Raw genomic sequence first — 72089 nt, 5'->3', positions numbered from 1 at the left:
ACATCTACAAAATGCCTTCACAGCAGCACCTGGATTGTTTTATTAAATAAGTGGGTACTATAGCCTAACCAAGTTGGTATATAAAACTAATTATCACAATACTATTACACAAAAATCACAATTTTTATATTCACCCAAAGATTTTTAAATTATCAATTAGTGTAAAAAAAGTTCTATAGTAATATATAAATGAATAAGAAAGGTTGGAAGCCACTGGGCAAGAGCAACGGCTTTCCTAAAATATCTTTTCATATACACAGAAATATTTGTTCAAAAAATCATAAACAGAAACTGTAATGTCTAAAATAAATTTAAAGGAAAGCTTATAAGGTGAAGATGTGGAGACTTCCAGAGTCCACTCATTTAGCTTCCTGTCAATCTCGACAGCAAGTGTTTCCATGGAACTCTAGGATAGCTCAGCACAATTTAAAAACTGTTGATATGCATGAATCATTAACTCAAATGCCTCTATGAATAAGGCAAGTAACAAATATGAATGAATTCTATCAGAAACTGACACTTGGCTACATTGCCCTAAAGACAGTGGGGAATGGTAGGGACTGTGGTATACTGGAACAAGCAGAAATAGACAGCTGCCCCTTGGCTCTTGCTGTTACCCTAAAGGGATGCAGGCCCCATCTTAGCAGATTGCCTCATTTTTCAATTGCTAAAAATCAAGATTTTTTTGTAAGTTCTATTGATTTTGGATTTTTTTTCTAATGTAAGATCTCTTAACTTCAAAATTTGTAATTCAGTTTAAAAGAGGCTCAACACTTTATAGAATAAGCAAATCATGTTGCAGGCCATATTTAACTACTGTTTACAGTGTCTGGCTTTTAGCATAAATTCCAAATTATTTTTAGATTGGTCAAATGTCAACAACACTTTTGTGTCTAATATTTTCCATTGCCAATTCATTCATAAAATATGTAAAATTTAGATCTTTTGAAAATTATGAGACAAAGACCTAAAATAAATGCTCTGTTACAGGTCATACATTTGCATTTCATAATTGAAAACATTTTCCTATATTAAAAGCTACAATCTATCTTACCAAATTAAATTTTATCATGTGCCTTTTCTAATAGAAAAAAAATTATTTAATTAGAAAAAATTTTTCACATTTTATAGTTCTCAGATAATTAGCAACCTGATTAAAAAAGTTTTGAAGAATGTAAATAATTAAATAAGGTATCATTTTTTAGAAAAGAATTAGAGGCTGATATTATTCCCTTTTCTTCCCCTACACACACACACACACATACACACACATGCACTGTTGCATTCATACACCATCAAATAATTCTAGTTTGCACAATGTTTAAAATTTTTAATATTTACTTATTTGAGAGAGAAAGAGAGAGAGCAAGTGGGGGAGGGACAGAGAGAGAGGGAGACATAGAATCTGAAACAGGCTCCAGGCTCTGAGCTGTCAGCAGAGAGCCTGATGCAGGGCCTAAACCCATGAATCATGAGATCATGACCCGAGCTGAAGTCTGAGGTTCAACTAACTGAGCCCCCCAGGTGCCCCTTCACAATTTTTTGTATTCTTCTTCAGAAATATACACTTTCAAATCCAACTTGGAAATGAAATTGTATTTTTGCAATCAATAGAGAATATAAAATACTTGCTTTATAAGCAAGACATGAAAAATTATCATTGAACATTTTACAGAAAAAAGATTGCTTACACTTCAACAGTTGATTTTTCCTAGTGAGATGGGTTTTGTTATTTTCCTTTCTTTCTTTACTCTAACAAGGCATATTCAATTTTCTCTCCCACTCAAAACAAAATACACAGCATTGGGATTACTTGAAACATAATAGAGTAATTAGATAGAAAAGGTGCACAGATTTTTTATATGAGCTCTCACTTGGTCATGTGAATATGTTCAAGGTTGTTTCACATTGGCCAAATTCCAACCACTGCAGCAGCATCTGTTACTAACCAGGTTTATCTATGCTTTGAATTCAAATTACATAAGAGAACACAATTATGTAGGATTTTTGGCAAATATTTTCTTTTTCTACTGGACAGGAAACAATAATAAACATGTCAAAATAAAAATTTTGGAACGAAAGATATCATTTGAAAAATGAAAATCTTTTTATCTATACTTTTACATTTTTGTATTAAGTTAAAAGAATGGAAATGATGAAATTTTGCACAGTTCTCAGCATGTCATACCCAGCACGGTATGCTTGAAATGTGATCTTTGTTTCGGTTAGGCCACCCAGAGAAGTAGATATGAATAAGCCTTGTCTTTATACAGTGAGTGCTATTTAACAGAAACACCTCCAGACAAAGGCTTTTACAAACAAATCCATGAAAGTGTTTGTATTCCAAAGGTCTTGACTTGCTTTGAAATTCGTGTTTGGAGTAACAAAGTAGTATTAGGCACATAGGTTGTCAGAGGTTTGAAGGAATTGATGAAATTGGTTTGCTAAGACCAATTCCCCAAACAAAAACATAAGTAGCCAATTTATTTTTTAAGAAAAGAAAACAATAATCTTGAATTGCATTTGTGATGATCATCTCCAAATCTTCTCATTAGCCAGTAACTTAGATTTTTACCCCCATTCAGAACTCTGCAATTCATTCTGAAAATTATTGTGTATAGATTTCATCAATATTCTTAGAAGAAAATTTAACATATCTCAGAAATGGCAACTTTAAGTTTTGCAATATGGGAGAAATAAATAGCATAGATATTTGGACTCTTGCTCTTAGACTTCATTACATTATCTTTGCTAAAGTAATGGCATATTCCAAGGTCTTAACATGTACTTCATTTTATGGCAACCATTCTCAAACCTAATTATTACAAGATAAAATGTGACTTTTTCAGAATTACTTATGATTATTGATGTCCTGCAGCAAGAAACCTTCCATTAGGCAATCTAAATCCAAATATATAACTAAAACATGCTGGTTTTGCACGAAATCCAAAGTTACCTAAATTGAGTCTTTGCTTTAATACCCTACGATCATTCAAAACTACAGGAATGCTTTTAAAAGTACAGTTTTCCAGGCCTTACCCCAGAACTACTGAATCATTATCTCAGAGGGATCTGAATTTTATTTTTTTTAAGTAGGCTTCATGCCCAGCACAGAGCTCAATGTGGGGCCTGAACTCATGACCCTGAGTCAAGACCTGAGCTGAGATCAAGAATCAGTCACTTAACTGAGCCACACAAGCACCCCTGAATTTTTAAATTTTAAGTAAGATGTTTGGGAAACTGTTACAGCACAAATGAGATTGTGCCAAGAAAAGCCTGCATTAGAATTGGACAGGGGCAATTATACATATTTTTGTCGCAGCCAGGGCCCTTTGAAAGAGAAAGGGAGCATTATTAAAAATTATGCCAGGACAATAGGCATAAATGGGATCATTCTGGGCAAGATGAACTTTTTAAAAAAATAAACTTTATTTTATTTATTTAAAATAAACTTTATTTTACTTATTTAAAATAAACTTTATTTGATTTATTTAAAATAAACTTTGTTAGACCAGTTTTAGATCCACAGCAAAACTGAATGAATTAAAGGTACAAAGAATTTCCATAAAATTCCTGTTCCCCCAAACACAACTGCCCCCACTAACAATGTGTGTTACATTTGTTACAATTGTTGAACCTACTTTGATGTATCATTAGTCCATACATCAAAGTCCATATTTTACATTAAAGCTCACTCTTGGTGTTATACATTCTATATACAATGTATAATGACACTTACCTACCATTATGAGATCATACAGAATAATTTCACTGTTTTGCAAATCCTCTGTGTCTTGCCTATTCATAGCACCCTCCTCTCTAAGCCTAGGCCACCGTTGATCTTTTTACTGTCTCCATGGTTTTGTCTTTTCCAGAATGTCATATAGTTGCGATCATACAGTATGTAGAATTTTCAGATTTCCCTCTTATGCTTAGTGCGCATTTATATTTTATCCATGGCTTTTCATGGCTTGTTAACATATTTATTTTTAGCTCTGAATTATATTCTGTTGTCTGGATGTACCCAGTTTCTTGGATGTACCCAGTTTCTTGTATCCATTCATCTACTGAAATGAATATTGATTGCTTCCAAGTTTTGGCAATTACAAATAAATCTGCTATAAACATCTGTTTGCATGTTTTTGGGTAGATTTGTTTTCAGTTCATTTCAGTAAACACCAAGGGGTATGATTCCTGCATCACATAGCAAAGAGTATGTTTAGTTTTATAAGAAGCTGCCAAACTGTCTTCTAATGTAGTTGTACCATTAGAAGTAGTGTACCATTAGAAGTAGTTGTACCATTTTGCATTCCCACCAGCAAGCAATGGGAGCTCCTGCTCCTTCATATCTTCATTAGCATTTTGTGTGGCCAGTGTTTTGGGTTTTGGCTATTCTTTTCTTTTTTTTTTTTTTATTAAGACAAATCATGCGAGCAGGAGAGAGGGGCATACGTAGGGTCCATGCTCAGCGTGGAGCCCAACACAGGGCTTGATACCATGACCCTGGGATCATGACCTGAGCCAAAATCAAGAGTCAGATGTTCAACCGAGTCACCTAGGTGCCCCTGGGTTTCGGCCAGTCTAATAGGTGTGTAGTGGCATCTCCTTTCTGTTTTACTTTGCGATTTTCTAATGACATGTAGTGTTGAACATCTTTTCACATGGTTATTTGCCATCTGTATAGCTTTTGGTGTCATGTATGTTCAGATCTTTGACCCATTTTTTAACTGGTTTGTTCATTCTTCTATTGAGTTTTACAGGTTCTTTGCAAATTTTGAATACAGAATTTTTATCAGATGTGTCTTTTGCAAATATTTTCTCCCAGTCTGTGGCTTGTCTCATCATTCTCTTGACATTATCTCTTTTATAGATCAGAGGATTTTAAATGTTTTTAAAGATTATTTATTTATTTTGAGAGAGAATGTGAGCAGGGGAGGGGCAGAGAGAGTGCAAGAGAGACAATCCCTAGCAGGGTCATGATGTAGGACTTGAACACACAAACCATGAGATCGTGACCTGAGCCCAAATCAAGAGTTGAATGCTTAACTGACTGAGCCACTTTGGCACCCCCAGAATATTTTAGTTTTAATGAAGTCCAGTTATTTTTTTCATGGATCATGTCATAGGTGTTGTATCTAAAAAGCCATCATCATACCGAGGTCATCCAAGTTTTCTCCTACATTATCTTTTAGGAATTTTATAGTTTTGCATTTTACATCTACATCTATGATCCATTTTGAATTGAGTTTTGTGAAGGGTTCAAGATCTGTGTCTAGATTCATTTTTTTTGCATGTGAATGATCAGTTGTTCTATTTAGCACCATTTACTGAAAAGACTTTGTTTCATTGCATTGCCTTTCTTCCTTTGTTAAAGATCAGTTGACTATATTTAGTGGGTCTATTTCTGGGCTCTTTATTATGTTCAATTCCTCTATTTGTTTATTCTTTCACCCATACCCCACTGTCTTGATGATTATAGCTTTGAAGTAAGTCTTGAACTTGGGTGAGACCTCCAACTTTGTTCTTTAACATTGAGTTGACTATCCAGGGTCTTTTACTTCTCCATATAACTTGAGAATTAATTTACTAATATCCACAAAATAACTTGCTGCAATTTTGATTGGAACTGCACTGAATCTATATATCAATTTGAAAAGAACCAACATCTTGATAAAATTGACTCTTCCTGTCCATGAACATGGATTATCTCCATTTCTTTACTTCTTCTTTGATATCTTTCATTAGGGTTTGTAGTTTTCCTCATCTAAATCTACATATTTTTAGATTTATATTTAAATGTTGTATTATTTTGGTTGCCAATAAAATTGATAATGTTTATTTAATTTCAAATTTTATTTGTTCATATGATATATAGGAAAATGATTTTTTTTTCCTGGAGGTTTTTTTTTGCCACATTTTTTGGATTTTCTACATATATAATGTAGATGAGTAAGTCATCTGCAAATAAAGACAATTCTATTTTTTTCTTTCCAAATCATATATATTTTATTTCCTTTTCTTGTCTTATTGTATTAGTTAGGACTTCTGGTACAATGTTGAAAAGGAGTGGAGAGAGGGAACATACTTGTCTTATTCCTGATATTAGTGGAAAAACCTCAAGTTCTTCACGATTAAATGTGATGTTAGCTATAGATTTTTTTCTGCATGTTCTTTATCATGTTGAGGAAGTTTCTCTCTACTCCTAGTTTACTCAGAGCTTTTGTCATAAATAAGTGTTGGATTTTGTCAAATGTTTTTTTGCATCTATTGATATGATCACGTTATTGATGTGATAAATTATGTTAATTGATTTTTGAATGTTGAGCCATTCTTGTACAGCTGGGATTATCCCATTTGGTCATAATAAACAGTTTGTTGTATGCGTTGTTAGAATTTATTTGCTAATATTTTGTTGAGAATTTTTACACCTATGTTCATGAGAGATATTAGTCTGTAGTTTTTTTGGGGGGGTTTGTTTTTTGTTTTTGTCTCATAAGATCCTTGTGTGGTTATGGTATTAGGGTGATTCTGGACTCATACAATTACTTTGAAAATATTCCCTCTGTTCCTACCATCTGTAATACACTGTAAGGAAGTGGTTTAACTTATTCCTTAAATGTTTGGTACGATTCTCCAGTGAACCTATCTGGACCTCATTCATTCTGTTTTGGAATGTTGTTAATTATTGATTCAATTTATTTAATAGATTAGGCCTATTTAAATTGCCTATTTCATCTCATGTGAGATTTAGAAGATTATCTCTTTCAAGGAATTGATCCATTTTATCTATTTTATCAAATTTGTGGGCATAGAGGTTGTTTATAATATTTCTTATTATCGTTATAACATACATGGGATCTGTAGTTATATCCTCTCTTTCATTTCTGATATTAGTAATTTGTATCTTTTTAAATTTTCTTAGTTAGCCTGGCTGGAGGCCTACTGAGTTTACTGAATTTTTTTCAAAGAGCTAGCTTTTGGTTTTGGTGTTTTCCTTTATTTATTTCCTGTTTTCAATTTCATTGACTTTTGCTTTGATTCTTATTATTTTTATTTAATTTGCTCTTTTTGTCTAGTTTACTAAGGTACATCCTAGTTTCCACTATCTGCATTAAGCTCTGTTAAAACCCCAGCAGATTAAGCTCTGGTAAAATAGTTTTTCCTGAAGGCAGGCTATGATAAGAAGAATATAATCTTCTGGTGTATTTCAAAATAGTTTTTCCCCATCCCCTTGCAAAGAGCCTGAGAGTACTTTTCTCCTATATTCACTGTGAGAACCTTGTAGAGCTTCTGGGGGTAAAACTCACAAAACATGGGGCTCCTCTGGCTGGGTCCCTTTGGAGATTTTAACTTCCACAGTTGTCTGCACTGAGCTTCCAGCAATTCACCAATTACAGTTCAGGCTCTCCTACCTAGGCCCTGGTTTCTACGGAAGTATGTGTTGGCGGGTTTCTGTTCTGGTGAGCTGTGATTCTCTGTATCTGCCTGTCTGTCTCTCCAATTTTGGGAACAGTGGTTTGCTATTTGACCTCTGTTCTGTGATTAAAGTTGATTTTTCATTTTGTTCATCTTTTTACTTGTCATTAAGATTGAATGACAAATTCTAAGCTCCTTATATGCCAGACTGGAAACCAAACGCCTGGACACTACTTTTTGTTTCCATTTTCAAAGCACTTGCAAGTGGAATCTTTGCTTGTTTCCATTATGGTATATTATGGATTAAGCTAAATATAACCATCAATGAGAATCTGAGGAAAGATAATTTACAAGAAGGCATAGATTCTCTTCTAACACAGTGAAGGTAAGCTCTTGAAAATGTGGCATAGGGTGCTTTCAACACCAAGTGTCATAGCTTTTATGGAGAAACCTCTCACAGTCTCCAGAGGTTTTGCAAATTATTCACAGGTGTAGCTGGTTTGAGGAAACAGATGTGTTCTCGAAGAGTTGTGTGCAAATTGGATTTGTGTTAATTGAATCTTATTTAGGATTAATTTTAGGAGAGCTAGCTATTTAAGGTTGCCTTTTGGTGAATTCTTTTGTGAAATGAATAATTACTCCCTAATTTACTTCTTTACAAATTCAAATTTTCATATGTGGCACTTTCTTAAAGCTATGTACTAATTCTAGGCCTATGTAGAAAGCACAGCATAGTTGTGGCTCTAAGTAACAATACAACTAATTTTTTCTATAATTAAAGAAAATGCAGTATATAAATAACTGGATATATTCTATGCAGTATTATGTTTGAAAACAGAAGTAGCCTAGATTTATGGGCTTGAAGAACAGTAGCAATTTGAGGTAAAATAAACTGTGTGTTCAGTCAGCATTGACTAATATAATGTTAATTATACATATTCAAATGACACTAAACTGGTGATTTTATTTTACAGGTCTAGTATAGGCCCAGGGATGTGTATTTTTCACAAACATTCTACACTGTCAAATATAGTAGTTAGTAGTCACTTGTGAATATTTCAATTTTAATTAATTAAAATTAAATTTCCGAGTGACACTAGTCACATTTCAAATGTTCAGTAATCACATGTGGCTAATGACTACCATATTATATAGCACAAATTATAAAACATCTCCATCATTTTAGAATGTTCTATTCAATAGCACCACAGTAATTTTAATAATAGACAATATTGAGAAACATTGGTTTAATTACAAAAGGACTCTCCTATGAGTCAGGACCCAAAGTTTTAGTCTCTTCCAGAGAAGTAACTTTCTATGGTGTTAATTTAGTTTTTGTTACAAGTGACATCAGGAACTATTGTGCTAAAAATTAAAAATGTCTTGTCTCTTCCTCAATATCAAGTTTTATCATATGGATAATAATTTCATGTGTCTGCCTTATGACTATGAACTAAAAAGAGGTGATTTCATTGACCACAAATAAAAACCAGTTTTATTACTTTAGAGTCACACCTCAAAGACTACATGCAACCAGACAGTTTCTGAAGAGGGTACACATAGAATTGATAAATTACAAGTCAAATAATAAATTTTGGCTGGCAATATTTCATAGGGTAAATTTAGTAGAAGATAGCAAATGTGTTATTGGATTCATATGTTGTATTAAAAGATATAGAACCTCAGAAAGCACTCAGTATGTATATATAGCTCAGAGGAACTTTGGTTCATAGACAGTACTGCTATTACTTCTTTCCTTCTATTATAGGTAAGTTAAAACATAAAAATCTCTGACCTAACTGTTCTGTGCCTCAGTTTCTCTGTATATACAATAGGGATAATAATAGTTTTCATTTCATTTGTGTGTGGTGAGAATTAAATTAAATAATACATGAAAAATACTTAGAACAGTACTACCTGCATATACCAAAGGCTTAATACATTTTAACCATTAGTAACAGTAACATCAACTGCATCTCATCTCATCAACAGCATCCCATCTCATCAACATTTTATCAACTGCACTACAGAGTTATTCCCATACCTGAGAACAGAACTGGCCTTGCTAACATTTTAGTCCTTCTGTCTGTATCATATTGTTTTAAAATAAACCACAGTGTTCCCCTATATTACTAGACTCACTCTGAGTGCCTGGGATTTGGGCTATATCTGGCAAGAGAGAAGCTGCTTTAAAAAGTCTGTTTTTGTCATGTGCTGACTTTTTGTTCTCCAGATCAGTTGACCTAAATTTAAAGAGAACCTAAGAACTTGGAAGACTCAGGAATGGACCAGGCCTTGAGGCTCTGAAAGAATTTACAAGGATTAAAAAAAGTAAAACATTTCTATTCATCTACATTGGAAAACAATTATTTAAAGGACTGCTCTGTTTGCACTAAACATTTAGATATGAAATGACAAAGCTCATATAATTTTTCTTCTTGTAATGCAGTTTGCTGATGACCCCTGATATATGACTACAGACTAAATGTCACTTCCTTGGTTCAAGTGTTTACCAGATATTTCAGTGTTTCTGACAAGTATTACATTTTCAGTATGGTAATTCTTTGACTTGTTTTCCAAGCCTCCAGCTAGTAGTTGGTCTTGCACTTGCATGTTATGGTCATCTTTCCTTGGTGAGGTCAGTGATTCTGACAGGATGTGTAATTTTCACTCTATTGTATATAAATTTACACATCACCATATCTGACTGGAAAGAAGTGTCATGTGTTGTTATGGTTTTGACAGGTAAACCTTTATAGAGAGTAAACCTCTTCAAATAAAGACTGGCGCATAGTCCACCACAAGACATCCAGTAAAATAGATTTAAAAAAAAAGGAAGATAACCATACAAAAGAATAGATTATAATTTAGCTATTTTAAAATAATCAACCCCCCACATTCAAAATACATTTAAAGATCAGGAAACTAAAAAAAATATATGTTCTGAAAGACTATAACAGAATATAAAAGACTACTTTGTTTAAAACATTTCTCATCTCCTATGGAGTCATAACTAAAGACCTTAGTTTTTCATGTTCCCTGGGACTTGCTTCCCTCTTGTCACTTAGCTGGTCTTATGGCCCTCCTTTCCCACCCACCTCACTCTCTGCATGGGCTTTCCATATTGCTTTTCATTCTTCTTTTCTGTTCCTTCACAAAGCCCACATTTCATTGCCTACCCTGCTAAAAGTTTAATGCCTCCTTTGTCCTAGTCAATTACCAAGGAAACAAGTCAACTGGGAATGTGAAAGATAGGGACACCGATTTTTTCCTCTACCCCATGGTTAGTGTTTTACTTGTAATAGCCTAGTTGAAATCCGTGCTCTCCTTTCTTCTCTGTGAACAAGTTAGAATTATATGTGTTTGCCTTTCTAGCATTATCTTGTCTCAGGCTGAAACAACATAAAGCATTTTACAGGTACTCATTTAGAGGGCAGTTTTGAAATAGATTTCAAGGCTCCAGATGAAGCCACTCCTGCCCAGGATGCCCTGTCAGCAAACTGAAACTTTGACAATTTTTGTGTCTGTGTAAATGCTCTACTTGATCAGAAACTCAGTATATTCAGCCAGTCAATCCCCAAATGCCAAGTCAACTCTAGGCATTCTCACTTCAAGCAAGATTGACTATGTGTCCCCAGCTAATCAGATATTTTCTATTTGTCTTTTCCTTTTTCTTTATGCTTTATCCTGTAGAAGCTTCTTGCCTTCCATTCCATTTTGCAATTCTCCATAAGAGACTGTCTACTTCATAAAGTGTTAAATAAAGTTTGTTTGTATCATCTAAATTGTCTTATTTAATTATGTTTTACCAGTAGGCATTAAAGAAAGATCAGTTTAAATTGACTATATTACCTGTACTACAGATATGCCTCAGAGATATTGCAGATTTTGTTCCTGATCATTGCAACAAAGTGAATATTGCAATAAAGCAATACAAATGATTTTAGAATTTTTGGATATTTTTGTTACCCTTGATATAAACCCCATACACATAAGCAATCAATCCCCATTCCCACTATTCTTCCCACTCAGTCCTAAACAACCACTTTCTGTCCCTATAGATTAGCTAATCGTGTGAATTTGTCATGAATGGAATCATATCATATGTGGCCTTTTGCATATGGCTTCTTTCATTTATCATAATGTTTTTAGGATTCATCATGTTGTAGCATACATATATCATTATTCCTTTTATTGCTGGATAATATTCCATTTTATTACATATTCCATTTTGTTTATCCATTAAAAAGTTGATGGATATTGGGGTTTTCCTGCTTTGGCTACTATGAATAATGCCTCTATGAACATTTGTGTAAAACTTTTTGTGTAGACATCTTTTCTTTCTCTTTTGTATACCTTTAGATAACTAAGAGTGAAATTATTGGGTCTTAAGCTACTTTTATACCTATCTTAGCTGAAACCAAAAGTAACCAGACTGATCTCAGAAAGTGGCCTAAAGACCAGATTAATAATGCTGCCTTGTGTATATCAAGCTCTCAATCACCTTTCACTCTATCTGTTTATATTGCTCTACTAGTTCCCTCCCCCTCACATTTTCCCCTGTCCATAACAATATTTCTAGAATCTTACACCTGGCACTTTAGAGTCTGGTGTATTTCCTGGTACAATCCGGGGTATTGTCACTTGTTCTATATTTTCCCTGCCTTAACTCACATTATCTTAGATTAACTGAGCGTGTCATATTGTGTGGTGTAGGTAGTGATAAGCCTTTACTCTAAACTATCTTCCCATAAGGCTTCTTAGATTTAAGGAGTACTAGGGAGAGGGTGAATGTGTTGGGATAGCCAGCAAATACTGAAGGTACTTCTTCAGGGGGAAAGACAGCCTCTGCCCTGGCCTTTGTTTTCCTTGAGACAAGTGTCTGTCTTACTCTTTTTCTACTAGAAGAATAATGAATTTTATTGACTTTTAAAGAAGATTCACTGTTTAAATAATAAATATTTATAAATATAGTAAATGGTTTTGTATTATAATTTTTTATTGGCTTAAAAATATAACATAAGCATCTTTCAATCATGAGTAATTCTTCAATAATTTCAATAGCCATGTAGTATTCCCACATATTTTTGTGCCACAGTTTATTTCTCTATTTGGTAGGCATTCAGGATTTTTCATTGTTGTAAGGTGCATTAAGAGCTATTTTGTTGCATTTTAAATTTATTTGGCTGGATTCTTAGTGGATTTGCTGGGTCAGAGGGTGTGAATATTTTTTAAGTTTGTATTACTGATTCAAAGGCCACACACTTAACTCTATGTCTACCATAAAGCCTTCTCTAGCCATTATAGCCTGGTGAGTCCCCTCTTTCTTTGAACCAATTTCACTTACAGCTATTATCACATAGGCATTTCATTTAATTTTCTCTTAATTATTCTTTGCCTTTTCTTGTCTTTGCTTTGCTTGCTTGCTTTCTCACTCTTTCTCTTTCTTTCTTTCTTTCTTTCTTGTGTGCGTGTTAATGTTTATAGTGTAAGCTCCACAAGAATGGAGACCATGCCCTTTATTTTATTTGAATTTTCCCCAAAATTTTCTTTAAATTGTATAAAAAACAGGAATAGTATTCTCAATTTCTCAGAAAAACAACTATTTCAAACAATTAGTGGCAATCTTCTAAACACAGAAATTATGAATTTGTTGACATTATAACTCATTTGAGTCTGCACCTTAACCTTTCAAGTCTAATAACCCTGTTTCTTATATTACTAGATTCCTGTATTCTAATAACTCTAGAAAAACTTAGATTTTATGTTATAATGACTTCTTCTCTAACCTATGACCTTTTGTACTTGAATTAGTAGAACAGATATAGCTAATCCTTCCTGCAGCTAAAGTGTACACCCTTCCTAGCATCCTGAGATCTTTCCATTAACTCTAAGAAACAGTCATAAGAGTAGACAATAGAATAAGCTCCATACTAAGTGCAGTCTTTGATTTACTAAATTCAAGCATGAGATTGTTTTTTTTTTCAGTCAACCATTATTAAAAAAGTACTTACCCAGAAATTAAGAAGCATGAACTTTAGGCCCAACTAAGCACCAAGTTTGTGAAGATTAGAATAGTACTTAGCCTCCCTGGGCCTCAATTTCTTTACCTGTTGTAGTAGGCAGAATAATGGTCCCCAAAGATGTCCACATCTTCATTTTCTGATCCTGTAAATACATTAGGTTACATTGCAAAGGGAGCTTTGTGTATGTGATTAAGAATCTCAGGGTGGGAAGAGTAGCCTGGATTAACCAGGTGGGTTTAGTATAATCACAAAGGTATTTAAAAGTAGAAGGCAGAAGTGAAGAAAAATACAGATAGAGAGATGTGCTTTTGAAAAGGGAGGAAGAGGGCATGGGCCAAGAAATTCAGGTAGTGTCTAGAAGCTGGAAAAGGCAAGGAAGTGGATTCTTTCTGAGAATCTCCAAAAAGGAACAAAGCCCTGCCAACTCCTTGCTTTTAGAGCAGTGAGACCCATTCCACACTTCTGACCTACAACTATAAGATAGTATGTTTATGTTGTTTTAAGCCACTAAATTTGTGGTAATTTGTTATAGCAGCAATAGACAATTAACATACATAAAAGGGGACAGGATGGATGGTATAACTTGTAGCAAGCCTGCCAGATGTGAATTATATAATTTCACACCTCCGAAAGCAGTACTTAGGTATATGTGAGAAGGAACAAGGTTTTCATTATTAGAAATATTTGCATTATTCATCAAATATATGAAATAGTATTTCATATCTAAGTATACTAAAGACATTAATTAAAAGTTTATAAAAATGCTTATATTTACTGGATGAATACTTCATGATATTATTTATAATCCTTAGTTTGAAAATGAGGAAATTAATGCCTAGGGTAACTTAATGACTGGCCCAAGTTTACAAATATGAAAACAGGATTCTAACCTAGGCAGCATAACTCCAAAACCCAAATTCACTATACTCACCTTACTATACTGTCTCCTAAGACTAGTGTAAGTTTGTGGTGATACAGAAGCTTTTAGTGAAGAACAAATCCTGTAAGGTTTGTTGGGACTCCTGGCATCTACTTAGATTTTTGAGGTCTTCATAGTCACAATCCTACTCATCTTCTTCTTATACATTTTGAACCAATTGAGAAATGTGTACAGGATTCAGATAGTAATCAAACTATCACCTGTAATGCTTATAAATCTGATTAGCTTCAACTTGCTGTCACGAGAGAACCTTCTTACACCAGCCCTCTAAATTGATCCAACTTTCTCACCAAATAGCAGAACCAAGAAGTCAGACCTTTCTCCAAATTTCACCAATCAGAAGAGGCACTCCTCACTCCATGAGAAGGAGGGAAAAAGAATTCCTATCAGAGAAGTGTCTTTCTGGAACCCATCCAACTTGTTCTAGCAAAATGTTCTAACTCTACGTATCCTCTCTTCTACTTCAATGTCTGAATTTTTCTGAGCCTGGCAATTTTTTGGCTTAATTTTGTCTTATAGATAAATGTTTTAATTATCTGTTTAGGGGTATAAGAATTATATATGTTTTAAATATATTATACTTCATTCTCCTCTCCCCGTGGAAAGTATAGATAAAAATATCTGAGAGGTCACTGAAACAAATAATAATTTTCAAAATTCAGTAATCTCAATCAACCACTATAATTTTATGGCTGACACTTGTTATTATGTATGTTAATATAAGGGTAATCAAACTTATGCCTCAAGTCATCAACTGATTGGTAAAAGATTCAGAAATTTCTTTTTATAATATTTCATGTTCAGAATGCCTATATTTAAAGCTATAATTCTCTTTAGTTTTGGATTCTATGGAGTTCTGGAATTTAGAAAGAGAAACATTACTAACGATGTTATTGTGAGCAAAATACACCTTTAGGGAACATGTAGGATTGTTCACAAACACACATCCCTAGAAATTGAGTTGGCCGAGCCTATTCTCTATGTCTAGATTCTACAGACCAATTTTTGGGATGTTGGAAGTCATCAGTCCAAGGCAGTAACTGGTTATTTACTTTAAACAAAACTCTAAGACCTAACCATTCTCTGAAGCTAGAATCCACATTTGTCTCCTTATATTTCTTATACTTCAGAAAACTTATTACTGTCCTTTGTGCATTTCCTCCCACCTCTTTAGTTGTAGTACTTTCAAAGTTGCAGTTTGTTTAAAAAAAATTCTTTATAAAAGGTTGGTTTGTGTGTAAAAACAGATTTAATTTTCTTAATTATGTGTTTTAGCTCTCAATGCTAACCCTATTCTGTTTTCAGTTGCAGGTTAACCTTATAGCTAAGGCTAATTTTAAACATTTTTTTTTTCTTGATTAAATGAGCTTTACGTGTTCTTAAAGGATCAATATAAGCTCCCTACTGGTTCTCTATATAAAACTTTAGACTGTTTTTGAACAGAGCATTGTACTGGAAGTGAATAAAATAGATTATTTTTCCTATTAAGAATAAGGCCATGACTGATCTTAGCTGTAATATTAAGAGGGATAATCATCCAAGTAATATACTCCAGATGGGTTGAATCTCCTGCATTTAAAAGTATTGCAGTACAGGGGCTCATGTGTGGCTCAGTTGGTTAAGCATCCAGCTTCAGCTCAGGTCATGATCTCCCAGTCCATAAGTTCAAGCCCCACGTTGGGCTCTGTGCTGACAGCTTAGAGCCTGGAGACGGCTTCAGATTCTGTGTCCCCCTCTCTCTCTGCCCCTCCCCCACTCACACTCTGTCTCTCTCAAAAATAAATAAACATTAAAAAGAAAAACTTTAAAAGCATTGCGGTACATAAGTATAAGGCATTTATGAACTCGTAGTAACTCCATTACCAAATTATCTGAACATTTTTTTCTGTATAAATTATCAGGTGTTATGTTTACCAAATATAGCATATTATACAGATTATGAAAAAAATTCAAATATTATTTAACAAGTATCCATATTGATAATAATAAATTTATCATATTTATTTTTTCCAACTTAATCCTTCTATGGTAAACAAAATGAAAATATTATATTAATTTCTTTATTGTGCTGTTCCAGGTGGGCTTATTTGATTTATCTATTCTTCTTTTGGTACTTTCCTCACCTTGATTCTGTGAATATTTAGTATGTTCTGTTACCTTACCTTTACATCATACTTTATTTTTAAAGAGAACAATTAAATATTTTCAAAAATTAGAAAAACACACTTTAGATTGTGACCATTGGCAAAAAGGTATAGTTTGAATATATATGTATATAACCTGTCAACATGTTTATTTTGTATCATCGTAATTCACTCATCCATTTCTGAATTTAGTGTCTTCCGAAGAGAGCCTGAAACCTACATGCTACTAGTGAGGCAAAGTTAGACACTGAGATTTTTAATTTAGTTTCTTTGACAGGTGAAATTACATATATCTAGAAATTCCTAGTACTTACTCAGCTATAACTATAGGAGATCAGGAAGATTTTCCTGCCGACACTGGCATTCATTTGTTTTGAGGATTTTCTAACACTTCTCATTTTCTCAGCGTACAATAGATGGCCTAGTTGTTTTAGATAGATTACACCTGTTTCTGAGCAAATCAAATACATTTAGAACCTTTCCAACATAAATGAGGAATGGGTGAGATGCCAAAAAAGTCACTATTTTCCACAAAGTATTAATATTTAAGGCATAGGTGGATAATTCTTGTCTTTTCAGTCTTGGCCACAGTCAGGTTTCCTTTCTGCTGCTTGTTTTGTTTTGTTTGTGGCTTGATAAATTGATCTCTTCATTAGAACCACCTGAAAACTGAGAAATATGGTTCCTGCAGTCCCTGGCTCTGTATCCTAGCTCTCAGCCAGTGAGCCCTGGAAGAGCTTTGACCTTTCTGTCTCCATTCACCCTAGATGTGATAATCATTCTTTTTCTTCTTATTAAGATCAGTGTTTCCCCTGTTCACATATATGCACACTTTTTTTTCAATAAATAAAAGAAATGAAAGAATCATCAAGGAAATTTAGTAGTCTATAATCAATTTGCCTGTCCCTCTGATTTTCTTCCTTTAAAATATTGCATATTTATCTTAATTCTAGTTTCCTATTTAGTCAGTTTCTGCTTTCTCATTGTTTTTTTATGCTTTTTTGTGTGTTCCTTTCTCTAGCTACTTTTCTATCTCTAAAGACTCATTTTTCTTGAGTCTAGATGTGTCAAAAGCTGGTCACTTGTTCTGCATCTGACCATTCTAATTACAACTTTCTCAGCTTTTGTGCTCAGTCTGTCTCTCTCTCTCTTTTCAAATAAACCAGCTGTTAGAATCTTTTCCTATTCACCACTAGAAAGATTGCCACTAAAACACAACATCATTTGATGTATTTGTGGGTGTTCAGCCATATGTTACTTAAAATTATGCTCATTTTAGTGGGTGACACACATATTGACTCAAAAAGTGATGATATTTCAAAGCCATAAAAATCTTCAGGTCCTATCTCTTCTACTTAATGCTGCCAGTCTATCCCTGGCTAGTTAAAATCGCTTACTACTACCACTCTGGCCTCTTTATAAGCCTTTTTATGTGCTGAAGTAATTTCACAGTCAGCTTGTTACTTTCTGTTTGGTGGTCTGCAATGTACAGTATTCCAATAGCTACTTTACTAAAATACATCCCAATGCGTCCAATGTCAAGTCCTAACAGCTATACTATTACTAGGCTCTTCTCTTTCCTCTATTATTCTAATAATAAATCATTCAAAGCATAGAGTTCGTACTCTGCATTGCTTCATATCTCCTTGAAACAGGATTCTGGTAAGGATGCTTAGAGCAAGGACCTTCCAAGTCCTGTTTCCCATCCATTTTAGTCAAGAATATATTAACCAAGTACCTCAACTGGTATCAACCCAAAGAGGTTTATAGTAAATTATTCACATACATATAAGTTCATCCCCTAAGAAAAATAGTATATCCTTCCCTAAAATTCTTGAAACTAATTTAAAATATGTACAGTAATGACTATCACAACCATAAATTCATAGCTGAAAAATTAACAGCATTCCCACTGATACCACCCTAGCAATGCCTTTGTCACTTCATGTCTGTATTGTGGCAATAACTATGTAATCAAGCTGTCTAACTACAGGCTTTTTCTGGTGCAATTTGTCCAGAAAATTACTGGCTGAACAGCCTTCCAAAGATACCGTTTATACCAAGCCATTGCCCTATGAAAATCTTACTAAATGCCTCAATAAGTTTGTATTTCCTTACCTTGCTTTTTTAAAGTTTCCCTTGATTTGGACCATGATATGTATACATACTTATTTCTCATTAATACACAGCTTCTTCTCTGCTCATATCAGTTTCCATACTCTATGACCATTCCATTTCTTTCCATTCTATTAATTGAGTCTTTGCTCCCTATGACTCCCCACTACAGACAAAGATCTCTCTTCCCTTAGACCTATAAAATATTACCCACACGACAAAGGTCACTTCAGTTCCCACTTTTTCCATGAATACTATTTTCCAACATGCAGGAAAGCTGAAAGTAAATACCCATAGATCACAACCTAGATTCCACAAACAATTAACTGTTTGTTCTATTTGTTTTATCACACATCTATCCATCTGCCCATCCATTTATCCATCTTATTTTTTGATGTATTTCAAAGTAAGTTTCAGACATTAGTTCACATCACCCCTACAAACATCAGTAATGTATATCATTAACTAGAGTTCAATATTTGTTTTTTTTATTATTTTTCATAGGTAAAAGTTAAATACAATAGTACACACAAATGATAATTATGTCATTTGATGAGTTTTGACAAAGATACATGCCTGTGTAACCCAAAGTCCCATCAAGATATAGAACATTGACATCTCTGGAGAAAGTTCCCTCAGGCCCCTCCACAGTCCATTCCCATCTCCAGCTTCAGCAGAGGCAAACATTGTTCTGGTGATTTCTATCATAATTTCATTTTCATTTTTAGAATCCTATATAGATAATATCATATCGTTGATACTCCTTTGTGTAAATCTTACTTTGTTCTACATAACGCATTTGAGATTAACCCATAATTTTGTGTATATAGTTTCTTTTTATTATTGAGTAATATTGATTTGTTTATACATTTTCCTATTGATGAATACCTTGATCTCTTTCCAGGCTTTGGCTTGTATAAATATAGCTACCTTCTTATACAAATGTTTTTATAGATATATGTTTTTATTTCTCTTAGATAAATACCTAGAGTTAGAATTCCTGAATAATGGAGGAGGTACATACTTAGGGCTTTGTTTGCCTTTTTGTTTCCTTAGTGATGCATTCTGATTTTTTTCATTCCATTTGTGTGTGTGTGTGTGTGTGTGTGTGTGTGTGTGTGTACATGCAACTTTTAATATCATAGTAAAACATACAGAACATGACATTTATTGTGTTAACCATTTTTAAGTGTGCAAGCCAGTGACATTAAGTGTATTCACAATGTTGTGAAACCATCATAACTAACCATTTCTAGAACTTTTCTCATCAACCCAAACAGAAGTTTCATACACATTGCCAATATTTCTCCATCTCCTCCCTCCCACACTAGCTCTAAGTAACCTCTATTCTATTTTCTGTCTCTATGGATTTGCCTATTCTAGGCATCTCATATAGGTGGATTTTTACAGTATTTGTATGCATGTCTAGATGGTTCCATTTAGCATAATGTTTTCAAGGTCTATCTATTATGATTAGTTTTGTAAGAAACTATCAGATTTTTTTGCAGTGTTTGTAACACTTTATGCTCCCACCACCAGGGGGTAAAAGCCCTGGCTGTTTTACATTTTTGCTAACATTTAGTGTTCTCAGTTGTCTTGATTTTTAGCCATTCAGGCTACTTAAACTCAGTTTGATTATATGCTTTTCAGAACTCTTCTTGCTTTGGTAGTCTTCATAAAACTTAGAATTTAATGGTTCTCTAAGCATTCTTTGCATATAAATTCCTTTACCCAGTGGACTTTAAACTTCTTTAGAACAGGGACTGTGCCTTATACTTTTTTTCTACTTTGAGGTACCCAGCATTGGATTATGCTCATAGTAATTATGTAATGTTTTTCAATTGACCATTTGAAAAACACTGAATTCAAACTGAGACAGAGGGGATTTAGCTTAATATGCTAGTAACTGTTCTGTTGGCAGATTTTCTTATTACAGGTTGAAGTGTCAATATTTCATGTTGTATTTGCTTTATTCTTGAACTTTCTGTATAGACTCAAAATATATATTTGGAAAAAAATGTCAATAATATCTAAAATTGTAAGCTGGGAAGCACCTATGGTTGCTAAGGAAATATTAATTCACCCATAGATTTTATTTTGTGTACTGGTTAAATTCTTCCATGAATGTAGATTCAGAAAGAGTAATTAGTGGGGTGTAAAAAGGAGAGAGAGAGAGAAAAAAAGAAACATAACAAGAAAACCAATATATTTACTATTTCTTTCTAGGAAAATAACTCAATTTTTTGACAAATTGATCCTTTTAAGTTTAAATGAAAAAATTATGAGTATAGCTAATTAATGCATATTAATTTTTTTATTTATGAATAGCTTGTTATATGTTAGGAAATTAAGTATTTAAACAAATAACCGTATCTTCAATACCATGTATCACCTATTGCTATGAACTGAATTATACCCCTTCAAAATCCATATATTGAAGTCTAAACTCCCAATTTGATGGTTTTTAGATATGGGGGTTTTGGGAGATAATTAAATTTAGATGCAGTCATGAGGTGGGACCCTAACAATGGGATTAGTGCTCTTATAAACGAGACACTAGAGAGCTTGCTCTCCACCCAGTCCCTTCACAAGAGGACACAGAGAAGGCAGCCATTTACAAGCTAGGAAGTGTCCTCACCAGAAACTAATATGTCAGCCCATTGATCTTGGACTTCTATCCTTTAGAACTGAGAAGATAAATTTCTGTTGTTTAAGCCAACAAATCTATAGTATTTTGTTATGGCAGCCTGAGCTAAGATACCCACCATTCTTTTTACCAAAATTCTACCCTCCCCCAAAAGGCACTTTTTCTCAGAAAAAAAAAATGTTCAAGGTTTTCAACTTAAAAATCCTGATTGGTACATATTACATTCTCAGTAAATATGTTTTGAACTGAATTGATCTCAATTCACATCTTCTGTAACATTACTCTGGAGCCAGTCTATTTAACATATTGGCAGAGGCAATCAGCTTACATATCTTATGATTTGAGGAGACCCATAGTCCCCTTTTCAAAACAACTACCTATCCTAATATAGTCACTTACCATTAGATTTTCAATTCCTTCTTAACTAAAGCAGTAACCCCTGTTTAAATACAATCACAGGTTTGAAGATATATTAAAACAATGTCAATGGTAAACACTTCAATAAAAAATTAGCGAATGGAATTACTCCATAGAGTCTGAAGAAAGGAAACACAAAATTGGTAGAATATGGACATTTGTATTTATCTGGATGGGTAGGGGTGAGGTGAGTAAAGTGGATGGGATAAGTTATGTGCAGCAGTGGTGGAAAACTGACTAACAATTAAGCATTGGAAGAATTCACATGATATTCTCGATTTTACTTTCTCTTGAAAAACAGATTTAGAAACACTGGGGTGGCATTCTTGCATGGTAATAACCACTTGAAACTATGTGGTAGCCACCTCTATTAAAAGTCATTTGCTCTGTCTTTTGCCATAGTCCCAACCATCTCTGTCTCTTACACCATCTACAACTTCATTATGGTATTTGCCAGCACCCTATCAGATTTTTCAGTTTGCCACCCCTGGCCTAAGGCCTAGGAGGGTAGAACTAAATATGACAATGTCTGAGGGAGAAAGGATCTCTGGGAAGTTAAGAGTGAGAGAGATGTTGAACACAGAATGAAGTGATGATTAAGAGATTACTTAGGAAGGTGACATGGCTTGCTTATGTAAAATAAATGCAGGCAAGATGCACAGAACTTTACAATGTGAGCCTTCATTTGCTGGAATGTCTCCTACCTATTATCCATATCCCTCTAAAAACTAATTAGTTGACCATATGATGCAATTATTGCCATAAGCCACTTCCAACTGAGCACTATAGTTCCAGTTTATTCTAATAATTTTAAAACAATCTTTACTTACCCTTCTAAGTACTTTCATTGTTCAGGGTAAAGGTAAATCAAACTTACCTTTTTTGTTGTAAATCTACCTCAGTGGTAATATCATTTTGAAAATTCCGTTTTCTCAGAAATCCTCACTTTTTCTATGAGAAATACAAAGTAACATAAGTGAAGCTACAAAGACACATTGTTATCCAATGTGATGATACATACACACAAATTTGCTTTAAGGGATTCCTTATTTTTGATGCTTTAAAATCTGAAAGAAGTGGTTGCCATTTCTTCAAGTTTGACAATATCCTTGTGATGAATAAAGAGTATTATTATTAGCTGACATTAAGTAATGCTTTATATAGAGTCAGTCCAAAATTAACAAGTAATGCTTAATATAGAGTCAGTCCAAAATTAACAATAAATGTGACCTTTTCCCCAGACCCACACTCTTCCCTCCTACAGCTTTCTTACTATTATTTTAGATAGGGAAATTGAAATAAAATGAAGCTAAGTAACCACCCGATACAGATAGAGCCACTCGCAGTTTCATAGAAAACTTTGCTGAGAATCTAAAAATATTTAATGGGACAAGAACAGCTATTCTTTCAAATTAAACATCAGTTTACTCTCAGAAAAAAAATATATAAGAAATTTATGACAACAACAGAAAAATTCCCTTTTCTCATGCAAGCACCTTTATTCCTTATGTGGAGTCTTGGATAAAGACTTTTGCCCACTGGCAGACACAGAGGTGCTGTGGCGACAGTAACAGGGGCAGGAATTTTTGTCTTTTTATTCACTACTGTGTCCTAGGAGCTAGAAAAGGCCCATCAGATAGTAGACACTCAGAACACAAAAATGAAATAATGAACCAGAAGGTATAGTCCCTGCCCTCAAAGAGTTTGAATTTGAAACAAGGAAGTAACAAACATAACACATCATAACATGCGACAAATGTGGGAGGCTGGGCCCCGGCGCCAGGCTGAGACCAGGTTGAGCAACATTCCCTGTTGACTCAAGCCAACCTGGTGGTTCCCCCTCCCATTCCCCCACTCTCAAGGGCATACAAAAGCCTTGTCAAGGCTGAGAAAGTTAATTCCTGAAGCCTGTGGTCTGCAGGTGTTGGCAGTAATGCTACCTCCCTTTTTCTACCCTGAGTCAGATAGAAACAAACATGGGAACTGTGTTTTGCTAGCAATCTATCAACAAGGTCTTGTGACCCGTTCAGAAAGTTCGCAAGGTACACAGAACTAAATGTTTTGGCTGGCAGTGATCATGTGAAACCTGTTTATTCTTAGAATGACCTGATCCATAAGAGTCTTATATTATAAAAGATTGTGTACAGCAACAATAAAGCCGTCACTTGGGCCATCAGCCCAGGGGACCCTCCTGTTCCCAAACTTTCTCTCTTCTCTTTTTTTCTTGCATTCCCCTACCCTCAGGACCCTGACCTCGGTGTTTGTCGCGCCGGTTGCGACAATTGGCGCCCGAACAGGGACCTGAGACAACAAGGAGGAAAGCGAAAGTGGATGCGCGGCATCTAATTCAGGTAGGGGAACTGTGCCAGCAGCACAGACGACGGGAGTAAAACTATGGGACAGAAACAGTCTATGGAAGAGGGATATTTTGTAACTGCCTTGCAGGCTCTTATGAAGGAGAAGGAAATTAAGGTTTCTCAGTCAGCCCTTAGGGAATTTTTTGACATAGTGCATGATTATTGTCCATGGTTTCCAGATGGGGGTACAGTTGATTTAAAGGACTGGCAGCGAGTTGGTCAGGAACTTAAAAATCAAATGAAGATTCGTGGAGCTGCAGTTCCAGGGACTTTGTGGTCTACTTGGACCTGTATTAAAAAGGTCCTTGATCCTGGAGGTCCTTGCTCCGCAAGATTCTGTTGAAATAGTTTCTCTTAGCTCGGAAGTAGCCCAACCCTTAGTGACTTCAGATGCTCCTCTCCCTCCAGAAACTACTTTCAATGCCCTTTCAGAACAATCACGGGTGCCTTCACCTTTACCTCCTCTCCCCCTCCTAGAACAGTTATCTGTGCAAGATCCAGAAAATAATGATGACTCTCCTTTTGGGGATCAGGGAGATGATGGGCCGTATTTGGAAGATCAGAGGAAGCCTACCTTCTTGGCCCCTCTGGTCCAGAAGGTACCTTTAAAACAACCTTCTTTTCAGGCACAAGATAGAGGCTTACCTCGGCTGGCTTTCCCTATTACTCAGAATCAACAGTCCACTGAACCTTACCCCGTTATGGGAACTACTCCTTTGCAGCGGACTCTGTATCAAGCAACACAGTATGGGGAAGACACCTCTGCTTTTCACATTTACCCTGTTATTCAGCAGGGGGGACAGAGAGTGTACTCCGCCCTAAGTTTTAAATTGCTGAAAGATTTGAAATCCTCTACAGCCCAGTATGGTCCAACAGCTCCCTTTACCCTGTCTATGCTTGATAATTTGAGCAGGGAGGCATTATGCCCAGGAGATTGGAAGGTCATTGCTCAGGCTTGTTTGAGTGTGGGAGATAACCTCTTGTGGAAAGCAGAATTTGCAGAGAATGCTGAAAAACAGGCTATGTATAATAAAAGAACTAACATACCAGTGGATTTTAACATGCTCACAGGTACAGGACAATATTATGATGTGGGCCTCCAGCTGAATTATCCTGAAATTGCATATAATCAAATTAATACCTGTGCCATTGCAGCTTGGAAAAAACTCCCCTCTACAGGGGGAAGAACTGAGGAATTGTCTAAAATTAGGCAAGGGCCAGATGAGAAGTACCAGGATTTCGTTGAGCGCCTTTTGACGGCAGTCAGCCGTATCGTTACTGATGGGGAAGCAGGTACCATTATTGTAAAACAACTGGCTTATGAAAATGCTAATTCTGCATGTCAGGCAGCCATTCGTCCTTGGAAAAATCAGGGTACCTTGGAGGATTATGTCAGACTATGTGCTGAGATTGGACCATCTTATATTCAGGGCATTACCTTGGCAGCCCCCTTAAAGGGAATAGACCTCTTACAGGTGCATGCCCAGCTTCAGGGTAAAAACGTAAGAATTAATCCAAGAAAGTTGGGTGGAATAGTGTGTTTCAAATGTGGCCAAAACGGCCATATGAAGGCCCAATGTCATAATACAGAAATAATTCCAACCACCCCCGGTTTGTCAAATGGCCCTAATATTAATAATAAGCTGGCAATTATTTGTCCCAGATGTAGACGGGGGTATCACTGGGTCAATGAATGCCGCTCTAAAACTGATTGTAATGGCAAACCTCTTCCGGGAAACTGGAAGCGGGGCCAGCCACAGGCCCCTCAAACAATTGCGGCAATGTTCCCACAGGCACCTTCCCACCCATTTTGTCCAACACTGGAGACCTCCCAGGTATTAGCCAACTACACCGCGGCACCCCCGCCAGTGCAGGACTAGATCTTGCCCCAGCTCAGTCCGTTTACCTAGAAGGAGGTCAGCCCCCTAAAGCCATCCCCACAGGGATATGGGGGCCTCTACCCAGGAATACTTGGGGGTTATTATTGGGAAGATCCAGCTGGACTCTTAAGGGATTGATGATCTATCCTGGAGTTATTGATGAAGATTACACTGGAGAAATAAAAATTTTGGCCAGCTTAACTATAGGAATTTTGGTGCTTGAGCCCAAGACTCCCATAGCACAATTGATCTTGATACCCCAGATATCCTCCAATAATAAGGCTGTTAAACCTTATCGGGGAAATCAGGGATTCGGCTCCACAGATCTTTATTGGGCTAAAGTGATCTCTGTAGAAAAGCCCATGCTTACATTGCATATCCAAGGAGTCCCTTTTGAGGGACTAGTGGATACAGGTGCAGATGTCTCAGTTATTGCTCAAAAAAATTGGCCTGTCACATGGCCTACTCAAGTGACTAATATTCCAGTTAAAGGTGTTGGTTATGCCTCTGCTCCGTTGCAAAGCTCTGATTATTTACATTGGAGACTGCCTGATGGTATGACTGGAACTTTTCAGCCTTTTGTTTTGAATATAGATCTTAATCTCTGGGGCAGGGACATATTAACTGCAATGAATTTGACTCTGGAGACTAAGGCAGTCCCGATTCAAAAACGGACTAATCTTGCTATGCACCTTATGAAGGAAATGGGCTATATTGAGGGGAAAGGCTTAGGGAAGGAGTTGCAGGGGAATCCTGAGCCATATGTCCCCGAGCCTAAAAGAGACCATTTCGGATTGGGTTTTTCCTAGGGCCATTGGAAACTCCCCACGCTATGCCTCTCCAGTGGATGACTTCCACTCCAGTGTGGGTTGACCAATGGCCCTTACCTACTGTTAAGAGGGAGGCTGCTGCTCACCTCATAGAGGAACAACTGCAATTAGGTCATTTAGTTCCCTCCACCAGTCCCTGGAACACCCCAATCTTTGTGATTAGAAAAAAGTCAAACAAATGGAGGTTGCTGCAAGATTTGAGAGCAATTAATGCTGTCATAAAGCCCATGGGGGCTTTGCAACCCGGCCTCCCTTCCCCATCGGCCATTCCTTTACAATATCAATTGCTAGTTTTGGACTTAAAAGATTGTTTTTTTACCATTCCGTTGACCCCTGGTGACGGAGAACATTTTGCATTCTCCCTGCATTCCACTAACTTACAGGAACCTGCTAAGTGGTATCAGTGGAAGGTCTTACCGCAAGGCATGGCTAACAGTCCGACTTTATGTCAAGAGTTTGTGGCCAGAGCAATTACCCCTTTTAGACAGAGTTTTCCCCATGTATATTTTATCCATTATATGGATGACTTACTTTTGGCTGCTGAAACTGAGGAATTATTACAGGAGGCTTTTATTTCTCTTCAAAGATGCCTTAAAGCATATAATTTGATTGTTGCCCCTGAGAAAGTTCAAAGGGAAGCACCTTTTGAATACCTAGGGTATCTCATCTCCAAATCAACTGTCCGTCCTCAGAAAGTATCAGTTAGAACCGGACATTTGACTATTTTAAATGATTTTCAGAAATTATTAGGAGATATAAATTGGATTAGAAATACACTAGGAGTCACCACAGAACAATTACTGCCTTTGTTTAATATTCTAAAAGGAGATAGTTCTCCGGCATCCCCGCGAAGTCTCACTCAAGAAGCTAAAGAAGGTATAAGACATATAGAACAGGCCATTCAGCAGGCCCAAGTCACTAGAATTGACCCTTCTCAGCCTTTGTATCTAGTAATATTAAAACCTCAGGTCATCCCCTTTGCAATTCTGTGGCAACCTCATGGCCCACTTGAATGGCTACATTTAGCCTTACACTCTCTGCATGTCATTAATCCTTTGCTATCTATGGTTTGTCTTCTCATCATTAGAGGAAGATCCCAAGCTGTTCAGCTCTTTGGACATGATCCAGAATTTATTGCATGTGCCTTTCTGACACAGAAGCTGGTGGACGCTGCTTTTGCTCAGTCCATCGAATGGCAACTTGCCTTGGCTAATTTTACAGGCCAAATTAAATTTCATTTACCTTCTGATTCTTTAATACAAGGTTTCAATCTTACAGATATTTTGCCCTATAATCCTATTGTTTGTCAGCCGATTGAAGATGCTGCTTCCATTTTTGTGGATGCTAGTAAAGAGGGTAAAATTGCAGTGTATTATGTCACTTCTCAACATAAAAATTTGATCACTTTAAATTATACAACTAAATCTGTCCAAAGGGCCGAGCTTTATGCTGTACAGGTAGCCCTAAAAACTTACCCGGAATCTATAAATGTCTATTCTGACAGTCAATACGTTGTCAAAGCCGTGTTGCAACTTCCCACTGCCTTTATACTGACAGCAGATGAGGAACTTTATCATCTATTTCATGCTATACAAAAACTTCTTAATTCACGGCACAGTCCAATTTATATTTCCCACATTCGAGCTCACACCAATCTGCCTGGTCCCCTAGTTTCTGGGAATTGGATAGCCAGTGCAGCAACCCATTTATTGCAAGTTCTGCCCATTACCACTCCTTTGGAAACAGCCAAAAGGAGTCATGATAATTTTCATCAGAATGCGGCAGCCCTTCGATGAGAATTCAAAATATTTGGTGAAGTGGCCAGACAAATTGTTAAACAATGCGGCATCTGTCCACAATTCTTCCCACAGCCGGTCTATGCCATTAATCCCCGAGGTCTTCGGCCCAATGATTTGTGGCAAATGAACATCACCCAATATTTACCTTTTGGGAAATTGCAATATATACATGTGTCTGTAGATACTTGCTCAGGCTATATACATGCTTCAGCCCACTCAGGAGAAGCATTTGTTGATGTTCAAAATCACCTATTTTCTGCCTTTGCAGCAATGGGCAAACCTCATAAAATAAAAACTGACAATGGTAGTGCTTATACTTCTAAATCTTTTGCAGAATTTTGCCACCGACTCTGAATTGAGCATACAACTGGCATTGCTTATAATTCCACAGGACAAGCTATTGTTGAGCGAGCTCATCTGACTCTAAAACAGTATCTGAAAAAACTTAAAGAGGGGGAGATATTAAAGGGAAAGATAAAGTATTCCTCACATGTACATCTCACTCTTGTGTTGTATGTTTTAAATTTTTAAAATGTCAATGAAGCAGGGATGACTGCCACAGAGAGTCGCTGGGGAAGGAATCAAGAACCTCTCTTGATGGCAAGATGGAAAGATATGCCGGAAGGCATTTGGCGAGGCCCAGACCCAGTCCTTCGAAAAGGGCGAGGGTATGCTTGTGTTTTTCCACAGGATGAGGAAGCGCCACGCTGGGTCCCGCTTCGGCTCCTCAGAGACATTACGGTTGTGCCAAAAAATGGCCAAATTGACAGTGACGGATCCCCCCCAGAAGCGACAACGGCGGAGTCATAAGGCGGGTACACCCACCTGGGGACAGATAAAGAACTTGCTGACCCAGGCCACTGATGTAGTGATGGCCTCAGGTAGAGAGGTAACGGCCACACATGTCTTCTTGGCATGCCTGTGCATTCTCACTACAACCGGAGAGTCTGCCCTCTATTGGGCATACATGGTAGGTCCTCCTACAGTACAACCTGTAACATGGAGAGACCCCACACCCAAAGTATACACCAATCTCACCTTTATGGGAGGGGAAGATGCAGGGTTTTTGCCCACTGTGTCGGCCTCTATAAATTGGATGACACTCTCTGCAGGAGTACCCATCTGCCTGCAAAGGGAGTCTATGCCATACAAACTTGCTTATGGGTGTTTGGGTACGAAACCAGTAGGGCGGTCTATTACTTATACTATGTGGCAAAATGACAAGCGTCCTTCTTAATGGGTACCCCGCTCCGTTGCCGCTTATTGGCAAAAGAGAGAATTATTAGGAGAATGGATATTTTTTGGACCACGTGATACCCCTCAGAATCTTCCTATATGTCCCTCAGCTTGTCAAGGCCTTACTGGGGACTCACCTTGGGGTAAATGTGCCCAATCCTCTTCATTGAGGATGACTCCTAAAGACATAAACTATACCATTACGGATTATTCCCGAAAGGCCTGGCATTCATTCCTTCAAGAAACACCTATGGCTATTTTGGAAGTGCAAAGGGAAATAAGGAGACCTTTAGTGGCTCCTTTAAGAGATATGGGTCCACCTCCTAACGAGGTACAGGTACACCATAAGATTATCCCACAAACTATTTTGCAATCCCCTGAAGGAAGAATTCATTCTGATCTTTGGAAATTATATGCTACCTTTGATAAAATATATACTAATGACAGCTTTAGTTTTCCAGAATATTATGTTTCTCCAGTTCTGCAATTGCGTGTCTGTGTTCCTCCACCCTACTATCTGATTGTTGGAGATGGGACCATTACTCCAGTGAAAGAAGATGGTCATCAGTTGTACCGGCTGACGTGTCCTGCTTGTGAACGGCTGCACAAGACCAAACGGTTTCTTGGACTGTTAATTGCTGGACTCATAGCAGCAGTGACTGTAATTGCCTCTGCAACTGTATCTGTAATATCCTTAAATGAAAGTGCCCAAACGGCATCCCATGTAAATGAATTGGCTCATAATGTATCCAAGGTGTTTGCCACTCAAGAACGAATAGACCGTAAATTGGAAGCCCAATTAGAGGCACTACAAGAAGCATTAAGGTATCTTGGTGATCAGTTTGCTGTTTTGTGTACCAGACTTTCTTTAATTTGTCATGATGCATATAAGCATATCTGTGTTACTTCTTTAGAGTATACCAATGTGACATGGGGACAAGTGCGTCGTCATTTACAAGGGGTTTGGCATGATGCTAATACTAGCTTAGACCTCTTACAGCTACAAGAAGAGATAAATGCTGTTGCAAGTAGCTCACTCAGTTTCCCTAACCCTGGAGATCTCGCTGAAACCATACTGCACCAACTTAATGGGTTTAATCCATTTAATATTCTTCAACATTCCTTTTGGATCTTTATTGGAATTGTTTCCGTAATATCTGTTATACTTGTCTTGCTGTGTTATTTCTGGAGATGGGGTCTTACTGCCTTTACCACATACCAGGCCAGGATGCACATGTTGCAATTACAAACTATAGGGGGAAATGTGGGGGGCCGGGCCCCGGTGCCAGGCTGAGACCGGGTCGAGCAAAGGCTCCCTGTCGACTCAGTCAACCTGGTGGCTCCCCCTCCCATTCATGTGGGAGGCTGGGCCCCGGCGCCAGGCTGAGACCAGGTTGAGCAACATTCCCTGTTGACTCAAGCCAACCCGGTGGTTCCCCCTCCCATTCCCCCACTCTCAAGGGCATACAAAAGCCTTGTCAAGGCTGAGAAAGTTAATTCCTGAAGCCTGTGGTCTGCAGGTGTTGGCAGTAATGCTACCTCCCTTTTTCTACCCTGAGTCAGATAGAAACAAACATGGGAACTGTGTTTTGCTAGCAATCTATCAACAAGGTCTTGTGACCCGTTCAGAAAGTTCGCAAGGTACACAGAACTAAATGTTTTGGCTGGCAGTGATCATGTAAAACCTGTTTATTCTTAGAATGACCTGATCCATAAGAGTCTTATATTATAAAAGATTGTGTACAGCAACAATAAAGCCGTCACTTGGGCCATCAGCCCAGGGGACCCTCCTGTTCCCAAACTTTCTCTCTTCTCTTTTTTTCTTGCATTCCCCTACCCTCAGGACCCTGACCTCGGTGTTTGTTGCGCCGGTCGCGACAGACAAAAATGACTTAAAAATGACATGGATGTAAACAAATATGCCCCATTTACCTCCATGGTTTCTCTTGCCTTCCACCATACTTTCCCATTAAAATGTATGTATAGAGGTAGAATTAAGCAAACAACAAGGAATGTGGGATTTTCATTGATGTTTATGACATTTCTCATTTTAACTCACATCCACCTGCCAAGATAGTGCTGAACCAAAATTGCAAGACCATTAAGTTGCAAAATTTTTTTTGAATGTAGATTTCCTGATGCTTCTTCCTTATTTCCCCTTGTCAAATGTTTTCATCTACATTTTTGTTCTTATAGAAAGAGGGGTGTGTCTATGGGTGGGCAGGGTCAGACATAATGCTTAATTAGATTCATAATGTTTCAAAGCATAATGTTTGTAACAACAATGTACATATGTTGCTTCCTTGAATTCTAGAAAGAGAATCACACTTTTGTAATGTAGTCTTCAGGGTATAAGCCCCCACTATTACAGTTATTGATAGCCTAAAGTTCCTCATGGATACCCTCCCATTGACATGCTAGGCAGCACTTTTAGATTGCTAGTATTACCAGATCCTATCTATGCACTGGGAAAGGGAACTTGGAAATGGGAGGAACCATATTCTCATTTTCCCTCATTTATTTTTCAACATGGTTGGATACCAAAGGGAAGGCAATGAGCAAAGAGTAAATATGTGAGCAAATACCTAACCACATCATATACCTAAGTGTTGATGGAATTCTTTGTATAGAAGCTCCATGAGAGCAGCAAACTTGCCTGTCCTGTTACTGCTCTACCTCCATCCAACACTTAGGACAGTGCAAGGCACAGAATAGTTGCTCACCAAATATTTGTTAAATGAATGAACTCTACATAAAAGAGTAATTAGAATTGAGGCAGTTTGTATACAAAGTCACTCCGGAGTTACATGAAATCAGTTTCTATAAAGGAACCCAATTAGTGGATTGACTTGTATGAAGCAGAGGAATTGTGACTGAGAGACATGAAGTAAGGTATTTGGAAGTAATGAGTTATATGTAGGGAGATAATATTATTTATTACTTCAATCTGGACATTTTGAAGAGTGAAAAAGTACACTTAATAATTATTCAAGGATGACATGTATAAATTAGGACTGTCCTGGGCAAATGGGATATATGGTCATCCTGGAAGACACTAAGTAGACTGAAGAATGGGTGAACCTATTGAAAATAAAGTACAAGAAAGATTATTTTAGTTTTCACAAGAGATACAGACTTTAAGTTGAGAGAGAGAGAGAGAGAGATACTAGAAGATAGAAGACCTGCTAGAATTGTAACAGTTATAATCTATGGAATAATAGCTTTAAGAGTAGAGAGAAAGGGGTAGATCTGAAAGAGTTTGTGAAGAATCAAGCAGAATTTATTAACCAAGGAATATAAAATTTCATTTATTAAAAAACCTGTAGTGATATTTCTAAAATATATAAAATGCAAGCTCTGATAAATTCTGCACTCAATTGAAGCTTTCTCCACAGTTCTAGTTCTGTATTATTGGAGAATTTACATATCCTTTCTGACCTTCAGTTACCTAATGTAACTAAAGGTAAGTCATCCAAATAAGCCTTTTCATATTTTCAAACCATACTGGAAATTCAAATTTGGTACCTTAGATCTAGATTTTTGTTCATTATTCTTAGCCAGGAAAGTTCTTAAAGCAAAATCACATTCTTAGACTTAGCGAAAGTACTACAAAATGAAAAAAAAAAGCTATAAATATAAAATCAGGATTTTAAAAAATTCTTCATGAATAAATAGTGATATGACTCAATATATGCTCAGGGTTTCTTTTCAAGGGCTATTTCTACCAATTTTCATCTTGTATCTTTCCTATACAAGAAAACACTTCTACTGAAAATCATATCAAAAAATGGTTATATTCAGAAGATTTGAGTTCCTCCTGGAAAAACTTGACTTTCAGGAAGAAAATTATTGAACAAAGCCTTTGAGCTTGAGAAATTGAGTTCCTCCAGATAATTTTATTGCCTCTTTCCTCTAATTCTGAGAATTCTTCACCCTTTCGCTTATAGCAAACTGCTATGCACCTACAAACTTTGGCTAACACTCATCCATATGAACACTGCCTTGTCCAGAAGGTTCTGACCACTCTGATTTTCTACCCTATTTCTCATCCAGACCCCTGGCTTTAACTGCAATACAGTTGGCAGGTCAAAGCTCTATTCTCTTTGCACAGAAATAGATATTTTGCCAAAACTTCAGAAGAAGAGACATTTTCAAATCCCTCCCTCTCACTTTTGTGCATACACATTTGACTTAAGAGATAATTGTTACATAATTTTCTTTATAAGATCTTTATCTACAATAATTGCAGCTCAGCATCACCACTAGTATAAGGATCAGTGAAAAGAGTAAGGGAAATTCTTGATAGCACCTAAATGTCATGAGGCTCATATTTACCACTGTAGAAATTGAACCAATTCTGAGTTGTTGAAATTATTGCTAAATATATTTACAGCCATTTTTATAATAAAAAGCTTTATTACTTACTATGGGCTGAAGAAGTGCTTTAAATCTTGAGTTCTGAAGTAATACCTCCTGTTCTAAAAGCAATGAAGCTTTTCAAGAGAAAGAGAGAAAGAAAGTGCATTCTGAAAAGATAGTTCGTGGTTTTAGAATTCTGTTGTAACTTTGGTTCATATATTTTTACTAAGTGTAACTTTTATATGTAAATTAAGTGATTATATAGGAGAGAGCACTGTTTTCATAGAGTAAAAAATGATTTTATATCCTAAAAGACAGAGGACTATAAACCAGTAAGGTAGCTCTGCATGTGTTTGATGACTGTGAAATGGCCTGTTTGATTTTCTATTACAGGCCAGCAGACTACACAGTCCTGGCCCACCAGACCCATATTGTGGGGTAGCTGACTTCCCATTATGGACTCCTGTGATACAGAGTACATTCATAGCCTATAATAAATAAAGTGCATTTAAGACTTCATGTATAGAAACAGTCTTCCATTGTGAAAGCAGTACCATAAAAAAGATTTTTAACCTTTTAAACACTATTGGAGAGGGAAAACAAGAATTTTCTGTCTAATCCTTGACAAATGAGTTTATAATTTGGCCATATGGGATAGTGTATGCACAGATATCTAGATAGTCAAATTCATTCAAATTCGTCCAGAGAGACTAATTCATCAGTTCTTTGGAGGGAGAACCCTAGCTGAGTTAAATAAAATGTTAAACTAAAAGCAGTTTAATTACCTCATGGGAGAAGTAGAGAGAACTTTGTCTCAAGTCTTAACAGAATTCCATAATGACTTTAGTGAGCACATAATCATTTGTGATTAGGACATTCATTGTATAAAAAAGCTGCAGCAAAAGAGGAATCCTTTCAATCTTCTCATTTAGTCTTATTTGTGTTTGCTGAGCAGATTGTGTGTGTGTGTGTGTGTGTGTGTGTGTGTGTGTGTGCTCATAGTACAGATGTAAATTTAGGTCAGGCAGATAGGGATTATTGCAGATTCCAAACTAATGGAGTTTGGGTTAAGAAGGTTTTGCTGTCTGTGTATACATGACAGACACAGGCGGTAAAGAACAAAGTGTGTCACCTGTACTTCATATTTTAATTTATTCTATTTGTTTTCCTCACTACAAGTGTCATAAAGTCTACCTGTGATGTGAAAGCTAACCTATTTCACTTTGTTTCTGGTATTGTCCTTTGCAATAAACAATTTTGTGATTATGGCACCTGGGTGGTTCAGTTGGTTATGTATCTGACTCTTGATTTCAGCTCAGATCATGATCTTTCATTTCATGAGTTTGAGCCCCATTTCAGGCTCTCCACTGACAGCATGGAGGCTTCTTGGGCTTGCCTCTTTCCCTATCTCTATCTGCCCCTCCCCGAGTTATGTGCTCTCTCTCTCTTTCTCTCTCAAAATAAATAAACTTAAAAAAAATCTTGATCAAAATTGCCTGAGAATCTGTAGATATGTGAAGCAAGATATGCCTGCCTATAATTTTATTACTTGGGATAATCTTCTAATACCACTAACTCATAAAAAAGGGGTACAAATTATATTTATGATACTTTCCTAGCTACCTTAAAGTCTATAAGTGAAATGATGCAGAAAAGGCCAATGACTCGGGAGACGTACATAGATGAGGCATGTTTGAAAGGGAAATAAATATTTAAAGAAACTAATCAGAGACCAAAATAAAATTTAGTGAGTAGAAGAGATTCTGGGAAGATGGCAGAGTAGGAAGCACCAGGTATCTATATTCCTACCTAGACAATAATTGCACTGGTAGGATCTAACTCATGTAACTATTTTGGAATTCTGAAGTCTATTGAAGGTTTTCAACTTCTGGGGGAAGGCTTACATGATAAAGTGTGGCTAATTTTAGTTCTTAGCTCAGCAGCCACTATGCACTCCCCAAACCCACCCTGTGGTAGGCAACTGTGTGTGTATTCCTGGAGCAACTTACACAAAGCTTGTGGGAAAAAGGGCGGGCAGTAAGTAATACTTGTAATACAAGTAATACTTGTCCTTCAAGTATTTGGGATTTGTGTTTTGGTCACTGATTCCTGACTCAGATAATGAAGATGCAGATACAGAGGCAAGAAGACATTGTTGCACCCCCCCTCATTGTTTCAAGCATGACCCCTTCCAACTAAAGTGACATCTAGGGCATTGAAAGGGCCAGCACTTTTTTCTTCCTTTCATTGTTCTGTTTTTCCCCCTTTGGGAGTCAGACACTGAAGAATAAGGTGTTCAAAAGCAATTGTACATGCAGAAGAATCTAGAAAGTCACGGCACATGCCCAGGGAAAGGTGCAGAATCAGAAAATACTTGAGAAGACCTTATGTTTCCACCTCTGGCTGATCTTCAGTAAAAGACAGATGATAACAGTAAAACAAAATAAAACAAAAAACCCAAAACCTTGGGAAGAAGAAGAATTTAATTTCCAGAGTTATCACATATTTTTTCCAAATGTAGTTTTTAAAAACAACAACAAAAAATAACAAATCCTACAAAGAAATAGGAAAGTATGTCGATTCAAAGGCCATATTAATATATATATATATGTGTGTATATATATATATATATATATATATATATATATATATGTATATATGTGCAGAAACTGTCTGGGGGAAGGGCAAAATGGAAGACCTACCACACAGAAATCTTTAAACAGTTTTGGCGCTTGGGTGGCTCAATTGGTTGAGCATCCGACTTTGGCTCAGGTCATGATCTCACAGTTGATGGGTTCGAGCCCTGCGTCAGGCTCTGTGCTGAGAGCTCAGAGCTTGGAGCCTGCTTCAGATTCTGTGTCTCCCTCACTCTCTGCCTTTCCTCAGCTTGTGTTTTGTCTCTCTCTGTCTCTTAAAAATAAATAAAGGGGGAGGGGCCAAGAAGGCAGAATAGCATGGAAACTATTTGTGTGTCTCATGTCCTTAAAACACAACCAGACCAACACTGAACCATCCTACACACCTAGAAAACTGATTGGAGGATTAACACAACAATCTGCACAACCTGAACCACAGAATTCAGCAGGTACATGGAGGGGAGAGCTGAAATTGTGGAGCAAGAAGCACCGAAAGGTAGAGAACCGCTTCCGTGGGCAGAGAGAGGATGGAGACTGGGGATGGGGGGGAGCATACGGGAAAAGCACCCCTCCGAAAAGTAGTTGGAAAGAAAGTGGAAAATTGGAAACAGCCGCAGTTACTAAACTAAAAAGGGAGAAAAGAGAAGGTTTAAATTCCATTAAGACTGTAAACAAGGGGAGCACAGAGGCTGCAACTCAGCAGCTCGATACCTGGTGGTGTTCTGGTGGGAAGCGCAAATTCCCAGGAACAGAGTGGAGTCTGGGAGGTTCTCAGGCCACATGGGGAAAAGCGGTTCCACTGCTGGAAGGACATTTGGTAGAGACTGTTGAAGCCACCTGGTCCCAGCAGACCCCAGAAGGCGGCCACATTCGCTGGTGCTGGGGCAAGGTCGTTAAGGGTGAAGCCTGGTGCCAGATGTGTGTTGTGATTTTCCATAATCCCTGAGACACTGTTGCTACACTGTCTCATGAAAGTTTTCTGGGACGGGCTGGCACCTGGCCACAGTCTCAGGGCACTGGCAACAACAGGGTCCAGCGGGCATACCTGGGTGCAGCCGATATTCAGCCATTGCTCATTCAGCCGTTGCTGGGTGAGACCCTCATGCAGAGGGGTGGAATAGGTCAAAGCCGCAGTCCTTCAGAAGTCGGGGGCCGGAGAAAACAGCCACATCCGAGATAAGGCTTGGGAGAGAGGTGCTGCCTGGGGCCTGGTCACAGAGAGTGAAGAAGTGGGAGTAGATGAGAGCTGAAGACAGAGGACGGGTGCACGATTGATGATCTGGGAGAAGCGACTGGGTAGCTGGGTGGTGCCATTTTCATTGCTCCCACTTATGCTCATACGCACCTATGAACACCGCAACAATCCACCCAGTAGGCTAGCAGCGCCACCTGGTGGAGAGCGGAGCTGTTACACTGAGCCCCACCCAGCTGGGCCAACTTCGCTCTTCAGGAACACAAGTCTCACCACCAACATAATTTATGGACTATAAAGAGGTACATAGACTGACTTCTAAGGGAAAACAAAGCAATTTCAGTCCTACTTCAATCTATTAGCAGGTTCATCTATTCAATTGTCTTTCTTTATTTTATTTTCCTTTTTCTCTTTTACAATTCTTTTCTTTTTATTGAATACAGAAAGAGAAAGAAATTATTATTATTTTTTGTTTCAAAGAAAGGCAGACCGCCATGTGCAGCGCCTCATTTGGATGTGTGTGGAGTCTTGGAAGCTTGACTACCCTACGTTCTCCTACAAATGGACCTTGAGAGCTTGTTTGGAGGTTCTAGCAGGGGAGCGCAGCTACTCGTATACCTTTGACCGAAGAACGGTCCTCCTCTATCGGGGAAGGTTGTCCTCTTCGACCGAGCGCGCAGCTTCGGGAGGGACGCACATGGAGTGGTGAGGGAGGAAGGGGACACCCGCCTAGCCAGCCAGATCAGCCGAATCAACCCTGGCGATCAATGGGGTGACAGATGTCGCAGCCAGATGGCCCTCACATCCGAAAGAAATTATTTTTATTTTCAACTTTTATTAAAATATCTTTCTTTAAATTTATTAATGTTTTTACTTTTTACTTTTTTACTTTTTAGTTTTGTGTAATTTTTTTCAAATTCTACTTTACTTCCATAATTTTATTTTAGCCTACTTCAGTGTACTCACCTTTTCAAATTCTCAATTTCCTTTTTTTCTTTCTTTTTCTTTCTTCCTCTTTTCGTTTCTTTTCCTTGAATGCAGAAAGAGAAAAACTTCATTTTTACTTTCAATTTTTACTAAAAATATTTTTATTAAATTTTTATTACTATATTTTTGGCTGTTTTGTAAGTTTTTTCAAATTCTATTTAATTTCCATCATTTTATTTTAGTCTACTACAGTGTATTCACTTTTTCAAATGATTTTTTCTTTCCTTTTTTATCTCTTTTACCCTTTTTCATTTCTTTTCTTTTTTTTAAATACAGAAAATAAAAAAATCATATTTATTTTTAATTTTTATTAAAATGTTTTTCTTTAATTTTTTCTACTACATTCTCACTTTTGTGTATATTTTCTCAAATTCTATTTTACCCCCATTATCTCATTTTAGTCTACTTCAGTGTATTCATTTTTTTAAATTCTCAAACGATTTCCTACCCTCCCCCTTTTTTCTCTAATCTGTCAAACCACTTTCAACACTGAGACCAAAACAAACCTAGGATCTAGCATCATCTATTCGATGTATGTGTGTGTGTGTGTGTTTGTGTGTTTAAATTTTAATTTCAATATTTTTTAATTTTAATTTTTTCATTCCAATTTTTCTGCCTCATTAATTCCTTTTCTCCCTTCAAAATGACAAAATGAAGTAATTCACTCCAAAAGAAAGAGCACGAAGAAACGACAGCCAGGTATTTAACCAAGACAGATACAAGCAAGATGTCTGAACCAGAATTTAGAATCAGGATAATAAGAATACTAACTGGAGTCCAAAATAGATTAGAATCCATTTCTGCTAGAGTTAAAAGAAGGAAAAAATAGCCAGAATGAAATAAAAAATGCTATAACTGAGCTGCAATCATGGATGGATGCAGCGGCGGCAAGAATGGATGAGGCAGAACAGAGAATCAGTGATTTAGACGACAAACTTATAGAGAATAATGAAGCAGAAAAAAAGAGGGAGATTAAGGCAAAAGAGCATGATTTCAGAATTAGAGAAACCAGTGAGTCATTAAAAAGGAATAAAATCAGGGGCGCCTGGGTGGCTCGGTCGGTTAAGCGTCCGACTTCGGCTCAGGTCATGATCTCACGGTCCGTAGGTTCGAGCCCCACGTCAGGCTCTGTGCTGACAGCTCAGAGCCTGAAGCCTGTTTCGGATTCTGTGTCTCCCTCTCTCTGTGACCCTCCCCTGTTCATGCTCTGTCTCTCTCTGTCTCAAAAATAAACGTTAAAAAAATTTTTTTAAAAAAAGGAATAAAATCAGAGTCATAGGGGTCCCAGAAGAGGAAGAGAGAGAAATAGGGGTAGAAGGGTCATGTGAACAAATCATAGGGGAAAACGTGCCTAATTTTGGGAAAGACACAGGCATCAAAATACAGTAAGCGTAGAGGACCCCCATGAGATTCAACAAAAACCGACCATCAACAAGGCATACCATAGTCAAATTCACAAAATACTCAGGAAGGAGAGAATCATGAAAGCATCATGGGAAACAAAGTCCCTAACCTACAAGGGAAGACAGATCAAGCATGCAGCAGAGCTATCAACAGAAACTTAGCAGGCCAGAAGGGAGTGGCGGGATATATTCAGTGTGCTGAATGAGAGAAATATGCAGCCAAAAATTCTTTATCCAGCAAGGCTGTCATTCAAAATAGAAGGAGATTAAAAGTTTCCCAGACAAAAAATAAATAAATAAATAAAGGAGTTTGTGACAAATAAACGAGCCCTGCAACAAATTTTAAGGGGACTTTCTGATGGGAGAAAAGATGAAAAAAAATATATACATATCTATCTATCTATCTATCTATATATATATATATATACCAAAAGCAACAAAAGATTAGAAAGGACCAGAGAACATCACCAGAAACCCAAACTCTACAAGCATCATAATGGCAATAAATTCATAACTTTCAGTACTCACTATAAATGTCAATGAACTCAATGCTCCAAACAAAAGACATAGGGTAACAGAATGCATAAGAAAACAAGATCTATCTCTATGCTGTTTACAACAGACCCACTTTAGACCTAAAGACACCTTCAGATTGAAAATAAGCGGATGGAGAACCATCTATTATGCTAATGGTCAACAAAAGAAAGCCAGAGTAGCCATACTTACATCAGACAATCTAGACTTTAAAATAAAGACTGTGTCAAGAGATGCAGAAGGGCATTATATCATCATTAAGGGGTCTATCCACCAAGAAGACCTAACAATTGTAAATATTTATGTGCCAAATGTGGCAGCATCCAAATATATTAATCAAATAATCAGAAACATAAAGAAACTCATCAATAGTAATACTGTAATAGTTGGAGAATTCAACACCCCACTCACAGCAATGGACAAATCATCAAATCAAAAAATCAACAAGGAAACAATGGCCTTGAATGACACACTGGACCAGTTGTACTTAACAAATACATTCAGAACATTTCATCCTAAAGCAGCAGAATATAAATTGTTCTCCAGTGCACATGGAACGTTCTGCAGAATAGATTATATACTGGGACACAAATCAGCCCTAAGTAAGTACAAAAAGATCGAGATCATACCGTGCATATTTTCAGACCATAGCACTATGAAACTCGAAATCAACCACAATAAAAAGTGTGGAAAGGTAACAACTACTTGGAGACTGAAGAACACCCAAATAAAGAATTAATGGGCTAACCAAGAAGTTAAGGAGGAAATTAAAAAGTATATGGAAGCCAATGAAGATGATAACTCCACAACCCAAAACCTCTGGGATGCAGCAAAGGCGGTCATAAAAGGAAAGTATATAGCAATCCAGGCCTTCCTAAAGAAGGAAGAAAGATCTCAGATACACAACCTAACCTTCTGCCTTAAGGAGCTGGAAAAAGAACAGCAAATAAAACCCAAAACCAGAAGAACACAGGAAATAATAAAGATTGGAGCAGAAATTAATGCTATCAAAACAAAACAAAACAAACAAACAAACAAAAAAAAAAAACAGTAGAACAGACCAACGAATCCAGAAGTTAGCTCTTTGAAAGAATTAACAAAATTGATAAACCACTAGCCAGGTTGATCAAGAAGAAAAAGGAAAGGACCCAAATAAATAAAATCAAGAATGAAAGAGGAGAGATCAGAACCAACACAGCAGAAATAAAAACAGTAATTAGAGAATATTATCAGCAATTATATGCCAAAAAAATAAGCAATATGGAAGAAATGGACAAATTCCTAGAAACATATACACTACCAAAACTGAAACAGGAAGAAATAGAAAATTTGAACAGACCCATAAACAGTAAGGAAATCAAAGTAGTAACCAAAAATCTGCCAAAAAAACAAGAGTCCAGGGTCAGATGGCTTCAGGGGAATTCTACCAAACATTTAAGGAAGAGTTAACACCTATTCTTTTGAAACTGTTCCAAAAAATAGAAATGGAAGGAAAACTTCCAAACTCTTTCTTTGAAGCCAGCATTACCTTGATTCCAAAACCAGACAGAGACCACACTAAAAAGGAGAACTAGAGACTAATTTCCCTGATGAACATGGGTGCGAAAATCCTCAACAAGATATTAGCCAACCGGCTCCAACAATACATTAAAAATATTATTCACCACGACCAAGTGGGATTTATACCTGGGATGCAGGGCTGGTTCAATGCCCACAAAATGATTAACGTGATTCATCACATCAATAAAAGAAAGGACAAGAACCATATGATCCTCTCAATAGATGCAGAGAAAGCATTTGACCAAATACAGCATCCTTTCTTGATAAAAACCCTCAAGAAAGTAGAGATAGAAGGAGCATACCTCGAGATCATAAAAGCCATATATGAATGACCAAACGCTAATATCATCCTCAATGGGGAAAGACTGAAAGCTTTCCCCCTAAGGTTAGGAATGAGACAGGGATGTCCACTCTCATCACTGTTCTTCAACATAGTATTGGAAGTCTTAGCCTCTGCAATCAGACAACACGAAGAAATAAAAGGCATTCAAATTGGCCAGGAGGAGGTCAAACTTTCACTCTTCACAGACGACATGATACTCTATATGGAAAACCCAAAACATTCCACCAAAATACTGCTAGAACTGATTCATGAATTCAGCAAAGTGTCAGGATATAAAATCAATGCACAGAAATCGGTTGCATTCCTATACACCAACAATGAAACAACAGGAATAGAAATCAAGGAATTGATCCCATTTACAGTTGTACCAAAAACCATAAAATACCTAAGAGTAAATCTAACCAAAGAGGTGAAAAATCTATACACTGAAAATATAGAAAGGTTATGAAAGAAATCGAAGAAGAAACAAAAAAAATAGAAAAAAATTCCATGCTCCCGGGTAGGAAGAAAAAGTATTGTTAAAATATCGATACTACCCAAAGCAATCTACATATTCAATGCAATCCCTATCCATTGTTGCATTATACGCTAATTTGGATGTAAATTCAAAAAATAAAATTTTTAAAAATTAGAAAAAAACAAAGCTGTAGTGATCAAAACAGTATGTACTGGTATAAAAATAGACACATAGATAAATTGAACAAAATAGAAACCCCAGAAAGAAATGTACAATCATGTGGTCAGTTAATCTTCCACAACGCAGGCAAGAAAATGCAATAGGAAAAAGACAATCTCTTTAACAAATGATATTGGAATAACTGGATGACTACATTCACAGAATTAATCTGGATCACTTTCTTAACAATACACACATACAACAACAAAAAAATCAAAATGGATCAAGGATCTAAATGTGAGACTTTAAATCATAAAAATCTTAGGAGAAAACACGGATAGCAATTCCTCTGACATCAGTAGTAACATTTTCTAGATATGTCTCCTGAGACAAGGGAAACAGAAGCAGAAATAAACTATTGGGACTACATCATAATAAAATGTTTCTGGACAAGAATGGAAACAATCAACAAAACTGAAAGGTCCCTACTCAATGAGAGAAGATATTTGTAAATTAAATATGATAGAAACAATTAGCACCCAAAATGCATAAAGAACTTGTAAAACTCAACACTCCAGAAACAAATAATCCAATTTAAAATGGCATGGGGCCACGAATAGACATTTCTCCAAAGAGGACATTCAGATAGCCAGCAGACACATGAAAGGATCATTAACTTCCCTTATCATCAGGGAAATGTAAGTCAAAACTACAATGAGATATTGCCTCAAACCTGTCAGAATAGATAAATTTAACAACACAAAAAGCAACAGGTGTTGGTGAGGATGTGGAGAAAAGGGGAACCCTCTGGCATTGGTGGGAATTCAAACTGGTACAGCCACTGAGGAAAGCAGTATGGAGCTTCCTCAAAATTTAATAATAGAACTAGTATATAATAATATTTAATGATATTTAATATTTAAGAATAGAACTATATTCTGATCCAGTAACCACACTGCTGTATATTTATCCAAAGAAAACCCTTATTCAAAAGGATATATGTACACCTATGTTTATTGCAACATTATTTACAATTATCAAATTATAGAAAGAGCCCATGTCTTTCAACATGAATATATGAAGATGAATATATGCAGAAGATGTTTTATATATATATGTGTGTGTGTGTGTGTGTGTGTGATATCACATATCAATATATCACACATTTATATTATATATAAGTATATAATATATATTATTATATAGTATATATTCTTTTCATTATTATTTGTGGCTGAATAAAATTCTAATTTATGGAGTAAATTATTGAATATATGGAATATATTGGGATTTTATTCAGCCATAAAAAATAATGTCATTTTACTATTTGCAACAACATGGATGGATCTAGAGTATGTAATGCTAAGTACAATGTCAGTCAGAGAAAGACAAATAATGTATGATTTCGCTCATATGTAGAATTTTAGAAATGAAACGAATGACCAAAGGAAAAAAATAGACAAATGAAAAAACAGACTCTAAAAAAGATGGTTACCAGAAAGGAAGTGGGTGGTGGGGATGGATGAAATAAGTGAAAGAGATTAAGACCACACTTTTCTTGATAAACACTAATTAATATATAGAATTCTTGAATCAGTATATTGTACACCTGAAACTAATTTGACACTGTATATTAACTATACTGGAATTACAGTTTTTAAAAATAAAGTTATTACTGATAAAGAGGAACTTCAGTCATTTTGGTCTTTGTTTTCTACATGCCTTGTAACTTTTCTTTCCATCATTTCCTACATTACTGTCTTCTTTTGTGTCTAGCTGATTTTCTGTAGTGAAACATTTTAATTCTCTTCTCATTTCCTTTTGCATTTATTCAGTAGCTATTTTCTTTGTGGTTAGTACAGGGATTACATTAAACAACCTAAAGTTATAGTATTCTAACTTGAATTTACAGTAGCTTAACTTCAATAACATACAAACCTCTGCTCCTATATATCTCTTTCAGTTATTGCTCAATTATTACTCAGTTATTATTAGTGTCATAAATTTATATTTTTCACATTGTGTGTCCAAAAATATAAACTAATTATTTTCTTTGTAATGCGTTAGTTTCTTAAATTATGTATAAAATATAAAGTTAGAAATCATTTTTATAATAATACGAACTTGTATAGTTGCCCAGGTAAAATTTACCCTTACTGAGATCTTTATTTTTTCATAAGGTTTGAAGGTTCTCTTTACTGTCTTTTCATTTCAACCTGCAGTGCAGGACTCCATTTAGCATTGCTTACAGGGTAGTCTAGTGGTAATGAATTCCCTCAGTTTTTGTTCATCTGGTAATATCTTAATTTATTACTCACTTTTGAAATACTGTATTACCAGTTATAAGATTCTTGGTTGATAAGTTTTTTTTTCTTTTAGCGCTTTGAATAAATTATTCCACTACTCTGGCCTCCAAAGATTCTGACAAGAAATCTGATAATGTTAGTGAATATCCCTTGTATATGATGAGTTGCTTGTATCTTGCTGCATTTAAGATTCTATCTCTGTCTTTGTCTTTGAACAGTTTGATTATAATGTGCTTCAATGTGAATTTGTTGAACTTTTGGAATGTTTATATTCAAGTTCTCATCAAATTTGGGAAGTTTTTGACCATTAATTCTTACAATAGTTTCTCTGCCCATTTCTCTCTTCTCCTTCTGGGACTCACACATTCATATGTTGGTACATGTGATGGTGTCACATGGTCCCTTAGGCTCACTTCATTTTTCTTTAATTTTGTTTCTCTTTCTTAAACCATAATTCCAATTTTTTTACTTACAGGTTTTGATTCTTTCTTCTGCTTGTTGAAATCAGACTTTGAATTTCTATAGTAAAATTTCATTTTAGTTATTGTATTTTTTAGTTTTAGAATTTCTTATTTCTTAAGTTTCTCTTTATTGCTATTTCTTATTTCATTCATACATAAATTTCTTGACTTTATACAGGTCTTCCTTTAGTTCTTTGGGTATCTTAAAACTGTCTTTTTGGTTTTTTTTTAAATGCTTTTAACTTATTTATTTATTTATTTATTATTTTTTAAAAAACTTACATCCAAATTAGTTGGCATATAGGGAAGCAATGATTTCAGGGGTAGATTCCTTAATGCCCCTTACCCATTTAGCTCATCCCCCCTCCCACAACATCTCCAGTAACCTTCAGTTTGTTCTCCATATTTATGAGTCTCTTCTGTTTTGTCCCCCTCCCTGTTTTTATATTATTTTTCTTTTCCCTTCCCTTATATTCATCTGTTTTGTCTCTTAAAGTCCTCATATAAGTGAAGTCAAATGATTTTTGTCTTTCTCTGACTAATTTCACATAGCATAATACCCTCCAGTTCCATCCACGTAGTTGCAAATGGCAAGAATTCATTCTTTTGATTGCCGAGTAATACTCCATTGTATATGTATACACCACATTTTCTTTATCAGTTCATCCATTGATGGACATTTCGGCTCTTTCCATACTTTGGCTATTGTTGATAGTGCTGCTAAAAACATGGGGGTGCATGTGTCCCTTCTAAAAAGCACACCTGTATCCCTTGGATAAATGCCTAGTAGTGCAATTGTTGGGTTGTAGGGTAGTTCAATTTTTAGTTTTTTGAGGAACCTCCATACTGTTTTCCAGAGTGGCTGCAACAGCTTGCATTGCCACCAACAATGCAAAAGACATCCTCTTTCTCCACATCCGGGCCAACATCTGTTGTTGCCTGAGTTGTTAATATTAGCCATTCTGACAGGTGTGAGGTGGTATCTCATTGTGGTTTTGATTTGTATTTGCCTGATGATGAGTGATGTGATGTGGAGCACTTTTTCATGTGTCCGTTGACCATCTTGATGTCTTCTTTGGAGAAGTGTCTATTGATGTCTTTTGCCCATTTCTTCAGGGGATTATTTGCTTTTTAGGGTGTTGAGTTTGATAAGTTCCTTACAGATTTTGCATACTAACCCTTTATCTGATATGCCATTTGCAAATATCTTCTCCCATTCTGCTGGTTGCCTTTTAGTTTTGTTGTTTCCTTTGATGTGCAGAAGTTTTTATTTTGATGAGGTCCCAGTAGTTCATCTTTGCTTTTGTTTTTCTTGCCTCCAGAGATGTGTTGAGTAAGAAGTTGCTGCAGCCAAGGTCAAAGAGGTTGTTGCCTGCTTTCTCCTCGAGGATTTTGATGGCTTCCTGTCTTACATTGAGCTCTTTCATCCATTTTGAGTTTATTTTTGTGTAAGGTGTAAGAAAGTGGTCCAGGTTCATTCTTCTGCATGTCACTGTCCACTTTTCACAGCACCACGTGCTGAAGAGACTGTCTTTATTCCATTGGATATTCTTTCCTGCTTTGTCAAAGATTAGTTGGCCATACACTTGTGGGTCCATTTCTGGGTTCTGTATTCTGTTTCATTGATCTGAGTGTCTGTTTCTGTACCAGTTCCATATTATCTTGATTACAGCTTTGTAGTAGAGATTGAAGTCGGGGATTGTGATGCCTCCTGCTTTGTTTTCCTTTTTCAAGATTTCTTTGGCTATTTTGGGTCTTTTCTGGTCCCATACAAATTTTAGGATTATTTGTTCTAGCTCTGTGAAGAATGCTGGTGTTACTTTGACACGGATTGCATTGAATATGTAGATTGCTTCAGGTAGTATCGATATTTTAACAATACTTTTTTAAGACCCCTTAATGATGATATAATGCCCTTCTGCATCTCTTGACACAGTCTTCATTTTAAAGTCTAGATTGTCTGATATAAGTATGGCTACTCCGGATTTTGTTGTTGTTGTTGCTGACCTTTAGATTGATAGATGGTTCTCCATCCCCTTATTTTCAATCTGAAGGTGTCTTTAGGTCTAAAGTGGGTCTCGTGTAAACAGCATAGAGATGGATCTTGTTTTCTTATGCATTCTGTTACCCTATGTCTTTTGATTGGAGCATTTGGTCCATTGACATTTAGAGTGAGTACTGAGAGATATGAATTTATTGCCATTATGATGCTTGTAGAGATGGAGTTTCTGGTGGTGTTCTCTGGTACTTTCTAATCTTTGTTGCTTTTGGTATTTATTTATTTATTTATTTATTATTTATTCATTCATTCATTCATTTATTCATCTTTTCTCCCCTCAGAGAGTCCCCCTTAAAATTTTTTTCAGGGCTGGTTTAGTGGTCACAAACTCCTTTAATTTTTGTTTGTCTAGGAAACTTTTTATCTCTCCTTCTATTTTGAATGACAGCCTTGCTGGATAAAGAATTCTTGGCTGCCTACTTTTCTGACTCAACACAGTGAATATATCCTGCCACTCCTCTCTGGCCTGCCAAGTTTCTGTGGATAGGTCTGCTGCAAAACTGATCTGTCTTCCCTTTTAGGTTAAGCACTTTTTTTCACTTGCTGCTTTCATGATTCTCTCCTTGCCTGAGTATTTTGTGAATTTGCCTACGGTATGCCTTGTTGATGGTCGGTTTTTGTTGAATCTAATGGGAGTCCTTTGTTCTTCCTGGATTTTGATGCCTGTGTCTTTCCCAAGGTTAGGAAAGTTTTCTGCTATGATTTGCTCACATAACCCTTCTACCCCTATTTCTCTCTCTTCCTTTTCTGGGACCCCTATGATTCTGATGTTATTCCTTTTTAACGAGTCACTGATTTCTCTAATTCTTAAATTGTGCTCTTTTGCCTTCTTCTTCTTCTTCTTTTTTCGGCTTCATTATTCTCCATAATTTTGTCCTCTATATCGCTGATTCTCTGTTCTGCCTCATCCATCCTTGCTGCCAAGGCATCCAATCGAATTTTCAGTTCAGTTGTAGCATTTTTCATTTCATCCTGACTAGTTTTTACTTGTTTTATGTCCACAGAAAAGGATTCTTATCTACTTTCGAGTCCAGCTAGTATTCTTATTATCATGATTCTAAATTCTGGTTCAGACATCTGTCTTGTATCTGTGTTGGTTTAGTCCCTGGCTTTCATTTCTTTCTGCTCTTTCTTTTGGGGTGACTTCCATCGTTTTATCATTTTCAAGGGAGAAAAAGAATTAATGAGGCAGAAAAAATTAAAATTAAATAAATTAAAATTTAAAAAAATATTGAAATTAAAAACAAACACACAAAAAATCAAATAAATGATGCTACAACTTTGCTGTGTTTTGGTCTGGGTGTTGAAAGTGGCTGGTATGTTAGAGAAAAAATGGCAGAAAAAGGAATTCTTTTGAAAATTTGAATAAATGAATACACTGACGTAGAAAAAAAATGAAATGATGTAAGTAAAATAGAATTTCAAAAAATTTACACAAAAGTAAAAAATATAGTAGAAATAAATTAAATAAAAATATTTACAATAAAAATTGAAAATAAAAATGAAATTTTTCTCTTTCTGTATTCAAAAGAAAAGAAATGAAAACAAAAAAAGAGAGAAAGAAAGAAAATTGAATAGATGGACTGACTAACAGAATGAAATATGACTGAAATTACTTTGTTTTCCCCTAGAAGTTAAACTATGATGCACTTTATATTCCATTCACTAAGCAGGCAGTGAGACTTGTGTTCTTGAAGAGCAAGTTTGGCCCAGGTGGGCGGGGATTAGTGTAATGTTTCCATTCTCCACTAGATGGCACAGCTAGCCTACTGGGGTTGATTGTTGTGGCACTTGTAGGTGCCTATGTGCAGGAGCAGTGAAAATGGTGTCACCCCGCTACCCAGTCTCTAGTATCAGGACTCTGTTCTCCCCGATCAGCAATCACGCACCCGTCCTTCATCTTTGGCTTCTGTCCACCCCCCGCTTCCACACTCTCCATGACCAAGCCCCAGGCAACACCTCCCTCCTGAGTTTTGTCTCAGACACTGCTGCCTTCCCCAATGCCCCCTTCTGAGGGACTGAAGCCTTGACCTGCTCCACCCCTCTGTGTAAGGTCTCAGTGAGCAATGGCAGGGTCCCAGCCACATCCTGGAATGCCTGGGGAACCATGCTGCTGCTGATGCCCAGAGACTGAGAGTAGGTGCCAGCCCACCCAAGAAAACATTTGGGAGACAGTGTAGCAGCAGCACTTCAGCAATTACGGAAAATCACAACACACATCTGGCACCAGGCTTCACCCCCCAATGACCTTGTTCCAGCACCATTGAATATGGCCATTCCCTGGGGTCTGCTGGGCCCATGTGACTCCCAGCACATGTCTACCAAATGTCCTTCCAGCAGTGGAACTGCTTCTCCCTGTGCAACCCGAGAACCTCCTGGATCCCACTCTGCCCCTGGGGATTCCCCCTTCCCACCAGAGCACTGCCAGTTATCGAGCTGCAGAGTTGCAGACTCTGCACTCCCCCTGTTTACACTCTTAATGGAATTTAAACCCTCTTCTTTCTCCTTTCTCCCTTTTTAGTTCAGTCCCTGCAGCTGTTTATAATTTTACACTTTATTTCAAGGTGCTTTTGGGGAGGGGTGTTTTTATCCCCACGGTCTCTGGCCTCTCTCCACATGCAAAAGCAGCTCCCTGACCTATGTGGCTTCTCTCTCCCCCAGTTCACCTCTCCACACTGTACCTGCTGAATTCTGTGGTTCAGGTTGTGCAAATTGTTGTGTTAATCCTCAGATCAGTTTTTTAGGTGTGCCAAAGGTTTAGTGTTGATCTATCTGTATTTCATGCATATGAGACACACAAAAAACTTCCATGCTGTTTCCGATCTTGGCTCCTCCCTTATCACTACAGCTTTGTAATATAAGTTGAAGTCTAGAATTGTGATAACTACAGTTATGTTTTTATTTTTCAAGTTTGCTTTGGCTATTTAGAGTCTTTTGTGTTTCCATACATATTTAGGATAGGTTGTTATACTTCTGTGAGAAATATTGTTGGGATTTTTATATAGATTAGTTTAAATGTGTAGATTGCTTTAGATACTATAGACATTTTAACAATATTTGTTCTTCCAATCCATGAGCATGGAATGGCTTTCCATTTCTTTCTGTCATCTTAAATTTCTTTTTTATAGTTTTCAGTGTACAGGTTTTTCACCTCTTTGGTGAAGTTTATTACTAACTTTTTTTATTATTTTTGCTCCAATGGTAATTGAGATTGTTTTAATTTCACTTTCTGCTATTTTTTATTCATGTATAGAAATATTACAGATGTCTGTATATTGATTTTATATCCTGCGACTCGATTGAATTCATTTATCAGTTCTAGTAATTTGTTGGTGAAGTGTTTAGTTTCCTGTAGTATCATGCCACCTCTAAATAGTGAAAGTTTTAATTCTTATTGATTTGGGTGCCTTCTATTTCTTTGTGCTGTCTGATTACTGTGGCTAAGACTTCCAATACTATGTTGAATAAAAGTGCTTGAGAGTGAATATCTTTCACTTCTTCCTCATCTTAGGGGAAAATTTCTCAGTTTTTCACCATAGAGTATGTTGTTAGCTGTGGATTTTTCAAATAAGGCCTTAATTTACTGTGTTGAGGTATGTTCCCTATAAACCTAATTTTCTGAGCGTTTTTATCAGGAATGGATGTTGTATTTTGTCCAATGTTTTTTCTACATCCATTGAAATAATATGACTTTTTCCTTCCTTACTGATGTTATGTGTCACATTGATTAATTTCAAATATTGAACCACCCTTGTATCCCAGGAATAAATCCCATTTGATTGTGGAGAATAATTTTTAACATATTTTTGGATTTGATTTGCTAATATTTCGTTGAGCCTTTTTTTAAAAAATCCATATTCATTAGAGATATTGGTCTGTAGTTCTCTTTTTTGTAGTGTGTTTATCTGGTTTTGGTATCAAGGTAGTGCTGGCCTCCAAAAATGAACTTGGAAGTTTTCCTTCCTCTTTCATATTTTGGAATAGTTTGAGAAGAGTAGGTATTAACTCTTCTTTAAATGTTTGCTAGAACTCACCTGTGAAGCCATCTATCCCTAGTCTTTTGTTTCTTGAAAGTTGTTTGATTACTGCTTCAATTTCATTCCTGGTAATCAATGTGATCAAATTTTCTATTTCTTCCAGATTAACTAATGTGAAGTGTCATGTTTCCAGAAATTTATCCATTTCTTCTACGGTATCCAATTTTTTAGCATATAATTTTTCATAATATTCTCTTTTAATTGTATTCTGTGATATTGGTTGTTATGTCTCCCGTTTCATTTATTTTTGTTTATTTGGGTCCTTGTTTTATGAATCTGCCTGAAGGTTTATCAATTCTGCCAGTCTTTTCAAGGAACATGCCCCTGGTTTCATTGATGTATTGTTTGTTTTTAGTTCCTATATCACTTATTTCTGCTCTAATATTTATTATTTCCTTCCTTCTGCTGATTTAGGGTTTTCTTTTTTTCTTTTTCTAGCTATTTTAGGTGTAAGGTTAGATTAAGTTATTTGAGATTTTCTTTGCCTGTTGTGGTTTGCCTGTGTTTCTATAAATTTCCCTCTTATAACAACTTTTGCTGTATCTCAAAGACTTTGGATTATTGTGTTTTCATTTTCATTTGTCTCCATGTATTTTTAAATTTTCACTTTGATTTCTTGTTTGACCCATTCATTGTGTAGTAACATGTGATTTAACTTCCATGTATTTGTCCTTTTTTCCAAATTTCTGTTTGTGATTGATTTCTAGTTTCATAGCATTGTAGTTAGAAAAGATGTATGCTATGACTTCAATCTTTTTGTATTTTTTGAGAATTGTTTTGTGGGCTAATATGTGATATATTCTGAAGAATCCTCCAGTGGATTTGAAGGGACTGTGTATTCTATTGTTTTAAGATGGAATGTTCTGAATATATCTGTTGAATATCTGTTTTAGTGTGTCATTCAAAGCTACTGTTTTCTTGTTGATTTTCTATTTAGATTATCTGTCCATTGATGTAAGTGAGGTGTTACAGTCCCTTATCATTATTGTATTACTATCATATTCCTCCTTTATGTTTGTTATTAACTAGTTGATGTATTTCGGTGCTTTATATTGGATGCATAAACATTTGCAATTGTTGTGTCTTCTTTTGGATTGTTCCATGTAAGATCATACAGTGTCCTTTGTCTCTTGCTATAATCTTTTATACAATTTTTAATGTTTATTTATTTCTGAGAGGATGAGACAGACAGACAGACAGACAAACAGGAGTGAGCAGGGGAAGGGCAGAGAGAGAGGGAGACACAAAATTTGAAGCAGGCTTCAGGCCCCGAACTGTGAGCACAGAGTGCAACACAGGGCTTGAGCTCACAAATTGTGAGATCATAACCTGAGCTGAAGTCAGACACTTAACCACCTGAGCCCCCCAGGTGCCCCTATGCTCTTTGTTTTAATGTCTATTTTCCCCAGTACAAGTATTGCTACAACATCTTTGTTTTTATATCCATTTGCATGACAAATTCTTCTCCATGTCTTCACTTTCAATCTGCATGTAATTAGGTCTGAAATGAATCTCCTGTAGGTAGCATATAGAAGGGTCTTGCTTTTTTATCCATTTAATCGCCCTTCATCTTTTGATTGGGCCATTGTCTCCATTTACATTCAAAGTCATTATTGAAAAGTATGTATTTATTGCTGTTTTGTTACTTGTTTTATGGCTGTTTTTGTAGTTCTTTTCTTTTCCTTTTTTCCCTTGCTGTCTATTCTCACGATTAGGTGGCTTTTTTTTCTTTTTTAGTGATATACTTTGATTCCCTTATTTTTATTTTTTGCATATCTATTATTGGTTTTTGATTTGTGGGCACCATTAGGTTTGTATATAACATCCTCTGCATATAACAATGTATATTAAGCTGATGATCACTTAAGTTTGAACCCACTCTTTACTCCTCTCCCTACCATGTATTAGGTATATGGTGTCATACTTCACATGATTTTATTTTGTGAGACCATTGACTGATTTTTACATATATTAATTTTTACTGAGTTTGTGACTCCTACTTTTCTGACTTTTGCTAATGGTCTTTCCTTCCCACTCAGAGTCCCCTTTAGCTTTTCTTGTAGTGCTGGTATAGTAGTCATAAATTCCTTTGTCTTTTACTTGTCTAAGAAACTGTTTACCTCTACTTCTATTATGAATTATAGCCCTGCTGTATAGAGTATTCTTGGCTGTAGATTTTTCCCTTTCAGCACTTTGAATATATCATGCCATAACCTTCTGGCCCGCAACATTTGTGCTGTAAAATCAGTTCATAGCCCTGTGGATTTTCCTTTGTATGTAACTTTTTAAAAATTTTTTCTTGCTGCCTTCAAAATTCTCTATCACTATTTTTTTGCCATTTTAATTACTGTGTGTCTTGGTGTGGATTTCCTGGGGTAATTTTTCTTAGAAATCTCTGCCTCCTGAATCTGGATTTCTGTTTCCTTCCCCAGATTCAGGAAGTTTTCAGGTATTACTTTTTTAATATAGTTTCTTTCCCCTTTCCTCTCTCTTCTCCTTCCTGAATCCCTATAATGCACATGTTATTTATGATTGATGGAGTCACTGATTTCCCTAAGTCTATTTTCGTTTTCTGTATATATTTGGCCTCACCTGCTCAGCTTAATTACTTTCCATTATTCTGTCTTCCACGTCACTGATTCATTCTTCAGCCTCCTTTAAGTCTACTATTTATTCTATCCAGTGTATTTTTAATTTCTTTTATTGTATTATTTATCTCTGATTCTTCTTTTTGCAATCTCTTTTTTAAGGATCTCACTGATGTCCTCCACTCTTGTCTTATGTCCAGTGAGTATCTTTATGATTATTACTTTAAATTCTCTATCAGGCATATTACTTATCTCCATTTTACTTAGGTCTCTTGCTGTGATTTTTTTTCCTTTTCTTTCATTTGAGACATATTCCTCTGTTCCCTCATTTGGTCTAACTCTCTTCCTGTTTCTCTGGGTTAGGAAAATCAGCTACATTTCCTATTCTTGAAAGTAGTGGCCTTATGAAGAAGAGGTCCTGTAGTTCCCTGCAGTGCAGTGTTGACTGTTCACTAGAACCTGGCTCTTCAGTGGTGTCTCATATGTATGCTGCATGCCCCTTCCTGTTGTGGCTGAGCTGCTTTTTCCTTCAGTCCACTCATCTTTCATGGCTCTCTTTTTCTGTTGTGGGTGGTGTTTGTTTCCTGTAGTGTTAGTGATCCAATATGAGGCCATCTTGGTCTTGAGTTAAGACTGACCAAGCATTTGCCAGAAATACAGTATCACCAGGACACTTTCCTTGTGTTGTCCCCTCAGAAGCTTTCATTGGTGGACAGGACCTAAAGCCAGACCAGTTGTCTGCCCCCAGCCCACTGCTGGGGCCACAGACTGACTGGTGTGTGTGGTTATCTTTCCCTCTCCCTCAGGCTGGAGTCACTTTGGAGTGGTGCTGGGCTCTTTCAGGGTTGCTTGCACACTGCCAGGCTTTGATATACCTTTTGATGGGCTCCATCCAAGAACATGTTGGATGGGGCTGATCTGCAATGTGCATGGAGGTGGGGCTTGCAGTGTTTATAAGGTTATCATACTGGTGCTTTACATGGGGTTGGCGGGGAGGGCCTGCTTCTTCTATTACTGAGGCTGGCTGGGTTTAAGGGGGGTCCTGAAAAGCTACAGGGGAGGGACATGGTAATGTTAACAAAGTTTGGGCACCACTGGTTCTCTGAAGAAGAAGACCTGCAGCCCTGGTACAGAGGCAGGCCTGACATAAGGGTATAGATCCACTGAAAAGTAGAGAGGTGGGGCACCAGTGTTAGCAAATTAGGTAGCAAGTTGGTGCCATGCTGGTTCTCACAGGTGAGTGAGTGTTTATGCTTGTGAGCAGGGAAGGGAAATGATACTTTCTAGCTCTTTTGCTCCTGGAGGAGTTCCCCAATGATCTTTGTCCCTCCAGGACATGATCTGAGATGAATAAACAACTGCCCCCCCTATGCCCCAGGCATTTTTCAAACAGCTGCCTGTATGCTGTATCTCTTTGGGACCTTTCTTGTGCTCTCTTTAAGGGCAAGGGCGTAATTTCCTCTTGCCTTCTAGCTCTCCCAGAACCGAGTCTGCTGATTTTTACAGTTTCATGTTTTAAGTGCCACTGGTTGTAAAAACTCACAAAATTCAGCCCCTCTGGTTTTCATTTTTTTAAATGTTTACTTTATTTTTGCGACAGAGAGAGACAGAACATGTATGAGGGAGGGGCAGACAGAGAGGTAGACAGAGAATCCAAAGCAGGCTCCAGGCTCTGAGACAGCACAGAGCCTGACACAGGACTCGAACTCACAAACAGTGAGATCATTACCTGAGCCGAAGTTGGATGCTCAACTGACTGAGCCACCCAGGTACCTCATGGTTTTCAAAGCCTAAAATTAAGGGAATTCATCTTTCCCATGTGGGATCCCCAGTTTAATGGTCTTCTGCTTTCCTCTCTCTGTGCCCATAGTTTCCTCCCTCCTGGGGACAGCTCCACAGGCACATTTAGCTCACTACCATGTCTCCACCCTCCCTACCCTCTTCAATGTGGCCTCTTCTCAATGATTAGTAGCAGAATTTGTGCTTACAGTCTTTTTTTTTCTGATGTTAGTGTTATCTAGTTGTATCCATCAGTCCAAGTGAATTTAGGGTCCTCCTACTCAACCATCTTCCTCAAATCTCTCAGTAATAACTTTAAATGTAAATGGATTAAACTTTTCAATTAAATTATAGAGATTGGCAGAATGCATTAAAAAAGAAAACATAGGGGCACCTGGGTGGCTCAATCAGTTAAGCGGCCGACTTCGGCTCAGGTCATGATTTCGTGGTCCGTGAGTTCAAGCCCCGCGTCAGACTCTGTGCTGACAGCTCAGAGCCTGAAGCCTGTTTCAGATTCTGTGTCTCCCTCTTTCTCTGACCCTCTCCCCATTCATGCTCTGTCTCTCCCTGTCTCAAAAATAAATAAACGTTAAAAAAATAAAAAAAGAAAAGAAAACATGGTCTAACTATATACTGTCTGCAAGAGACTCAGTTTAGGTGCAAAGGCAAACATAGATGGAAAGTGAACCGATGAAAAAAGATATCCTATACAAATAGTAACCAAAGAAAGCAGGGTTTGGTATACTAATATCAAACAAAATAGACTTAAAAGTAGAAAAGATACAAGTGACCAAGAAGGACATTATATGCTAACAAAAGTTTCAACACAGCAAGAATATAATAATTAAAACATGTATGCACCAACAGATCTCTCAAAATATAAATATATTTATATATTACTATACAGAAAATTTGAGAGAATTAAAGGGAGAAATAGTTTCCCAATAGTAGCTGAAGACTTCCATACCCCATTGTCAATAATAGAGCAATCAAAAAAAAAAAGTAAAGAAGGGAATAAAGGACTTCAACAACACAATAAACCAATTAGATCTAAGAGACATATACATAGTAGTCAACCCAACAACAGAATATACATTCTTCCCAGATGCACCTAGAACATTCTCCAGGATAGACCATATTTATGTGACAAATTAAGTCTCAGTGGTTTTACAAAGACAGATATAATACAAAGTATCTTCAACCACAATAAGATAGAATTAGAAAACAGTAACAGAAGGAAAATTTAAAAATATGCAAATATGTGGAAATTAAATAGTGCATCCCTAACAACCAATGGATCAAAGAAGAAATCACAAACAGAAATCAGAAAATATGTAGAGATTAATGAGAATTGAAACACAACATACCAAAATGTAGGGAATACAGCAAAAGAAGTCGTATGAGGAAATTTTATATCAATAAGCAAATTAAAAAGCAAGGAAAATCTCATATCTCAAATCAACAACCAAACTTTGCAAATTAGAGACTAGAATAAAAAGAACAAATTTAACCTAAATCTAGGAGAAGGAAATAAATAGTAAAGATTAGAGGGGAGATAAATGAAATAGACAATAAAAAACAATAGAGAAAATCAACAAAACCAAAAGTTATTTCTCCAAAAAGATCAACACAAGTTACAAACCTTTAGCTAAACTAAGATAAAAGAGAGAAGACCCAAATTACTAAAATCAGCAATAAAAATGGGAATATTACTTCTGATTATGCAAGAATTATAGGACTATAAGAGAGTACTTTGAACAACTATAATGTAACAACTTGAAAAGCCTAGAAAAACAAATTCCAAGACACACAAAACCTACTAGGACTGATCATGAATAAATAAAAAAAAACTTGAATAGATGAAAAAAGCCCTGGGACTAATGGCTTCACTGGTGAATTCTACCATACATTTATTTTTTTATTTTTTTATTTTTTAAATTTTTTTAACGTTTATTTTTATTTTTGAGATAGAGAGAGAGACAGAGCATGAATGGGGGAAGGTCAGAGAGAGGGAGACACAGAATCCGAAACAGGCTCCAGGCTCTGAGCTGTCAGCACAGAGCCCGACATGGGGCTCGAACTCACGGACCGCGAGATCATGACCTGAGCCGAAGTCGGCCGCCCAACCGACTGAGCCACCCAGGCGCCCTCTACCATACATTTAAAGACAGCATTAACACCTATTCTTTTCAAATACTTCTAGAAAATACAAAAAAAGGAACACTATCTACCTAATCTACCTATGAGGCCATAATTATCCAGATACCAAAGCCAGACAAAGAGACTAGAAGAAAACTACAAATCAATATCCTTTATGAACATTGATGCAAAATTCTTCAATAAAATACTGGCAAACTGAATTCAGTAGCATATTCAGGAATTATACATTATTACCAAGTGGTAATTATCCCTGGAATTCAAGAATTTTTCAACATATGAAAATTGAGTAATATATTAAACCACATTAACAGAATAAAGGGAAAAAAACATGATTATCTCAGTTGATTAAAAAAATCATTGACAAAATCCAACACTGTGTCATGATGAAAACACCCATTGCATTAAGAATAGAAGGGAACTATCTCAACATAGTAAAAGCCATATATGAAAGGCCCACAGCAAACTCAGTAATGAAAGGCTGAAAAATTTTCCTTTAAGGTCAGAAGGAAGGCAAGGATCCCTGCTTTCACACTTCTATTCAACATGGTATTGAGACTCCCAGCCAGAGCAATTAGATAAGAAATTTAAAAAAAAATCCAAATCCAAAAGGAAAATGTAAATCTTTGTTTGCAGATAATATGCTCTTATATGTAGAAAATTCTAAAGAGTCTACAAAAAAACCCATTATAACTAATAAATAAATTCAGCAAAGTGGCATGATATAAAGTCAATGCACAAAAATAAGTTTCATTTGTATACATTACCAAGAAACAATCTCAAAAGAAATTAAGAAAACGATTTAATTTACAATAGTGTTAAAAACAGCAAAATACTTAGGAATTAAGGAGGTAAAAAACATAAAAGAAAAAACTGTAAAACACGGCTGAATGAAATTAAAGAAGACATAAATGAATGGAAAGACTTCCATGTTCATGGTTAGAAGACTTACCATAGTTAAAATGCCAATACTACCTAAAACTATTGACAGATTCAATGCAATCCCTATCAAAATACCAATGACATCTTTTGCAGAAGTAGAAAAGTTCATCCTAAAATTATATGGAAACCCAAGAGGCCCCAAATAGTCAAAACAATCTAGAAAGAAAAGAATGAATTTGGAGGATTCACACTGATTTCAAAAATTGCTACAAAGTTATGGTAATCAAAACAGTATGGCACGGCCATAAAAATAGACCCATAAAGCCATGGAATAAAATAAAAAGCCTACAAATTAACCCTCACATATATGGTCAAGTGATCTTAGACAAGCATGGTAAGATCATTCAATGGGAAAATAAAAGTCTTTTAAGCAATGATGGTGGTAAAACTGGATATACACATGTAAAAGAATGAAGTTGAACTCTTACCTAACACTATGCATAAAAATTAACCCAAAATTTAGCAAAGACCTAAAACTATAAAACTCTTTGAAGAAAACAGGGGAAAGTTTCACATCATTGGATTTGGCATTGATTTCTTAGATATGACAAAGGCACAGGCAACAAAAGAAAAAATAGATCAATTAGCCTTTATTAAAATGAGAAACCTTGGGGGTGCCTGGGTAGCTCGGTTGGTTTAGTGTCCAACTCTTGATTTCAGCTCAGGCATGATCTCAAGGCCATGAGATCAAGCCCCATGTCAGACTCCACTATGAGCATGGAGCTTGGTTGGGATTCTCACTCTCCTTCTCTCTCTGCCCCTGCCCCACTCATTCTCTCTCTCTGTCTCTCTCTCTCTCTCTCTCTTTCTCTCTCTCTCTCTCTCTCTTTCTCAAAATAAATAAGTAAACTTTAAAAACAAAGGGAAACTTCTGTGTATCAAAAGACTCAACAGACTAAAAAGGCAACACATAGAACAGGAGAAAATAGTTGTAAATTATATATCTGATAAAACCATACCATATAGAGAACATCTAAAACTCAACAATAAAATCAAACAATATAATTTAAAAATGGGAAAGGACTTGAATAGGTATTTATCCAAACAAGATGTACAAATGGCCAATAAGCACATGAAAAGATGTTTAACATTTGTAATCATTAGGGAAATCAAAACTACAATGAGATATCACCTCACACTCAGGATAACTATGATTTAAAAAAAAAAACAGAAAATAATAAGTGTTAGTGAGAATGAGGAGAAATTGGAAACTGCACTGTCAGTGGGAATGTAAAATTGTATAGTCACTGTAGAAAACATTATGTTGTTTCCTTAAAAAATTAAGAACTGATTTACCATAGGGGTGCCTGGGTGGCTCAGTCGGTTGAACGTCCCGCTTCGGCTCACGTCATAATCTCATGGTTTGTGGGTTTGAGCCCCGCGTCGGGCTCTGTGCTGACAGCTTGGAGCCTGGAGCCTGTTTTGGGTTCTGTGTCTCCCTCTCTCTCTGCTCCTCCCCCTGCTCATGGTCTGTCTGTCTCTCTCTCTCAAAAATAAATTAAAAAAAACATTTTTAAAAATTTAAAAAAAAAGAACTGATCTACCATATATTCAAGCAATTCCACTTCTGAGTGGAAAGTGATTTTTTACTTCATTACCCAGGTTTGGTGTTTCGCTGCTTTGAAGAATGAAGAGATGGACACAAAATGAGCAGTAGACAAAGTTTATTAGAGTGTAAGATCAGAAAGGAAGAATAGTATGAAAGCTCTCTTTACAAGGAGGGGACATTTGAAAGTGAATGCCTGAAACTATAGGGAAGGGCCTTTGTTTAATAAGGTTCTGGTCACCCCCACACACACCTTCCCTCTTGTTCCTTCTCAGGTTCTACCTTTATTGGCTTGATAGCTCTAGTTGTTGGATGTCCATTCCTGATTGGCTTGATTCCATTGTATGAGGAGTGATCTATGGCTGTATCATTCCTTGTGGGTCATACATTTTATTGTCCACTACTTATTTTTAGTCAGGGCTTTTGTCAAATTCCTGAGGGAAACCTGATGAGTTGTCAAATTCCTGAAGGAAACCTGATGAGGAGTAGGTGTTGTCTGTTACATTCTTAAGAGGAAACTTATGCCTGAGGGGGTTTGCTGTGTTCAGCCCCTCCCAGAATTATTCCAAAATATGTGTTGTCCCTATCCACACAACTCAGTTCCTAACCTTGCCTTCTGTGCCTATTTTATCTTTTCTCTATCATATGAATATTTACCAAATAGAATTGAAAGCAGGGTCTCAAAAGATATTCGTACATCAAAATTCATAGTAGTAGTTTTCACATTAGCTAAAGCATGAAACTAACCCAATTGTCTATTTATACATGAATGGATAATCAAAATGTGATATATATATATATATATATACACACACAATTAAATATTATTCAGAATGCAAAAAAAAAAAAAAGGAAATTCTGGCATAACCTACAACTTGGATGAACCTGGAGGACATTATACTAAAGTGAAATAAGCCAGTCTCATAAAGGTAAATACTGTATGATTACACTTATATGAGGTACCTATAGTATTTAAATTTCTGGAGATAGAAAGTAGAGTGCATGCTGCCAGCGGATGAAAGTATGGGAGAAAGGGACAGTTATTGTTTAATTGGTATAGCATTTCAATTTTTCAAATGAAAATAATTCTACAGATGGATGGTCATGATGGTTGCATAACAATATGAATGTACTTTATACACCTAAGCAATGGTGAAGATGGTAAATTTTATGTTATGTGTAGTTCACCATGATAAAAACAATGAGAAAAAAAATAACCTTAATGGATTGTTCCTCCATTATTAGAGATTTGTAGAACTGGAAAAGCATTATAAGGGAGCCATATTAGAGCTAAGTGGAGAATTAGATATCACTTAGTAAAATCCAACTACATCCTTGTATAAATGGGGAAACGAAAAAGAGAAAAGTGAAGTGCTTTTTACAACTTCATATAGCTTATTAATGGCTGAGCTAAGCCTTCTCAATCCAACCAGATTCTTTCTGATATGTTGTTGTTTGTGTTGTATTAATGTCAGATGCAGAAGTTTGAATTAATCTTACCCCTCAGATCATAGAATATTATCTTATTTGGTCTTCATAAAATTCCTCCTTAATTAATTAAATCATTCTCATGTATCCAAATTTCCCACACTCATTCCATGCCTCCAATCAACAATCATTCCATTGTGTTTTCTATGTATGTGTTTTTACAAAATGTGAATTTTATCTCATTAATTTTTATATTACTTAATAATGTTGTGTTATATGTCACTGTGTTTCTTACTTTTTTCATTCAGTACTGTTTTAAAATCCACCCATTTACTATATATATAATCTACTGTTTCTGATTGCTACACACTTCTCCATGTTTTGTACCCACTATATTTGACTTCACTACTTTTACAGAAATTGATGCACAAAATTTTTCAACACTCCTTCCATCACAAATAATGCCTTAATGAATATTCTTTTGTATGATTCTTATGGACCTGAGTGGGAATTTATTTGACATATAAATTACATTTACTTGTATTTGAGTATATTTAATTTGAATACATATGGCCAGATTGGCTGTTTTCAGTCTGCAATTCCACTAGCTGAGGAAATTTTTTATCACCACATCCAGACCAATGGATACATGATACATTATTCAGCTTTGAATTTTTTCCCAATCTAAGGTGTTTTTATGTGCATTTCTCAGGTTATTAATGATTTTGCCATGTTTTCATATGTCTATTATGATTCAAGGATTTATACTCTATACATTTCCTGTTTTCAATGTTTGCCCACATTTTTTTTTTTACTGAGGTTGATGTTTCTTTCTTGTTAATGAGTAGCCTCTGTATTTTAGACAGTAATTCCTTTTATATTTTAGATACTACAAATATCTTCCCTCATTCTCTCACCTGCCTATAAACTTTTAAATTGCATCTTCATTGAATAAATATTCTTAACTTTGATATAATAAAATTAATACATTTTTCAGTTATGATTTATATTTTTGAAGTTTTAAGACATTGTTGTATACCCCTAGGTCACAAAGACATTCTTCTACTTTTCTTTTAATGACTTTACATTTTAACTTTTACATTTCAGTCTAATATACCTAGATTTGGCCTTTGTATATAATGTTAGGTAAGAATCTATATTTGTTTGTTTTGTTTTGTTTTGCTCTTAACGTTTTTTAGTTGCTAATAAATCTGAGAGAGAGACAGACAGAGAGAGAGCATGAGCAGAGAAGACAGAGAGAAAGGGTGAGAGAAAGAATCTTAAGCAGGCTCAACATCTAGTGCAGAGCCCAATGTGGGCTCTATCTCATGACCGTGAGACCATGACCTGAGCCAAAACCAAGAATTGGATGCTTAACTGACTGAGCCATCTAGGTGTCCCAAGTTTTAATTTATAAAATAATAATAGGTTCACAGGTTGTTGTGAAAATAGTAGAGATCCCATATGTTTTCATTCAGGTTTCCTTAGTGGTTAACATCTTGTATAACCACAGTACAAGATCAGAAACAGGAAATTGACATTTGTATGATCCACAGACATTTAGAACAATTTTACCTGTACTTGTCTGTGTGTGTGTGTATGTATGTCTGTGAGTGTGTGTCTAGTTTTGTGCAATTTTATCACTTGTACAGAATTTTGTAATCACCAAAATCACAAAGTATAGAACTGTTCCATAACCACACAAAAATCCCTCATGTTAGCCCCTAATAGTCACACCTATGCCACCCTTCACCCATCTATTGCCATAACCATAATCCCTGGCAGCTACTACTCATCTGTTCTCCACCTCTATAATTTTGTCATTTTGATTGTCATTACATTATGTAAATGGAATAATACAGTACATAATCTTTTGAGATTGGCTTTTTCTACTCAGTCTAACACTCTTAAGATCCATCAAGTTGCATATATCAATAGTTTCTTCTTTTTTATTGTTGAGTATTATTTCTTAGTATAGATATGCACCAGTTTGTTTAATTACTCATTGATGGACATTTGAATTGTTTACAGTTTTGGGCTATTATTAATAAAAACTTCTATGAACATTTCCATACACGTTTTAGTGTGGTCATATGTATTGAATTTCCTTAGATATATACCTAGCAATGAAACTTTTAGTTCATATGGCTTAAATTTTGAGTTAACTTTTTGTTAAACTTTTTGAGGAACTAGCAGACTATTTTCCAAAGCAGCTACACCATTTCACTGTCCCACCAGCAATATATAAGTGATCTAGTTTCTTCACATCCTTGTTAGTATTTGGTATTATCAGTATGTATATTTTTAATATTAGCTATTCTAATAGATGTATAGTAATGGATAGCGATGTTGAACATCTTTTCATGTGCTTGTTTATCATCAAATATTCTCTTCAGTGAATTGCTTATGTCTTTTGTCCATTGTCTAATTGGATTGCTTGCTTTCATTTGCTTTTGAATTTTGAATTATTTATATATTATAGATAATAGTCCTCTGTTTGACAAAACTTTACAAATATCTTCCAGCCCAGACCTGTCTTTTGATCCACTTAACACTATTTTTCAGAGAAAAAATTTAAAATTTTGATGAATCCAGTGTATGTATGTGTATATACATATATATATGTGTGTGGGTGTGTGTGCACATGTATATATGTGTATGTATATATGTATGTATGTATGTGTGTGTGTGTATGTGTGTATATATATATATATATATATGTATATATAATGGATCATGGTTTGGTGTATATGAAAGTCTTATTTCTTCTTTAGCATTTTTGGTATTTTATGTTTTCCTACAAATATCTCTATTTCATCTAAATGTTCACATTTTTAGCACATATATTCATAATACTTCAAACAATTTTATCTATAGTTAATTTAAAATTTTTTAAAGTATATCATTTATTTATATATTTTTCTTTATTATATTGCCAAAGCTCTATCATATATACACATATATGCACATACATACACATACACATATGTGCATACATGATTTTTTCAATTTATAAAGATAAAGTGTGAATGATGAACAATATGCTACATGTTTAATGCATATTCAGTGTGTAATAAGGGTTGCGCATGGACTTGATAACAATGTATAGAATGTGACAACTATGATTAGTGCTCTGAAGTTTCATTTCACTAGTTTTAATGTAAATTTTGACTATCAAAAAGCACAAGGTGGAGACAGTTGTAAAGCTTTTCTTGAGGGAATGGAGACAATGGATGTCTGGAAGAATTTGAGCAGAAGATTTAGTCTTGGAAAGGCTAAATAGTTGGAGGATATAGAGTTAAGACAAGACAGGGTATCTAGAGATTCCAGGACTTTAGAGGCCAATAACATGGCCATTGGTCCTCCTCTTCCCATCACTTTTTATTCTTTTACTAAATGCAGATAAACAGTGAAAGAGTCCTGAATCAGAAAATGAAGAAACTGAAAAAATTACACAAGGTTCAAGTAGGCTCATTTAATAAACATTCACCAAATATTTCTTGAGGCATAGCCATGATTAATTGTTATGGGGATAGATTTAGGAGAAGAAAAGACATTTATTTCTTAAGGAATATGCATTATCACATACACACACAAATATATACATATATATTACACATAAATACATACATACATACATACACACACACGTACAATTTCTACTAACAAAAGATAATTTGTGTAGGATAGCAAGTGTATAAGTTCTCTTGGGAAAATTAATATAGTGTAAAGCAAATAATGGTCATTTGCATTCCATAGACAATATGAAGTCACTGAAGGATTTTGAGCATTGGAATACAGGACACAAAGTGGTATTTCAGCAATGTAGAAAGGTTGGGCGGCCAGGAAAACAAGAAGTAAGGGAACTATTGCAGTAGTTTAAAATTCAGTGATTTTACAAAATATAGTAAAATACTAGATAGTAAATTCATAAAAAAATCATTTCATAGTTAGTGGTATAGGTTTAAAATATTGTTTTTAAAAGTTCAAAACGGCTTAGGTAAAATTTTAATTCAAATTACTATATCCACATGTAGGAAATAAGTTGAAATATTCTGTACACTTGAGGTGCCTGGGTGGCTCAGTCAGTTGAGTGTCTGACTTCGACTCAGGTCATGATCTTGTGGTTTGTGAGTTCGAGCCCCATGTCAGGCTCTGTGCTAACAGCTCAGAGCCTGGAGCCTGCTTCAAATTCTGTGTCTCCTCCTCTCTCTGCCCCTCCCATGCTCATACTCTGTATCTGTCTGTCTCTCAATAATAAATAAATGTTAAAAAATTAAAAAAAATAATTCTGTACACTTGCACCAATGGGTTAACAAGGCTTAGGGCAGAGAGACACCACAGGGTGAAAGCACCCAAGCTTAATCATTAAGTAAAACAAGGCTTAGGGTGGAAAACAAGGCTTAGGGTGGAAAGCCACCTACACAGGACAAAAGCATCTGAGAACAGAGGCAGAAAGCCACTAAGGTATGAAATTTCCCAAGGTTAGTTCGTGAAAAATGTGCCTTGTTATCCTTGGAGCAGCATGCTCCAACAATCTTAAACTTTGGCGATAACAGCTACTTACCTGTATTGCCCACAGAGAAACACTATCTATCTGGTGTCTGGTGCCAATATATCATTGTGCTTTAATATCAACTTCTAATGGCACTCACCCCCCAAACCCTTTGCTTCTTACCCACACTAGTTATTGGTCACTAGCTTATTGTTTTCTTCTGCACATTTACCACATATGTAAAACCTTGAAAGCTCAATGAATACAGAGACAAATCCCCTGTTTGGGGCTCTTGTCTCCTCCTGGACATTAGCCTCTCTTGTAGTCAATTCTGTGTCCACTGTCTTGCTGGACAAGAGAGAACTCCAGACTTAAAGTCTGTGACAACAATTTACTAAGTAAAGTGATAAATATTTGTAATATATGCAGGTTGACAATCTATATTGTCATATGCAATCCATATGTGTATGTAGAAGACAATTTAAAGAATAAGGCTTAAAATTTATATTTTAAACTATATTTAAAGCATGTATGTAACCCTGAGAAAGAGAAGAATTGATGCATTAGAAAAATTGACAGACATTTTTAAATAAATTTTGTAAGTTGATTTATTTTGAGAAAGAGAGAAAGCATGAGCAGGGTGGGGGAGCAGAGAGAGAGGGAGAGACAGAGTCCCAAGCAGGCTCCACACTGATAGAGTTGATGCAGGGTTTGATCTCATGAACGGTGAGGTCATGACCTGAACCAAAAGCAAGAATCAGATGCTTAAACAACCGAGTCACACAGGCACCCCCCAAAAATCGAAAGACATTTTGTGCAGCCACAGCATAAAAAGCAAGGGGGAAAAGTGGTGAAAGAAAAAAATAATATGGAAAGGTAAGTCTAGGAAATGTTATGATGGGCTTTTTTTTTAAAGCCATATTAATGATTTTACTTTAACCCTAAATACAATGGCAAGCTATTTCACGTTAAATAGGAGTGAAAAAATATTATTTACAGCTTTTTAATGTGGAGGAAAATGGATTGGAAGGATACATTTGGTAAGGAATTACATGATTTCAGGTAAGCAGTGATTGTAGTTATGATAAGGCTAGAATTAGAGGTGCATTTTTATGTAAAATTGATGGGATTTGATGATGGACTAATGTATTGAATGTGAAAGGTGAAGGAGAAAAAAAAAGTCTTATGTTCAAGTTTGAACAGTTGGAAAGATGAGGTGCCTTTATTGAGACGGAACAATGAGAATGAAGAACAGACTTTTTCTAGAGAGTTCTCAAGTGTCTACTTTTTGATATATTGAGTTTGAGATGCTTAGAGGTATCCAAGTGGCAATATCAAGTAAGTTAAAAGAGTGATCTGGTCTGGAGATACACATTTGTGAATAATAAGTTTATAGATGGTATTTGCAGCCATACAGAGAGATGGAAGAGGACAAATGAAAGTAAACAGGAGTAACCCACTAATCATATATTTCTGGTACATTTACAGTTACTAATCATGTCCTTCATGAAATTTTGTCTTCCTGTAGATGCTGTAACATTGTATGATCCGTTTTAAACTCTGCTGATTCTTCTTCCAAGCCTTTACATAAAGATAGTCCCAATGGCTGCCTTTGGCTTTTTCCTCTCCAACTTCCTCCCTTCACCACAAACATATTTACTCTTTAAACAAGATCATCTTCTGTATTATTTAGGGTCTGTGATGATTAATTTTATGTGTCAACTTGACTGCATCATAAGATACCTAGATATTTGGCTGAACATTATTTCTGGGTGTATCTGTGAGGGAGTTTCCTTAGGAAATTAGCATTTGAATTGGTGAACCCAGTAAAGTAGTTTGCTGTCTCCAATGTGGGTTGGCATCATGCAATTCATAAAGGGACTGAATAAAACAAAAAAGCAGAGGAAGGAAGATGTGAACCCTTGCTGTCTTTACTTGAATTGGAGTATCAATTTTTGCCTTCGGCACTACTGGCTCTCAGGCTTTTGAACTTGGACTGAATTATACCACTGGCTTTCTTGAGTCTCAAGCTTACAGATAGCAGATCAGGGAACTTCTTAAATTACATAATTGCATGAACAAATTCCTTATAATAAATCTCTTCCTATATATATCCTGTTAGTTCTGTTTCTCTGGAGAACCTTGACTAATACCAGGGTCATACTAGATACTGTAACATAAAGAATCCAGAGCAATAGTTCAAACAAGATGAATTATTTAGTTCATCTTAAAGCGTGTTTAGTTTTCTCATGTCCAAGCTCCAGATCCGTGAGAAATTTTCATGCACAGAGAAACTTAGAAGTCAAATTTCCAGGGGCTCCTGTGTAGCTCAGTTGGTTAAACATCCAACATTGGCTTAGGTCATGATCTCACAGTTCGTGCATTCCAGCTCCACAAAGATCATAGCAATGCAACCACCAAAATTAGGAGCCCACAAACATAGATCCACTGGATATTCTATGGAGTTGCCAAGAGGGAGTCAACAAAGTACGATTTGGAATAATAATTTACTCTTAGAAAAAAGAGATATAGTAAGATCAGCACCTGTAGTGGGTGCTGGCCTCCCATGGCCAGTGAGTAACTCCTAGTAATTAAAGTAGGGTGATGGATTTTATGCATCCCTCTTATGATGCAGTTCAAGACCATATTCCTTTCATGTAGTGGCAGATCTATTGGTGGGGCTGGCCAGGTACTGTATGATGTACATGCATAAGTAGTACAAGGAAGTTCACTGCACCCAAAACAGGAAAAGTTTCTTTTACTAAGGAAGAAGAATCTGAGACAAAGGAGCAGCTTAGTTCACAGCCTCCATACAAAGGAATGTTCCAGGCCCAGGGTGCTCATTGGGCAATCCTGGGGAGAGGTGACAAGTCATGTGATGGATGCTTCCCCAAAAGTACACATATCTATCTCTATCATTTCATTAGTGAAAATTTTGTCACATGGTTACACCTAACTATAATAGTAGGTGGGAAATATAGTATAGTCAGTTGTATTAGGTTCTTATCGCTGCTATAACAATATACCACAAATTTGATGGCTCAAAACATCACAAATACACTCTTATAGTTCTGGAGGTCAGAAGTCTGAAATAAGCCTCACTGGGTTAAAATCAAGGTGGGGTTATGTTTTTTTTTTTCTGGAGACATTAGAGAATAATCTGTTTCCCTGCCTTTTTCAGCTTCTATAGGGTTTGCACATTTCATGATTTGTGGCCCCCTCCTCTAAATTCACAGCCAGCAGCATATCATTTTCAAATTTCTTTCAGACTTACCTCAATTTCTGCCTCCCTCTTTCAATTTAAAGGAAGGAAGGACATTATTTTTACATTGGGCTCACCAGATAATCTGTAATAATCTTCCTATTTGAAAGGTAAGTTGATTAATCACCTTAATTTCATCTACAACCTTAATCTCTCCTTGCCATTACCCTAACATATATTTATAAGTTTTGAAGATTAGATGTGGACATCTTTGAAAGCCATTGTTTGATTTACCATACCAGCCATGTATATGCCAGGTTACAGTTTTATTTCTATGGAAGAAAAGATAAATGGAGTCCTAACAGTCTTCACCACATGAACTTTCATGGCTTTATTTATTAAAGCAAAGGCTTTTTTTGATACTTGGATCCAAATTTGGAGAATCGGGTGGTGGTGGTTGAAGTATCCTCTTTTAATCAATTTTTTGATGATGACTCCGAAAATACCAGTCAAGTATTACCCTACCTGTAGTTCAATTTCATGTAAAACTCAGAACTCACCACACAATTTTACCCCAGAGATAACATCACTTCTTGTCATAGCTAAAAGCCTTGAAGTCTTCTTTAACTTCTTTCTCCTTTGTTTCCTATATCCAAACTGACATAAAAGACATTAGAAGACAGTTTGATATTTTGTAATGTCTTTCTGATTTACCCTTTTGTGTTCATTTTCACTTCTATTTCCTATGTTCAGTTGCTCATCTCTTTTTTTTCAATATATGAAATTTATTCTCAAATTGGTTTCCATACAACACCCAGTGCTCATCCCAAAAGGTGCCCTTCTCAATACCCATCACCCACCCTCCCTTCAACCCTCAGTTTGTTCTCAGTTTTTAAGACTCTCTTAAGCTTTGGCTCTCTCCCACTCTAACCTCTTTTTTTTTCCTTCCCCTCCCCCATGGGTTTCTGTTAAGTTTCTCAGGATCCACATGAGAGTGAAAACATATGGTATCTGTCTTTCTCCGTATGGCTTATTTCACTTACCATCACACTCCCCAGTTCCATCCACGTTGCTACAAAGGGCCATATTTCGTTCTTTCTCATTGCCACGTAGTACTCCATTGTGTATATAAACCACAATTTCTTTATCCATTCATCAGTTGATGGACATTTAGGCTCTTTACATAATTTGGCTATTGTTGAGAATGCTGCTATAAACATTGGGGTAAAAGTGCCCCTATGCATCAGCACTCCTGTATCCCTTGGGTAAATTCCTAGCAGTGCCATTACTGTGTCATAGGGTAGGTCTATTTTTAATTTTCTGCGGAACCTCCACACTGTTTTCCAGAGTGGCTGCACCAATTTGCATTCCCACCAACAGTGCAAGAGGGTTCCCGTTTCTCCACATCCTCTCCAGCATCTATAGTTTCCTGATTTGTTCATTTTGGCCACTCTGAATGGCGTGAGGTGATATCTGAGTGAGGTTTTGATTTGTATTTCCCTGATAAGGAGCGCCGTTTAGCATCTTTTCATGTGCCTGTTGGCCATCCGGATGTCTTCTCTAGAGAAGTGTCTATTCATGTTTTCTGCCCATTTCTTCACTGGGTTATTTGTTTTTCGGGTGTGGAGTTTGGTGAGGTCTTTATAGATTTT

General features: G+C 36.3%; 1 protein-coding gene across 2 annotated transcripts; it reads left to right on the top strand.

The window, feature by feature from the left end:
- The first annotated feature begins 23959 nt into the window (after positions 1-23959).
- LOC122235494 (endogenous retrovirus group K member 13-1 Env polyprotein-like) lies at positions 23960-31275 on the top strand. Of its 2 annotated transcripts, XM_042975135.1 has the most exons (3): positions 23960-24056; positions 29262-29541; positions 30255-31275. In XM_042975135.1, the coding sequence occupies exons 2-3, from the start codon at positions 29474-29476 to the stop codon at positions 31099-31101; spliced, it is 915 nt and encodes a 304-aa protein (XP_042831069.1). In that variant the 5' UTR covers positions 23960-24056; positions 29262-29473; the 3' UTR covers positions 31102-31275. The 2 variants fall into 2 exon arrangements, with proteins under 2 accessions (XP_042831069.1, XP_042831068.1); XM_042975134.1 differs by lacking the exon at positions 23960-24056 and having other exon boundaries at positions 29159-29541.
- The last annotated feature ends 40814 nt before the right edge of the window (positions 31276-72089 follow it).

The sequence above is a fragment of the Panthera tigris genome, chromosome X, assembly GCF_018350195.1.
Source record: "Panthera tigris isolate Pti1 chromosome X, P.tigris_Pti1_mat1.1, whole genome shotgun sequence".
NCBI lineage: Eukaryota > Metazoa > Chordata > Mammalia > Carnivora > Felidae > Panthera > Panthera tigris.
Note: the sequence above shows the minus strand (reverse complement) of the source record. Positions and strands in the feature narration are given on the sequence as shown.

Coding starts and splice junctions, on each gene's coding strand:
- LOC122235494 (XM_042975135.1), top strand. CDS start 29,474: ATGTCTTCTTGGCATGCCTGTGCATTCTCACTACAACCGGAGAGTCTG. Junction 29,542..30,254: donor CCCTCTATTGGGCATACATG/GTAGGTCCTCCT, acceptor TACTAATGACAG/CTTTAGTTTTCCAGAATATT.